Consider the following 72,089-nt stretch of genomic DNA (forward strand, 5'->3'; position numbering starts at 1 on the left):
AAGAACTTTCTCTTTTGGAACTAAAGTGGCATTGTGTCGAAGATATCGAGTTTTGCCAAAAGCAACTCGATGTTGAATATTTCTACCAGTTTATAACTGGATTAAGGCCGCAATTTGAAACCACCAAATCAGACCTCCTTCACTGGGAAAAAATTCCCTCTATTGTTGAAACTATTGAAGAATTAACAATGGAGGAAAATCGTCTCTAAAAAAGTTCTTCTAAAGCTGATGATGGTTCCTCCCTAGCTGTATCTAGGCCTGAGAATTATACTCGTACCTACAAGCCACCTCTTTTTGGGAGGCAAAATGGTGAGTTTGACAAAAGAAAAGTGATTTGTCATCATTGTCATGAACCGGGACACTATAGGCCCCAATGTCCAAAATTAAAGAAAAGAGATTAAAAGAATGTTGCATCAGTTGAAGAATCGAAAGATCAAGATGCACCTATTTCTATGGCTCAACTTATGGAGATTCTTCAGCCTCTTTTTCAAAAGGCCTCTTCTTTCGATGGAGCCTCAACTGGAGCGGCAGTTGCATTTGTATCCGGTCCAGGTAACTTTCCTTGGCTTTTAGATTCTGGTGCATCATTTCATATGACCCCACATTATAAATGTTTATCCGAATGTCTTAAAAATAACTCAAATATTTCAAAAGTCTTTACAGCAGATGAAACATCTCTTGAAATAAAGGGAATTGGGTGCTTTGAAAAAACCAAAACTTTTTGTGTTTCAGAAGTTAGATATATCCCAAAACTTAATTTAAATCTCTTATCTGTTTCCCAATTTTTTTTTTTATGAATGTAATATATCCTTCTCTTCTGATGGTTATTGGATACAGGATCGTCAGTCAGAAAAGCTGTTTGGGGAAGGCTATAGAGAAGGACTATATTACATGAACTTTTTGGAACTACCCAAGAATGTATTTTGTTTAAATGTTCAGAAATTGGAAACAGACTTATGGCACAAAAGACTTGGCCATCCTCATATGTCTAAAATCCAATATTTTTCAAGTTTGAGAAAGTTTTATAAATATGAAAATTTTGCATGTAAAGACTGCATTCTTGGAAAAATAAAAAGATTACCATTCTCTAGTAGAACGTGTGTCTCTACAAAACCTCTTGAGTTAATACATTTGAATATTTGGGGACCCGCACCAGTTGTTTCTAAAGGTGGTTTTGCATATTATGTCATTTTTGTAAATGATTTTACTAGACATACTTGGATTTATTTTTTTAAACATAAATTCAAAGTTTTTACTCACTTTCAAGTGTTTCATAAAATTATCACAAACAAATTTCAAAGTAATGTCTCTATTTTTCACACTGATTCAGGAGGAGAATTTATGTTCGGAGAGTTTAAAAACTATCTTAATTCATATAACATTATTCATCAACGATCTTGCCCAAATACTCCACAATAGAATGGTCTTGCAGAACGTAAACACCGACACATTATGGAGACTACTCGAACTTTGCTACTAGCAAGCCAAGTGCCAAAAGGGTTTTGGGCAGAAGCAACCTTAATTGCTACTTATCTCATAAATAGAATGCCATCTTCTTCTTTAGAAAACATATCTTTGATTGAAAAACTTTATACTTTAGCTCCATACTAAGAGCGTTTGGTTGCAAATGTTTTGTATTTACCGACAAGAACAATAAATTATGTGCTCGTGCAATCCCATGTGCTTTTTTAGGATATGTTGAACACCAAAAGGGTACAGATGTTACGATATTCAAAATAATAAGTTGTATGTGTCAAGGAATATGACCTTCCTTGAAAAAGAAAATTTTTTTAAAAGCAAAAAATCCAAAAATATTACTGAATATTCCTTTTTAATTGATTTAACTTCTCAATCCAATGAAGAGATTTTGAATGTAACTTTGGCAATAATCAAAGTCCTACTAGCTATGAACATGATAATGAAGATCAAACTAGTAGGGATATTAGTTTACAGTATTCAAGACGAAGAATTGGAGAGCAACGCCCCCATGTGCGTTAGAAAGATTTTCTGAAGCTCCTCCTCATAGGACTTCTAGAATCTCTAGACCCCCCGAGAAATTTATTTCTTATGAATCTTTTTCACCCTCATATAGGGCAGCTCTTGCCTTAATACAATCCTATGTTGAACCTTCCTCATATTTTGAAGCCAAAAATCATGAAGAATGGATTAAAGCTATGAAATTAGAGTTGGATGCATTAGAAAAGGCCAACACTTGGTCCATCCAAAACCTACCGCTTGGAAAGAAACCTATAGGTTGTCGATGAATCTATAAAGTGAAAACCAAAAGTGATGGGACCCTAGAAAGGTATAAGGCACATCTTGTAGCCAAAGGCTATGCTCAAGAGTATGGCATTGACTACGGAGAAACCTTTGCCCATGTGGCTCGAATGACCACAGTTCGAACTTTAATTGCTTAAGCTTCTATAAAGAAATAACTTATATTTCAAATGGACGTCAAAAATACCTTCTTAAATGGGAGTCTTGTTGAAGAAGTATACATGGAATCTCCACCTGGTATTAGTCTTCCTAAAGGTAAAAATTCTTCGTCTTGAGAAAGTGTTTTATGGTCTTAAACGGGCACCAAAAGCCTGGTATGACAGGTTTAATCATGTTATGACTGATATTGGTTTTCGTTCTTATTTGACTGACACTGCATTGTTTATTAAGCAATCTGATGCAGGTATCATCATTCTTCTTCTTTATGTGAATGATATGATCATCATTGGAGGTGACAAACATGGAGTTGCTAATATCAAAACTCTTCTTAAAACTCATTTTGAGATATTTGACCTAGGACTACTACGATATTTTCTAGGAATAGAAATTGCTTATTCTCTTAGAGAGTATTTGATATCTCAATCTAAATTTGCTTCTAATATTGTTTGTAGGTCTGGTATTACTGATGAAAAGAAAGTAGATACTCGAGAATTAGTTAATGTCAAGATGAAAATTGATGATAGAGAACGCCTTAAAGATCCTACTTTATTCAGACAACTTGTTGGAGCTCTTTTCTACCTTTCTATCACTCGGCCAAACATCACACATGCGGTTCACACAACTAGTCAATTTCAACATGCTCCCACCTCTGTTCATATGGGAGCAGTGTTACGCATTATTAGATATTTAAAGAGTTTTCTTTCACGTGGACTCTTCTTGTCTGCATCATCATCTTTAGATTTAATTGCTAATATTGATCCTGACTGGGGAGGTGATCCTAATAATAGACACTTAACCACTGGTTTTTGTGTGTTCTTAGGCAAATCTCCTATATCGTGGAGGTATAAGAAACAGCAGAATGTTTCTCTCTCCTCCACTGAAGCCGAATATAGAGCCATGACGAGCACCACAATGGAAGTTGTTTGGCTCAGACGTCTGTTAGCTGACACGGGAGTTGAAACAATACAAGCCTCACGCATATGCTCTGACAACAAGAGTGCAATCTACATCGCAAGCAACCAGACTTTTCATGAACACACCAAACACATAGAGATGGATTGTCACTATGTTCGAGAGGAGTACCTACACGACACCATTGATCTGCCATATGTTACATCAGAGTACCAATTAGCAGATTTCTTCACCAAACCTCTTGCGGCTTCCAGATTCTACTTTCTTTTAGACAAACTTTCGCTCATTGTACCGTAAGTTTGAGGAAGAGTGTTAAAATATAATATATATAATAATAATAATATTATATATATAATTTTTCTATTTTATTTTTAATTTTTTCTTTATTTTGTATATCAAATATTATTTAGTTCAATAGGAACTAGATAATACTAGTTTGGTTAAGTTCCACTTGGAACTTAACCAAAATCTAGTCGTTGGAACTAGTCCAACGACTAGAAGGGAGAGCTCCTTGTGAGCTCTCCCCTTAGCTCTTGTATAAAGGGTAAACCCCTCTCTTGTAACATTATCATTTGTAATGTTTTTTAAGCATTTCATATATATTGCTTCAATAAAAGAATATTTTATTTCTTCTTGTTTCCCATTATACCCTTTTCAAGGGTTTTTGCTATTATGTCTTTATAGACACCATTTTTTGCGGATCTAAGTTCTTAGTTGGAAGATTCTCATTTCATTACAAATTTACAAGAAATCTATTGGATCATGCATTTTGTATGAAAAAATGGTATTTGGAGCCTCAAAATTTATGAAATTGTAGAACGTTCATTTTTTAAAACTTATAAAAACATATCCATCCATTGGAATCAATTGTTCCTATAAAAACAAGCGCATAGATCATATCTGTAAGGTCAGAATTTTTAAAAAACACCAAAAAATATGATAAATATTTTTTATTGGGTAGGTTTGGGAGGTTTTCTATTGGGTAGGTTTTCATTCCCCATATGTGTCTGTGTGTGGTACAATGAATTGTATCAACAATCTAGTTTGAATATCATGTTTCGAGTTGTTTTGACACAATCTAACCTCATAGATGTGTTCAATAAGCCCAATTTAGTAGGAATGGACTCTTGAATGATGTTTTTCCAACGAAAAAATATGTTTTTATGAGTTGAGAAAATTTGATGCCTTCATAGCTGTTGAATTTTGGATTGCCAAAAAAACTTGTAGGCAGGTTGGATTCTGGCTATCCAAAACTGGTTCTCAAGCAAAACATGTAGATCACATCTATGGTGTTAAATGTGAAAAAAATTAACAGGGGATTCCACCCCATTTTCTAGGCCAATCGCACCATCAATCGACTATAGCAAATCTTAACCTTATATATATATATATATATATATATATATATATATATATATATATATAGATAGATAGATAGAGAGAGAGAGAGAGAGAGAGAGAGAGAGTACTCCATTTCATGCGTACCACAAGTCTGGTTGTTTTTCCCAAATCTTACCCTGCAAATGCTTCAATTTGCTAGGAAATAATAATTAGATCGTGTGTTTTTTTATAAAAAATATAATTTCGATGCAAGAGTCAATTCCTATAAAATCAAGTACGTAGAATGCATCTGTCTGGTCAGATTTGAGAAAAAACATGAAAAGGACCTTCAAAAGCCCATTAGACTGAGATAGACATGGATCAGTATAAGCAGCTACCTTCTACTATCTATCTATGTATAAGAAATGGACCTAATATATATATATATATATATATATATATATATATATATATATATATATATATATATATATATATATATGCTAAACCCAAATACTTTAAAAAACATAGTTACATGCATTTTTTGCTTAATTTAAACATGAAGATGTGTTTTTTTTATATTTACACGGAGAAACTGCCCCCAAGATCATAGACCTAGCCGCGCTGCCTGCCACACTTGCGATCAATTTTTCATGTGTTTATCATTGTTTATTTATGAGAAACCCTGCTATGGATCAATTAATCAGAAAATTTGATTTTTCATCATCAAATTTTAGTGCAGCATGTGCCATTAGTATTTTACTGTTCTAAACAATATAAACATGAAAATTAGTTCATCTAAAAGCATGTTTTTAACCAAGTTATATAGATCGCATATGTAAGACTAAATTAAGCAAATACCTTTGCTTAGCTTATTTAGAAATAGAAAATTGTTTTAGGAGATGTAATTATGATGCCTAAATAGATATTATTCAAAATGTTTTTTTTTCTTTTTAACATGTCTATAGGGTAAGCTAGACTAAGTAGATAATGCTTGCACTTATGGTTTTCTAATAGAAAAAATAGTGCAACAATAGCAGAGCCTTGGATAATCAATTGAACCACGTATGGTTTGTTTACTTAGAGACATACAATATATTCTGAGTCTAATTATTTTTAATCAAACGCTTGCCTTCTTTAATAAAATTTGGGTGCACTATGGGCCTATGTTACAGGGACACGTCATTTTGGTGGTGTGTCCCTAGTGACACGGACATGTATGAGCAATAGCATAATAATTTTCTTTAATGTGTTAAGGTTTTATTTCAATAAAAATATTTTTCTTAACAATAAAATACCAAAACATTAGTTTTTTATTGATTAAAATTTTTGTGTCCTCGTGTCCTTGCATTTGTGCAATGTGATTGCACCTGGTCCTGCCTCCATGTGGTCAGCTGGGTCCTGTGTCAAGCTGAAGGCCAGGATTGAATCCTGCTAACTAGGAATGTTAACTGGTTGGATGTAACCCGAAGGCCAGGATTGAATCCCGCTAGCTAGGAATGTTAGTGGGTTGGATGTACGTAACTCCATATCTGATCCTAATCGGATTCAATAGCCAATTCCAGTTCTGATTAAAATTGGATTAGAATTTGGTATTAGTTTTGCATTGAAATCTGAATCCAAAACCGACTAATATCTGAATCCAATTAAGTGTAAATATAAGGTTTTAGACTAGTCAGATCTGGATTAGGCTTTTTCTTTTTTTTTTATCCGACTTCAAATCCAGTCAGGTCAGATCCGGTTTGCATATATATATATATATATATATATATATATATATATATATATATATATATATATATATATATATTGCATATTTGTTAATTTTTTCAGTAAATAGCTTTGCCCATATAAAATGGAGTAAAACTTTTTTATGGTAATTTTCTTTTTTTTTTCGGGGTAGACAAACGGAAATCCTCTTCCCATCACCAGCTGCACATTGGCAGACTGGTGCAATCATATTGCACACTTTAGTGTGTCACAGCATCTGATCTACCCTCCATTTTCTGTTGGGCCCACCAGCTGACATGCTGTACCCTGGAGATGGAGGGCACAGGTGCAGGGGCACACTCAAAGTGTGCAATGCGGTTTCACCTGATCTGCCCTCACATTGGCAGGCCTCTAGTTGGTAAAGCTTACTATTGGACCCTTGAGGTCCCCTTACCCTCCCAGGAGTACACCCAGCTTAACCACAGTTGGTGTCCATATTCTATTCTATATCATGAACTAAATATATACTTCTAATGCAAACAATAGACAGATACACATACCACCAAGGTTGGTTTGGCTAACGATTCAGGTGAATCGGCCCAAACCGATACTCAAGTGAATCGTTCTAAATCAGCTTAAAAAACAATTAAAAATATTATGTGTCAAATCAAAACGTGACACTTGTTAAAGCCAATAAAATAATATAAAAAATAATTTTAAGTTTTTTTTATTTTATTAGGGTAAAACGTATCAATTTTTTACCGATACTATATCAACTCCTACCAAACAAGGGGAGACCCATTGGTATAAAAGGCAGTGTTGCATTTCACATTTGACTGAAATTAGGTATCTCAGGGGCACATACTACCAAAATTTGTAGACCAAGAAAAGTTCCTCTCAAATGCTATAGGCCTATGTCAAACAAAAACCTCTCTCAAAGGATTCCTCTAGGCTAGCCTTAGCATTCATCAAAAGGAACGGATAATTTCATAATAAATTTGATCCCACACTGACACGTACGGCAGAATTTTAATGTTTTTAAAATAATATTTTATTATATTTTGATTTTATTTTAATAAAAAACCATTTTAATGTTAAAATATTCAAAAAATAGTTTTTTATTGATTAAAAAATTAAAAAATCGCATGCCTCAAGTCCCTTTTTTGAAAAAAAAAATCAAACTTTGGAGTCGAATCCAAATTCCGCGTCTTCGAGTCTAAGAATCATTGTGACATAGCTCTCTCCCCAAGCAAAAAATGAAAATCAAAGTGGTGATTTTGTAAGAGAATATAGATGTAGTGGCAAATAGAGAAGCAATCAAGGTTTTTTTATAGTACTTGGGTGTGAAAAAGGTGTAAGATATGGATGGCCAGACAGTGGACACTTTGCACAAGTTGAGTGGCTGGACTTCACATCAAGACTACTAATGACCACTTGATTGAGAGTGTAGCCCACATGACAACAAGCAGACATCTGGCGAAACCACAAGGAGAAGTGAGGAGCCCTCCTTCCCGAGATCTCGGTGGTCTATCATCTTCTCCCTCTTTTCTTGCAGAGTTTAAAGTTAAGAACTCCTCTCTGGTTAGGTGATTATTACAAGTAATTAACCCGAACATCTCTCTCTCTCTCTCTCTCTCTCTCTCTCTCTCTCTCTCTCTCTTTGAGGGGTGTTTGTTTTGCTGTATAAGTGGCGGAGCTCTGAAGAGTTCTGAGTTGGGTTGGGGTTTTTTTCGTTGTTGGGCCTTCCAATTTCAGGATTTGAGTGAGGTTTAGTTCATGTTTTTCTTTTCTTTTGGTTCCGTTTTTATGTTTGCTTCGGTTTCGTGGTTGTCGGGGTGCTGCGATTGTATGGGATCGTGATTTGTGTTTGGTGGTTTGTATCAGAAGATAGTTTTTTGGGGTTATTACAATTAACGTTTGGGCTTCTGTTACTTTCATGGTGAAGATGATGTTATGAGCGAGGTATATGTGGAAGAAGATTGCCTGTGAAGTTGGTTTTTTCGTTTCTTGGTATGTATTGAAGCTAGAGTTGGTTTGTGCTATTTTTTTTTTTTTTTTTTGGGGGGGGGGGGGGGGATTTGATCTTTGCGGAGTAGAGGGTCAGGCGAGGAGGAGGATCTCTTCCAATTATATACAGTTTTGGTGGACGAACGCTCTAGGAGAATTTCGACTGATTTCGATTGAATAAGGATTCATCTCGGTGTTCTTGGTAGCTTAATTTGTTCAATAAGGCAGAAAAGATCAGAATTGCTGTTAGTTAGAGGATGGGATCCAATCGGATCTTCAAGAATGGGCTTTTAGACGTCGGGGGCGACTATGGTTCTCGGTCGGAAGATGCCAGGACGGGTACTTTTCCTTTGTCCCGGCAATCATCCATTTACTCGCTGACTCTCGACGAGTTTCAGAGTGGCCTCGGAAAGGATTTCGTGTCGATGAACATGGACGAGTTCTTGAAGAATGTCTGGTTTGCAGAAGAGACTCAGGGGCTCAGCTCCGCGCCGGACGCGCCGCAAGTGAATACAGGGAATTTGGCCAGACAATTCAGTTTGCAGAGGCAAGGCTCCTTGACGCTGCCCCGGACGATCAGCTTGAAGACGGTGGATGAGGTTTTCAGGGATGTGATTAAGGAAAGCATGGAGCAGAGTGGCAATGTCAGCTCATTGTTGCCGCAGAGGCAGCCGACTCTTGGAGAGATGACTCTAGAGGAGTTTCTGGTCAGGGCAGGAGTTGTGAGGGAAGATTTTCAACCTGCCATGTCCAACAATGGAGTTTTTTCCAGCAGTTATGGAAATAGCACAGTCGGAAATGGCAACATTCAAGTTCGGTCTGATGTCGGTCTGGCTCTCGGGTTTGGGCAACCGAATCAGGCTAATGGGAATTTATCAAGTATACCATATCAAGGAGTTGTTGACCCATCTTCTCAGCCACAGCCACAGGTACAGCAGCAGCAGCAACAACAACAGCAGCAGCAAGTTTCATGGCTCAATAGCCAGTATAACCAAAGCTCTGTAGTTCAACAGCCAAATCCGAAACAGCATCAGCTCTTTCAGAAGCAACCCACAATTGGTTATTCTTCATCAGTTAGAATAACCAACAATGCTGAGTTGAAGACTCCAAGTATAGGAAGCGGTCTGCCATTGCCTCACGTGGGTGGTGGTGCGGGTAATGGGTGTCAAGTTGGATCTGAGGAGCTTCTTGGGATGGTGGATTCTAAAGCTAGCATCAGAATGAGTTCTCCGCCAAACAGTGGCTTTGTAAGGGCGGGTCTCCAAGCTGGAATGAATGTGAATGGTCTAGGAGCTGCAACATTTGCAGTAACGGCTGCAACTGGTGCAAACCAGCTCTCCTCTGATGGATTGAATAAAAGTGATGGCGATAACTCTTCACTGTCCCCTGTTCCTTATGTTTTTAATGGAGGTCCAAGGGGAAGAAGAGGTGGTGGACCAGTGGAGAAAGTTATTGAGAGGAGACAGAAACGCATGATCAAGAACAGAGAATCAGCCGCAAGGTCACGTGCACGCAAGCAGGTAATTCTGTGAAAAGATCAGGTGCAATATAATTGCACAAGTATTTGTGCATTAAGCACCTGATCACCCTCCATCTTGGGGACAGGGCCTGTCAGTTGTGAGGACCAAGGCCCGATGGAGAGCGATCAGGTGCTTAATGCACAAATTTTGTGCCATGTGATTGCACCCTGTCCGGACTCGATAATTCTAGGCGCATCATTTTTTTTTGTCAGTTATGAATTTAATGTACTTTTTGAAGTACTTGGGCCTCCATCTGTTCTATTTCTACTTTATTCCTTCTATGTGTTGTTTGTATGTTCTGTTATTGGGATTTTACCATTTTTTTTAGACAGTGATGAAATCTTGTGTTGGCTATGCCACGGTATGATGGTAAGATATGCCATTGTTTCCAATGAAGTACTTTTAGCTAAACTTTTCCAATGAAAATGTGATATCTACTAGTCGGGCTTTACACAATTTATTATCGTATTGGATTGAGACTTTTAGCTTGTAAATAATCAAAACACCCCAAGGGGTCACTGCTTGCAATGCTATGAGATCCTCATAAATTATTGAAAGAAAAAACACGTCGTATAGTTTGATGTGGGAAGTGGTAAGGAAAAGAGGCATAATGTCTGAGTCTGTCTGAGGCTAAGCATTGTAAGTTTGTTTTGATTAACTTTCTTTTTTTCTGTTGAAATGCTGTGATTTCGTTTCTTCTTGTAAGTACACCTGGAATGTGTTATATACATCTCTTCCATGGTTAACTCAACATATAATCTTATGTGGCATGCTTATTAACTCAATATATAAGCTTATCTGCCAAACCTAGGCTTTATGATGTGGCTGGCTTTAATCTGAACAATTAAAATAACGTTTGCTCATGACTTTATTCAACATGTTGCTGGGTATATCAGCTATCATACCTTTTGTATGCTGAACTTCTTGCAGGCTTATACCATGGAACTGGAAGCTGAAGTAGCAAAACTCAAAGAGGATAACATGAAATTGCAGAAGAAGCAGGTATGCTTTTCTTCCAAATGATGGAACTAAAATCATAATAGATGAAGCAAAATAAATTCTGTTATGCATCAAACTTTACTGTTCATTTATAGCTTTCTAGATGTTCCCATGCTTTTAGTAACTAAAACATACTTGTTGCAGGAAAGAATCATGGAAATGCAAAAGGCTCAGGTACAACTAGAGAATGGATTATGTCCTCTTCCCTTTTTCGGTTTGGTTGGTTGTTTTAAGTTTCCTGACTTCTTACAAATGTTTATTGCTTATTTATTGGATAAAGTAAATGTGTCTGGCTTGTAAGCTGTTTCTTAGTGTTTGTTTGTGATGTTTTTTTGAAAATTAGGAGATAATAACTTTTTACTTTGCTTTTGGCTTCAATGCTTAATCTATCCTCCATATCTTACTGTATCAAGTAGTTTCCAATCCATTTTATTGATTTACATGGTACCTTCTCTTCTCTTTTTTCTTTCTCTTTTGTTTTTTGGGATAGCCAAGCATGGGCCCCTGGTCGGACGGGAATCTATATCCCTCTGTTAGGATAGTGTGACTGTACCTGGCCCAGTTCCCAACAGTTTCCCTTTCAGTTATGTGAAAATTAGATTTTTCTTTTTAGTTCAAGATGCAGTAGGATGTAAGGAACCCAGAATTTTTTTGGAGGTCCAAGAAAAACATGCGTAATGGCATGGACCAGTTGCAATTTTGTTCCTTTTTTTTCAGTTATCAAAATACGAAAATTACAATCTCTCGCTTCACTTTTATTTCATCTGTTGTTTTTTTAAGATCATTTAACAAATCCTAGATAACTTTCATACTGGCAATTGGTATTGGGAACTTTTGGTTCTAGTGTTGAATGATGAGAAGGCTGACTGCATCCTACATGTTTCTGATGATCCATGTAGCTATTGTTTATCATGAAAATAATCTATCATTTGTCACATTCACTGAATGCTATGCTAATGCTACATTGACGTGGACATGGATAGGGATGCAACATGGATACAATGGAGAGTACATGTCATTTTTTAATAAGTAAACCTACATTCATGCACACACGTGCATGCATATACACCTGCCCATATTAGATAATGTGATTGAAGCCCAAGTCATGGATTAGAAACCTTTGGCTATAAACAGTCTTTCTGCCATTGCCATGGCAAGACATCTTTCTTGTATCTCTGAAATTCATTTATTTTTGTTCTAGAATAGACTTCTTGTCTAAGAACAAAGCAAAAGCTTTGCCATTTTTTCCTGTGGTGAAGCATAGTAGATGGAACTTGATGTCTGGAGAAGGGCTTTTACCGCTCAACTTTGTTTGAAGCATTTGAAAATAAAATCAGTTGACATTTAATTGTCTGACTGTTGGGAATTGAATAGTCTTCTTGTCTAAGAACAACACCATAGCTTTGGCACTTCTCATGCAGTCATAGTTTATGGAATTTGATTTCTGGAGGAGGAATTTTATTGCTAGTCTTTGTTAGAAGCATTTGTTCCATACCAATAATAACTGCAACTACATACAGTCCAATATAGAAGCCAGCGGTAGTGTATAATAGAGTAGTCAACCTAACCATAGTGCCAAAAATTGTTTGGTTGCCTTTTAAATCTCTGTACGATAGGGGCTGCTTATACACACACACTTGTGCCTTAACAAAATTTGACATTCCATGGTCGCTCTTTGTATTAAAGATCATTGTCATGGATAATTGAGTAATTTTATTACAAGGAAAAAGCACTTTTATTAGTTGTGCTTTGGAAATCTAATTTTAATTGATTATTATTGTAAAATTATTGAAATGCCTCAGTGGTGACAAATAGTGTAAATAGTCTGCATCAACATTAAAAATTTATTGGGAGAAAATATAAAAAAGTGGTGAACCTGTTAAGGTTTAATGTATATATTGGACTATGATGTTGGTAAAGTTGGGCCCTTCGATAGCAGTCAGATGCATTTGCATTTGCATTTGAATTTGTCTTTGCCTTTGCCTATGCTAAAGCTCAGGTTTAGCTTTGCTCGGTTTAGTTTGGTTCAGTCTGTTGGTTAACTTGGCTTGGTCTTGGTCCAAGTCTAAGTCTTCAACATGGGTTGACGGTTGACCATAACAGTCAGCAATATCACTGGTTGACTTTATTGTGGACTGTTTTGGGTCTCTCTAAAAGCTTAGGTCTATAGCAAGAGCTCATAATTGTCCTTGACCAATGTTTCTATATAACGGTTTGTCCCTGTGGTCAAAGCATTCCATAATCATCAAACTTGTGTCTATTTTGTAAGAGTTTGTTTGATGATTGTCTTACATTTCCATAAATGACATTTAGAGGGGACATTCTCACAGTATGTACCAGAAAATTTGGACTTTCACAAAACAAAGCATTGTTTGCATTGTTTTCTATGGTTGTGGGTTTCCTTCTTCTTCTTCTTTTTTTCACCTACCACAGTCAGAGATAGATCAGATGTTTTTGTACCAAGGTCGGATGTGATTGTAAAGTTAAAGGATTTGTCCCAAATAATTATTGAGGCTGGTTTGTTGTATCATGGAATTAGGTCACCAATATCCCTGTGCAACAGAGTGGATTAAAATCTACTTTTAATATGGCATACTGTGACATGTGTCAAGCACATCCTGTGTCTAAATCTGTCATTTTTTCCAACAACATGAACACATACACACACACAGGTGCTTTCTTTAATCATTTTTTACCTCAGCCATTTAACCTTTTTTTCTGGCTTTATTTGGAAATCATGAGAATATATAAGGAAATTCGGGAAGGATTTTGAATTGAAAATGGAAAAGGTGAAAATTTTACAATGTTGTAGAAGTGTCTACTGTCATGATAGAATGAAAGTTTACAACTGGATGGAGTCTTGTCAGGAAAGCCTGCACCCTTGGGTGTTCTTGTGGGTTGGCAGTTTATGTTGTCATGGTTCTCTAGGTAGTCACTTTTAGATAGCATGAAAGGATCCCAGGCTTGTAGGAGTTAAAGAAAAAGCTCTTAGCCTACATAGTCAGGCACATGTAAACAGAAATTTGTGTCATGCTGGGAAGGTTGGATTTATCTAGATCATGTTCCATGTTCAAATAATTTATTGGTCATATGACCAAATAACACCTTATGGACTGGAGGAAGTGCATAAACTAATAAATATCTATAGTTTAATAGTGTTGATGCATAATCCGGGGAAAACTTCTTTAGATGAAATATATTGAATGAGATATTTCTTTTTTTCCAAATGTGAAGATGAGGAGTACAAAAAGGCTTTGGGCATGTGGAAGGCATGGATGCTGGTTATGTCCCATGCCTATTGGCTGAACGTGCAGGGCAGTAGGATTTTATTGCTGCACAGAAAATGGTCTTTCTAGGTCCAGTATTTCTACTGGCTGCCAAAAAATGTTGTATTTTGTGAAGGGCACCTTGAGAATTTTGTGGCTGCTAGAGAGCAGTTGTATTTGGATGGAGTCTGGCTGGAGTGCCCACTCTTCTTAGCGTCTAAAGGATTCTAGACATTTGCACTTGGATGGGGCATGGAGTGCCCACCCTTCTTGACATTTAAAGGATTCTAGGCATTTGACTCTTTCTACAATATGAAGAATTCTGGAAATAAACTCTGGAGTGAAAGTCAGTTATCTGTCCAATATCTATGCGGATTTTTTCTCCCACTCAATCTCATGGTTGAAAATCATCTTTTCCCATAATCAACAAAAATAATCTGTCCTAGTCTTCCAAAAATATGTTATTACATATTTAATATGCTATGGCCTTTCTCAAGAAAGCAACAATTCTTGGAAAGAACAGAAAAACCAGAATGAAGAAGAGGATAATTGAAATTTACTTGAAATACAGATCTGATAACCGTGGAACATTAAAGTAATCCATTAATTTTCATAGCTTTCTCACGTTAGCCAATAACGTAGAAAGCGAAAAAAGGAAGTGCAGTTTTGGCCTTCTCTTTCAAAGAAACTTTAAGGTATTAAAATTTATCATAATTGCCTAGGACGTGATAGGGCATTTGAGATTTACTCATTCCTATAGGAAGCTTTTCTCCTCAAAGAATACACCGAAGAACATTGGTCATATTTTGCAAGAGGTGTTTGATTGTTCCATTCTAAGTTGGTTATAGGGGACTGATATGCAAGATAAGATGACTGCCCTTCAATTAGTCTGAGTTTAATGTTCATTTGATGGGTTTCTCCAACCAGGCAATTAAACTAAGCAGTGTGCAGGAAAAGGAAGGAAAGACAAAAAGGGCTTGTGATGTTGCTGTTAGGCCTGCAGGGATTGTTATAGAAGGAGCCTTTTAGATCTGATGCCTCTTAACTGTATCTGAGTCTGACATCTCTCTTTGTGGCTTGAACTCTCTCAACCTTACTCCACTAGGAACCTGATTCTCTTCTAATATTATCAAGAGAATCCCAAATTGAACATTGCCGTACAAATTCTATATCTCTTGTAATATTATTAAGAGAATCTCAAATTGGAAGTGCATCATGAATCTAACCAGACACTGCTTCCATGGCAGGCATGTTGATGTTGTTTAAACTTCATACGAAAATGCTAAGTTGAATTTCCAGTCAAGTATCAACTCTACATTTGTCTCAAACGTATAGGGGACTGTGTTTGATCTTGTGCAATCAATCATGCATTTTTTTTTTCAGAATGTGTACTGTCTTCTAATGTTTCATCTCTGATTATGGCTGACATTGTTTAGCAATCCTTCACAGGTTCTAGAGAAGTTGAACCAGCAGGCTGCAGCCAAAAAAAGATGCTTGAGGAGGACATTCACAGGTCCCTGGTAAATGGATCATGGTAGGGAGCAAGCTTTGTTGCAAGTTAAAGAGGGGTGTCTGTACATATACATATTTAGACAGGAATTGGAACGAAGCAGATTTACCTGTAAATTAGGATTAGGTGCAGTGCTCTGTTATGTTAACTTCAATATTCTTTATATGCTGTATGTTTTATTCTTGATGCCCTTTAAATTGTTTTACCATCATATATGGTAATGCCAAATTGGAGCATCAAGAACTTGATGACATTTACAAGTCACCCCTTGTGGGCAGACATGAACAAGTTGAGGACAGTCACTTTGGGGAGGTCCTTATCCAATGTGCCCCAATGCTCCAACTTCCAAACAAAGCTACGCCTGTTGGCAACTCTGTGGAGCCAGATGTGTCGGACTTGACCCTAACAAGATCCGGAGCAGTGGATATGGATCCCAGATTTAAGTAGGCATGACCTGACCCCACGACCCACTGCTCTTTTCTTTTTCAAATTCAAACCATGTTATATTGATATGAACTAAGGTCGGATCTTAGGTTGATGCCAATTATAAGTCCATTGCATTCAAAATGGATCTGGGTCCAAGTGGGCTTTTGACCATACCTGACCCATAACAACAAGCGTGTCGTACCCACTAAGTGACTTAGGGTTGGTTTTTGTTCGTATTCAACCTGCCATACTAGGGTAACTCCTAGGCTGGGACCCCTACGCCAACCCCAAATTGGGGGCAATGACTGTGAACTAATTGTGAATTAAAGACCCCCCTACTCTTGGGGCGCACATTTCTAGGGATCATCTAATATTAAAAGGTATTATTTTGTTTACTTTCAATAATTTGTGACAATCAAGAGCAACAGTGCAGCATAGTTTACGGATAAGAACCATATTCATTCACATTTGGATGAGGGTATTCAGATAATGAGGTTTTTTGGATTATATCTAAAGGCCAGGCATTTTTACCTCTTGTTTATAAGTTTGACTGCCTTGGGATGCAAATGGGTCGGATTCATAACAGCTAAATACATGGGAGAGTAGGATCCGGTTGGATTAAGAACAGCCAAAAAATTGCAAAACCTACATCCTGGATCCGACCCATGTGTATCCCTAGCTTTGCAGTAAAGTAGATATGGATTCAAGTCCAATTGGATATGGTGATATTTTATTGGATCCATCAACCCGACCCATGTTTACGGGGACAAAACCAACATGGGTAGGACCGAAAATTAAAGGTGATGAGGTGTAAGACAAGATGAACATGGGGGTCTAGCATCCTCCAAATGGCTTGTACTAAAAACACCAATTTTTCAGTTTACCAACAGAATGCTGTACTATGGCACCGAAGATCAAAAGTTTGTGAAACCCTTGTTATAATAGGAAAATTCCAAGTTTTCCAGGAATTTATTGGAACTCTCGTAAGTAAAACCCGTTGCAAGTTGGCACACTTGCACGAGACTCGTACCATTTTAGGTACTGATTGGATGACACCCACCAAGTTGGCATGTTTGGATGCCAAAAACTTGGTTAATTTCACTTACCATCTTTTCATTAAAACCTAGCTAGGTGACCCCATCTGGTTGCAAACTGGTTTATCTGGGGAAGGTATTTTTAACCCCCTCCCCCCTCCCACCCATTTTCAGCTGACCACCGTCTGGAAAGTGGCCGGACAGGTATTGTTCGACAAGAGTGTAATGCTCTAAAATTTTACCCAAAATTACAGTTTTTTTTTTTAAATAAACAGTGTAAATATGAAATCTAAGTAGGTTAAAAACCTAGATGAGTTTTAGGTGTTCACATCCGATACAAGCATCCAATCATTTGAATTAAATACTACTCACTCGTCAATCAAGAATAAATTTGAGTTTATCAAATTAAAAATTAAGAATGTTTGAAATAATGTCTAAGTAACATCCCAGACTCCTTGAGAATGTAAAAAACATGGCATCAATCGCAGTACCTTGCAACTGCTCCAGCTTATGACCTGAAAAATTTATAGGACATGTGGATCAAAATTCATAAGTCTTAATACAAAACATTTTTCAAAGCACGTAAATAATGAGCACATATCATCAAAAAATGACTTTGTATTTATTCGAAGCAAGTGTAAACAAACTCATAAACTATCACATAACCATTATTTGAGCAATCACTACATTTGAGAAATTCCACGTAGGATCTAATTCAGAGCATATACAATTTGCATTAACACGAGATCACTCAGACGTTTGTTATGCTTATGTGTTTTAATACCTTACATGATTATCTGAATCAGATTCTAAAAATGACAGTCGAGAGAGAACTCCTAAAAGCCAATAAACTAGATACATCTGATTTCTACAAAAGGCATAAGACATACCACATAGGACAAAATTGGTAGTATGGGTTCCTAACTTTGTAGGCAAGAGACCAATCGAGTCATTACCACTTGTAACATAAAACAACAACTTAATAAAGTTTGTACCATTTACCCTCTCTAAGGTAGCCCGAGACTAGATAGGTTATCAATCTTTTTATATTATTTTACAAATTTTTAAGCATAATCTCACATGTACTTGTCTCATTGGGCATCCAAGGCTTCGAGCCCAAGTAAAAACTGTAGAAATCAACATGTCTACCTCCCTGTACAGGAGCAACGAACTACACTAATATGGTAGTTAAATCATTTAATTTAGTTCATTCATATAACCCATCTAGTGTGCTCTTGGTGCCTATAAATATGCCAAACACTGAAAATAAAGTCATGTTACCTTTAAACTAGTCGATCTATAGTTTAAGTTATTTGTACGTGCAATATTCAATTCTATAATATTGGGTGTACTTGCACCCCACTTATCTTTTTCAACCACAACACATTCATAACATGTTGCACTTATAGAATTTCATAAGTGTCCTTATGACACTACAAAAGTTTTGCGAAACTGCAAGCTCAGTTTTGAAGTTTCACATAATCATGTCCCTGCAATTTTCATTATCGTGAAAAAATAATAAGAATATGTACTTACCATCAAGCAAATATGATCATAACATTCACATGTAAATTACATACAAAATCATATGCAAAACAACTAGCATTATTGATATTTCATTCTTTTACAAAGATCAATAACAACATGATATGCATGACATAAGTTTTACTTTTTGTGAAGCCATGCTCATGTATGTTCATCATACTGACAAGATGGGCAAAATAATTAAAACAAACTGACAGCAGGTTTTCAAATGGAACAACCATCCCGGATGGGTACACAATGATACCTTTGAGGATCTAAACAGGCAAATTTCAATACAACGTAATAAGCATCAATATATATATTGACTGAGTTGTGTTTGATCGCGACCAATCCAACCGGAACTTGCATCGTCCCAACATATGGTAGGGTGTACTATATATATATATATATATATATATATATATATATATATATATATATATATATATATATATATATATATAATTTTTTTTTAAGGCAACCCTGGTTGCGGCATGGCTGACATGCAATCTGCCACAAACTATAGCCTGAAACACACCAGCAGGGTGGCACACCACTCGGTCAAAAAGAGGGAAGGTTGGGGTCGAGCTGACCCCAGCTAGATGTTGCACACCAAAACAACAGTGGGGCGCACTACCCAAAGAGCAGTAGGCTGGGGTCGGGCCTGTGGCATCCGGATGAGTGTAGTGTGTTGTAGTGCACAACCACGGGATAGCATGCTGGGTCGGGCATACCTCTGTCTGTGGCACTCGGATAGGTGCAATGCGTGCAATCACCCTGCACACTAGCCACAAAAATAAAACAAATGAATCTAACAGACCTCCACCCGTTCCCATTTGTGAATACACATCCCCATATGATTTTTTTTGTACAACAAAAATCAATTTAAAACACAACTTGCATGGGAGTCAATATATTGTTTTAGGAAATCTAAACAATAAAACATTACCGAATCATACATGGATATATGCAAGTGATGGTATAACAACACACATAAGAAATACCTAGATTTGCCACCATGTACACTTTTTTTTTTAATCTAAATACAAAAGAACGAATCATATAGTATCTAATGCATGAACATGGGATTCTAATTCATGACAGGAAGTAACATAGATCTAGCATTATAATATATATTTTATATATATTTTAAAATCTAATTTAACTAAACAGGCAATGACTCATTCATGATCCTATTCGTATGAATCAATAAACTTAGATGTATGTATGCACTTTATACAAAAAAATTATATATGTATATATATATATATATATATATATATATATATATATATATATATTCTTCTTTTTAGTCACTTAATATTACACGCATATAAGTGTTACATGACTGCATGTAGTTATGCTATCAACCCTACCATTTAAAATAGATCGATACACATAATAACATGCATCTCAGCATGATCATGTATGTTAGTTCTATTGATCACATGCAAGGGTCCATGATTCTACCTCAAAAAATGGATCATTTAGATAGAAAAAACTGAGCACGGTAAGTTGATCTCCTCTGCTACGATGGTCAGCCTAAGGTTGCGCACACTCCACCAACCAACAACGAACTCCCTCAATGGAGTTCTTTCCCTAGTAGTGTGGAGGAAGAAAGATGGGAGAGAAGAAAAGTGAGAGAGAGGGGGGGTCATGGGAGAGAGGGGTGCACCATGTACCCTCCTCCCACAAAGTAGGTTTTAAAAACTTTCTTTCTTACCTTTTTTTTTATTTTCTTATAAAGGAGGGGGTTGATCCTCCCTTCCTCTTTCAGTTGGATTTTCAAAAAGTCGAGTCCTTTTATATGTGGACTCTCATTTAGGTAAGAGGGGCCTACTTGAAAGGGGCGATCCTTGCCTATTTCGTTGGTTTTGATTTTCTTTAGTAGCTTAAGTATATTTTTAGGAAAATACTTAAGATGATAATTTTTTTGGCAATTTATTAAGTAGATAGATTATTTAAATTTTAGTATGTTTCTTTCTCGTGGGAAGGCACACAAGGGGGGCGAGCCACCCTAGGGATACTTTATAATATAATCATAAATATTAAAATTTTAAATTAAATGCTTTATCTAAGTTTCTTATTTGATCTTGGATTTGGATTGGATTCAATTTTATCTGAATCAGACATATATCCATATCCAATTTTCAAGTAAACTTTGGATCTATCTAAGATCCAAATCTAAATACCAGATCCAGTTAGATCCAAATCCATATTTTCATTAAATTAAATCTAAATTTTTCTCAAAATCCAATTTCTCGTGGAATTCAATTTCAAGTTAAATTCATTAAAACTTTTGAATTTATTCAAATTTATATTTTGGATTCTCATTCGCTTCTAATTATATTTAATAAAAAATAAATTAAAAAATTAAAACAAAATTCACCTTTATTAATTTAAATAAACATAAAAAATTTAGGTATGTCTAACCACTTTTCAGTCGGAAACTTGTTGGATCCAGATATTGGATCCTAATATGGTCATTGGGTCTCACTTCGAAATCCAATTACCACCAAGGTAGTGAACCTTGTGCAGTTATTGGGGTGATTATTGAAGAGTGGGGCATGCTTCTCTAAAAAATGTGGTGAATCTCCTCTCTTATTATAAGAAAAAAGAGAGATCTCTCATCAAGGGATTATGAGATACACCACAGAAGATAAGGGGCTTGGGATAGCTCAATGAGAGAGCATGTGATCAGATTCAACCCCTCCTCATGAGACTAAAGGATCCCACCCATTTATACTCAGGTTGGGCACAAAGTATAAGGCTGAGAGACGACATGATCAATTTGTCACTTGGCTATTCTCGACTTAGAAATCGAGCACACTGAGCCAAGCTATTAGCTAGCTCATTTAGGTAAAATGAGCCGAGCACTAACATGGCAAGTCCGATTGGCTTGACTCATATAGGTTATTTTACATATTATATTTTTATATATACTTTTATATTATATTATATACATAAAATGCATATTATATATGTTTTGCACATAGATTAAACATGTATTTATATGTATTATACATATATTTTATATATTATCAAGCTTTAAACAATGCTTAAAAAATAATTTTTTTGTAGAAGATGAGCAACTCATGATTGATTGCAAAGAGCAAGGGTGTAACCTTAACGAGCCAAGGTCGATTACCATCCCAGTAAACGCACACATAAAAGATCAGAGTGGGCATTGCCACCTAGCTAGTCCTTGCCCACCCTGACCTGAACCCCTAGGTGTTTTTGGGTTGTGGCTCAGCCACTGATCTGGGATTCCCTGGAGCATTTTGGAGGTCAAATCAAGTATCATGATTATGCAGATGCCAACATAAAAGGAAAAAAAAAAACACTGTTTCTGCAAATATAAAAAAAAAACTGGCCCAGACAAACAATTTCCAAGAAACACAAGAGCATCTTATGCCACCAGCAAACCTCAATCAATACCTGATCCATCCTCATTGTACATCACTGACTCACACTAAGTATCTCCATGGGGATAAGCAAGACAACATTGTCACTATTTCCTAAATAGGGATCAACAAAATGGATATAAATGTATACTTGGAACCAACACATTGATGGAATGGTGAAAAAAGACTTTGAAATGATAGTCAAGATTTGCTGAAAAATGGTCCTCAAAGAAGCAAATATGAGCCCACAATCAATGACGAGTACAAAAAAATGTATGGTCTTCCCGTATCAAGTATTATTGACTAAGTCCTAAGCACAAAAAAAAAAAAAAAAAACGAAAGCTAATGTACCTGGTGCTGTAAGAGTAATTAATTATTTTGAGGTCATATGTACGGGTGTCAGCGGGTTGTGTTTGGTTTGGACACAAGTGAAATAAGACTTGGACCAGATTTTTGGGTATAGTTTTGGGTTTGGATCCAGGTCTAATCAGGTCCACTATAGGGAAAACCATACCCGGACCTGATAAAAACTACATGAGCCAAACCCGGACCATACCCAATAAAACCATATTTTTTATCATTTTTACATTGAAATTTATGGCTCTTAATCAGAACTGGGATCGGGTGCGGGTCTGGTATTAAATTTTGCAAACTATACTGGGTTCATTTATTAATCAGACCTTGGGATCCGGACTTGGGTTTTAATCGGGTCTTTTTATTTATCACCATACATGAATCCTATAGGGTTTGGTTCGGTTTGGGTCCTGGTAAATCAGGCCCGTTGAAACGGCAATAAAAGGTGGGTATTTGGAAAACGTAAAGGCAACAAGGGGGCGCGGGGAAGATTACATTGCGCGTGAAAATTAAGAAAATTACATAAAGGCACTTAACTTTCTATCTATTTACAAACACATGATCAATCTTTCAACAATTACATTTGACAGCTTAAGTTAAAAAAATCTCTCTCAAATAACTGCTCCACCGACGATGAGCAATGCATGTGACATATAAAGTTACCTTTTTACCCTCATAATTTAACTTAATCATTTTTCACCGTATACAATTCTACAGTTTCTCTCCACTCTCTCGTTGTCACATTCACTTGATGATCGTCAGATTTCCGTCGCCGACACCATAGGATCAGAGGTCCTCGGTGTGTCTGGTAATCTCTCTCTCTCTCTCTCTCTCTCTCTCTCTCTCTCTATATATATATATATATATATATATATATATATATATTAAGCCTTATTTTTTTGTTTTACTCCATTCTGCCACATAGGTTTTAAGTGTTTTATGATAGATTTAAACCATTACACCATTACATGTGTTTAGCATGCGCAATTTAGTGGGAATTGATACTTGAATCATGCTTTTTGAAAAAAAAAATAATTTTTATGAGACTAGAAAAGCTTATACCTTCATAGCCATTGATTTTGGATCACCAAAAAAATTTGTTTACATGTCAAATTCCAAAAGCCTATTTTCACTAAACAAAACTTATATATCACATCACATATGTGGTGTTAAAAGTAACAAAAAATCTATGAATTTTGAAAGAGCCTAACGAGACCTAACAAAAATAAAGGCCTAAGGAACATATATATATATATATATATATATATATATATATATATATATATATATATATATATATAACCACCTATTTGGATAGTGACAGTAGATGATTTAAGGGGCAAATAGGTCTTTTGCCTTAACTAACCCACGTTTAACGAAGGTTACTTTAATGGTGGTCATTTGGAGCGGGTTTTTTAGAATTACACCCAAACATAAGGCCGTCAATCATAATTTTGGAAAGGTTCAGCTGTATTTGTAAATAGATAAAGTTGAGCGCGTTTTTGTAAATTTTTCTTAAAAAAGAAAATGCCGAAGGAACTCGCACAGTTGGAACTGCTTCAAATAAGTGTAAGTCCAATGCTGTGGGGCCCACTACCTGTGCCGGACTCCCTCGGGAAAGCCTTTCTATACAGAGACAGTCAAAGTTAAAACTTATAACAAGCCCCCTCTGGCTTTCTTCCTTGCTCCATATCTTTTTTATGCCCTTCCATTTCTCGAAAATTACAATCACCTCTCAATGATTCTCAAAATGACTAATCCATCCTTTAAATTGTGGAATTTAATCAATAACGGATACTGACATAGGGATGGCAGTGGATCGGGGGACAGGGTCTCCACCCCCGCCCCATTTCAAAATTTGAACCTTCATCCCTGCCTCCATCCCTGCATGGGGATGGATTTCAACCTCCACCCCCCATTTCATGTCCTCTATCCCCGGTTCAAACAGGGTGAGGCAGGGAGGGAGCTCGTTTCCCCTTAGTCTATAGTCATCCCTTAAAGGATTGGGGGCGGGGCGGGGATTGAGACTGGGACGGCAAAAAGCTTAAGTTCATCCCTGCCTCCATCCCGGCACAGAGATAGAATTTAACCTTCATCCCCGCCTCCATCTCCATTTCATGCCCTTCATCCCCTGCCGGTCCACTGCCATCCCTATACTGACATCATTGATTTTATGATCTCATGAATCATGCATGTCATTTTTGGAAAAAAAAAAAAAGGGATTATCCTCCTTTCTAAGGGATTTTTATGTCATTTTCTAATTCCTTGGGACATAGATGTCGTTTTAGGAAAAGATACAGGGTATAAAGCCTCAGGTGAAACCCCTTGATTCCTTCCTCCTGATGCTCGAGGGGAAACCAGAATGCTAGGGCTCGCCGACGACACGTCGGCGATCGGATCCGATACGAAGGGCCGGGATGATAGCCCCGACTCGGTCATCACGCAGGGAGCCAACTTCAGTGTCTTCTCGTCCGCATCGGCAAGCATGGGCCGCACATCCTTCGAATCTGACGGTCAGGATCACGAGTCCCCGGTTTCCGATACCTCCAAGGTACATTCTTCCGGTTCGCCCTTTTTCTTCTTCTAAAGTGCCGATTTCGCGAGATCCTCTGTTGCTTTCTTCTTCCCTGATTTTCGTGCAAATAATGTGCTTTTAAGGCGGGATCTTTAAGTTTTGCATTTGTAGCGGAAAGAAGAGATACGGATTTTGATCTTTAGTGATTTTCTTCGGTTTCTTCATAAAGAGTAGACATTACAGTGAGGAAATGTTGCGCATGTGACACATCTCGCTTTTATTACGTTGATTCTTCGTTTTTGTATCCTAGAAAGCTAAATAACGTGAACGAGACGATTTTTTTTCACCGTTTTGAATCAGAACCGTTGATTACGGTAATTTTCTATGGTTTAGAATTCTTTTCTCTGGGAAAATGGATCATATGTGATCTTTTGCTTTTGAATAATAAATTTCCTTTGTCTCAACAAAAATATTAAATTTCCTTCATTTTTCTAGGCCAACACAGCAAATGTTCGGAAAAGAGTTGTGATTTCCTTTTCTCCTTGCTAAAACTCTAAAGTCGTTTATCGGAATCGTCTTTTATTTAGCATCCGGTAAAAAAAATGCTCTTTTTCAGAAAAAAAAGCGATTCTATTGTTTTTAATCTTTCGTCTTTTTTGGAGTCTTCGAAGAAAAACGAGTGTTTTTCTTTCACTCACATTAGTGACTTGAGAAGACCAAATATCATTGCATTTTCGAATCACAATGGACTCTTCGTTTTTTCACTTATTTTCCGTTTCTTTTAGAGAAAAAAATTGACCTTTTTTACTTCTTCCCGTAAATATTTAGCCTTTTTTCTCTCAAATGGTTAATTTCTTTTCACGTAGTCCAAAAGAGCAGAAAGATCTTAAGATAGTTCAATTTTTTTGATTATTCGGATTTGAAGCCCATAAAAATCGTTTTGTATTTTCTGGTATTAGCGAAAAATCCTTTCCTTTTCTTTCAGAAAGAAAATCTGTCCAAAAGAAATATGTTGATGATGATGATGATGCATATTTCTTTTTAGTGTCAATTTCACGATTATTCTTTCACTATTAATTTGCTCCCTTTACCATAAATGCCTTTAAGTTTCTCCATGTTTCTGATGTGTATCCGTAAAAGCATCTATGCCTTCAGAAACACACAGGTCTTTACAAAGCATCTATGCTTTCAGAAACGTGTTTACTTGGTTGGAGTCATCCTTTTTATCTCTCATTTCCCATTTATCAACGAGTACAATACAATCGATTCCTTGAACGGAGTCAATAAGACCATTAGTGCACCGAACTCAAAGAGAAACAGTAGATTCATTAACTAACAAATTAAATGAGGACAAGGGTGAAACTGAAAGGCACGAGGGAAAAGAAGAAACGAAGACAAAATTTAGGTGGCAGGAGAGAAAGGAGTAAAATAGAAAGAAATCAAAGACACAGAGTGCGCGTAAATGAGGGAAAGAGGATCTTTATCACTGTAGCTCCTTGTACAGTGTTTCGTATTTATGAGCTCCTTCTTTTCGTTGCTTGGTTATGGCGTCACATATATAGAGACGAAAAATCAGAGAGGCCTTTGTTTTGATACAGCATTTGGCAGGACGTGATTATAGAGACCCTTCACGTGCTCCAGATCTGGAGTTGAACAGAGATTCGGTACAAAAAAGCAGCCCCGATGATGCCCGTAATAAGGCGGACCCGAGAAGAGGTATGTATCGCCACGCCCATGTGGTGTTTGGGGCGTTCCTTCTCCCTCCTTTTTTCTCACTAATTGTTTGTAAACTATTTAAAGCCATCCTTTTTTCAATCGTAATCAACAAGCTCCTTCTTCCTTTCCTTTCCCTTCTTGTTTTCTTTTTCATTTTAACTTTTCTCCTGAAATTTTTGTCAGTAGAGGAGGTAGATCCCACCAAGTATTCGTTCTCCACCGCTCTCAAAGGTAATCCCCTCGAGATCCCTTGTTTCTTCTTTTTAAGGCAAACGAAGGAGTCGGAAAGTACGAGTCCGATTGGATTCGAGTCGCATGGAGGCCCGGATAACCGGTTTGCTGGTTACTACCTTCTTCGCTTGGTCTTTTTTGTTTTTCCTTTTTGTTTTTTTAAAGGCAAGCTGTGGTTAGGCAGACCCCGACCAGTTATTTAGTGGTGGGCATCCGACGGCCCGGCCTGCTAATGGACGGCCCGATTCTTGACGAGCTTGAGTTTGAAGAGAAGCACATGACTCGGCCCATTGGCCTAACGGGCCAACGCGAAGAGGGCCGGGTCCAGCCCTGCCCTGCCCAACCTGACCTAATCTTAAAATGCATAAATGCTGACTGAAATTATGGGTTAATGCTAGAATAGCAAGTTCTCATGCAACTAATTAGATAAATAATAATAGTTATCCAAGTTACTATATAATAGTTAATTTTTATGTTTTTATATTATTAAAAAAAGTAATAACTAACTCAAGCTCATGGGACTAGCCTGGTAGCTTGCAGGCCGAGTTTGCCACGTATATAATGGGTCGGGTTTTGGTCTGTACCTAATGAGCCCGGGCTTAAAATCATGGCCCAAACCCAGCCCATGGCAGGCCAGGTCAGCTTGGCCCATCGGGCTGCCGTGCCAGTTGCCCACCCCTAGTTATGATTCAAAGTATGGGGTTTGAACCTGCAACGTCTCACCACAACAAAAGGTACACTGACAGCTCCTACCAACCACGTGGAGCCCCGTTGGTCCTTTTCTTTTTTTTCTCTAGCACGAAGGTAAACCCTCACCGAAAACCAGGTCACTTAATCGCCCTGCCTCCCGTAAAACTCCAAGTTGAAAACACGACCACCCAGCCTTATGTTTTCCAACCGTGATAAAGCAACGGCAGCCCTTGTCTGCCGGCAGGATTCTAACCTTGGTCTTTAGCTTGATACAGGACCCTGCTGACCACATGAGTAACCACCATCGATGGTTATAGCCTAGGAGTACGAGTACTCGTGCCACACTTTTTCCTTTCAGGCTTTCTGGTTCAACCTATCTAGTTTGATGAGACTGGGTTCGCTTGGGCTTGATTTTGACGCATCAGCTGAGTCGGAATGGCACTCACTTTCGTAGTCATATGGAGCCAATCAACGTATAAAAAAAAGGCCATACCCAGGGTGGTCCCATGTTTTGGGATGTTGGAGAGCGGTGGACTAGGGACGGTCCTAACCTTCTGCCTTTTGCAAGAAGTGGTTGCCTTAGGAGTCAGGACTCAAACTCGTGGTCTCTCACTGGCAGCCAAGCACTTTGACTTTACCACTGCACCAAGCAATGGTCCTCCATCCAGTCAAACGAGTCCGGATACCAAACTGGATGCACCCAAGTTCCTAGATTTTACATCTCTGAGAAGCAGATGGGCGCTGGTTTTTTCGTTTAGCTTTTCATTTACACTTTTTTTTTTTTACTCAGAGAAACTGCCTCAGACGCAGAGACCTAGCCGCACTGGCTCAGCCTGCCGTACTAACGGTCTCTGTCCATATCAACGTAAAACTCCAAGGACTTACCCTCAACCCCAGAGAGTCGCCAAGCTTCGGCTTACGCAGGAGGGTGAAGCCCATGGGATTTGAACCTAGACTGCAAAACCCCATGTCTAGCTTTTCATTAACGCTTATGAGTTATGAGAACTTAAATATTTGGTTGTCAACTTAACTGTCCTAACTAGTTGGAAATCATATGTGCAAGTTTCATCTACTTAACCTGACCTGGATGATCTGTTCAGCATGGTTTATTTGGCAGGGATCATACTTTGGATTATGTTTTTGCATAGAAACATGATCTTTTGAATAGCAAACTTTTGGTCCGTTTGGAATTTTTTGGGCTAGGCTAAGGGAAAACTCCTATCACTTAAGCTGCATTGGCAGGCCTCCCGTTGGTAAAACCCTTGAGGTTCCCAACCTTGCGGCAATCACACGAATGACCGCTACCAGATAAAGGGAGTCCATCATGTACTGCTGAATTTTCAGCTATTGAAAAATCTGCTACACATCACGCTTACATGATCCAAAACGTTTTTCTCAATAAATAAACCATGTAGATCATCTCTGTAGGGTTTGAACAACAAAAACATACAAAATTGGGAAAAAAAATGGTTTTGACTTTATTACCTCGATCCAATTGCGCCACCAGCAAAGCAACCTAGCGTTGCAATACGTCCCTAAGTCCCGAGTCCATCCAAAGAGCCGGTTTTCTTTTTGCCTTTCGCCAACTCGGTCATGTTGGTCTACACTCTACAGCCCAGGCCACTCATGGTTCGTTCTCTTTCTCTGAAAATCCCTTTCTTTTTACTCTTCCTTTTTTCTCTTCACACCTCTCTTCGCTATTTGTCTTGTCTGCTTGGTTCCAAAACTTGAAAAAGAGTGCCAGAAGAGACGCCTGCTGCCCGAGAGGAAGCGGACAGCCTCTCTAGATCTGAACAACGCGGGCGATGTCTACGGTTCTCCCGGGCTCGGCACGATGACACCACAGCACAGGAGCTCCGCATCGCGCAAGCTGGGGACGTTCGCCAGCCCGGGCACGCCTTACCTCAGACCCGGCTTCGTCCAGCCCAAGGGCTGGAGCTCCGAGCGCGTCCCCTTGCCCTCTACCTGCACCAGGCGCTACGGCAACGTCCTCTCCGGCCAGATCTACAACGGCAAGAGCCTCCCCTCCAAATGGGAGGATGCCGAAGTGTGGATCTTCAGCCCGCTCAGCGGCGAAGTCCCGAACCGGCCCTCCCTCCCTCCTCGCAGGCCCAAGTCCAAGAGCGGGCCCCTTGTGGTGATTGGTTCCGGGCCTTCACCGACGGTCCCCGTCCCTTGCACAGGAAGGGTCGTCTTGTCGACGCCGTTTCAGTTCTCCGGCGACGATGGGATCGTGGAGGAGAGTCCGAGTCGAGCGGAGTCTTCGCATACCAATCCCTGCGTGGTTCGCTCGGCTAGTGTTCATGGCTGGTCGGATCTTGTGATACAAGCGCCCGAGTCACCGGAGTCTCTTCAGGGTATGGTTCATTTTCATTTCTTGATTTCTTTTTATTTTAGTTCATGCGATGAGTGAGTGACTAGGCGAGACATGTTTATTTAATACGTGGGCCTCATGGTTTATTGCTATTTTTGTCTATCATTTAGTTAAGTTCAAGCAGTGAATCGGGGGGTTGGCCTAGTGGGGGTGGGGCCTTGGTGGCTGCTAGACGGGCGGCCGAGGTTCGATTCTCATGGCCGTCACTTCTCTGTGTAAGCCGATGCCCAGCATAGGTCTTGGGGGCAGCGGTTCCTAGGCTCCTAGCCTCAGAGTTTTAAGCCAGCGGCATATGACGACCTTGCATTAGTCATCTTAACTGTTAACTCGATAATGACGGACGAAATCTGTTGTGGGGCTCGCATTTCATGCATACCCTGGGGTCGTAGGATTTGCGCTTGTAATCCATATTAAATTTTAGATTGTTAACGGAGGAAAATGTATGATTTTCCTTGCTCTCTTCACCATTTTTAAAAGCGGATAAATGAGATGGTTCCTTGCATATTATCTCAGTGTGCTCGAAGGCAAAGCCGGATAGCACGAAGGATGCGGCCACCATGATTTCTCCGGCCGTATCCAGAAGAGATATGGCGACCCAGATGAGTCCAGAAGGTAACAGTACCCTCTCATCTCCTAGAGGGAGGGACTCATCATCATCTTCCCTACATCCTCCCGTTATGTCCATCACGGAGCTGCAACAGATCCGCCATCTCTCCAAGCTGGAGATAAGAGATGTGGAGGTAGACGGCCGCATCACCATGACCAGGCGGTCGAAGAAGTTTGTGGACAAGATCTCACTCGACGTCGGCAATTGGCAGAAGAAAACCGTGGATGCTCGGGCGTCGGCATGGGAGGTTGCAGAGACCGCCAAATGCGTTTCGCAGTAAGCATCACTTACCGGGCCTGCTCATGCTACACGCACGCACGCACGTAACACACCCTCTGTTTCGCCGATTCCTTCCCAATTATTTTTGCTCACTGTTTTCTCTTACCCTTTGCTGCTCAGAAGAGGCTTGGAGACATCGTATAATGCTGTTCTGCAATTTCAAAATTCAAATGCATAATGACTTCCTGTCTTTTTTTGCTTTTAACAGGTTTAAAAGAGAGGAAGCAAAGATCACGGCGTGGGAGAACCTACAGAAAGCAAAAGCTGAGGCTGAGATACGAAAACTCGAGGTGGGGTCTCGCTCCTCTTCAAGTTGCCCTTCAGAAAAAGGAATCGATGTTTTACAGTCTCGTGATTACCTTCCGAGATACCTGTGGTGGCGTGGGGAGCTTCCTGAAAAGAAGTCGATGGTGGTTGCCGCCTTCACAATTAATATCATTTTCTTGGTGGAACCTGCTACTGGTCCTGCCATCAGTGTGGCGGGTCCCACAAAGGGCCCAACCATCGTCGGCTTCGGAAAAAACTAAAGTATCATATAATAAGTGTCTTGTAAGGTGGTTGCTCCAAGGCTGCCTGGTTGCCATGCATATCAGGGCATTCAGGGCTCAATGGTCTAAATGCACCAGGATGGTCCACACACCCACGGTCAATTTCCTATCTTTTGTGTTTTTGAGGGAAGACCAATTTCCATGATTCAATCTTTGGGGCATCCAAGTCTTGATTGCATATTGATAGCCAAGCCAAAATATAGCTCCTAATGGGATTCGAAACCCGAAACCCCTCAGCTAGGTTCGTGCGACTCTAACCAGTCCAGATGTCTTATTCCACTCGATTCCTGATTGAATTTTGTATATTGAAAAATTGGTTTAGTCAAATCGGAATACGTTTCCCCAAGCCACTGCTAACATTTTTCAGCAAAACTTTGCAGATGAAACTGGAGAAGATGAGATCCTCGTCGATGGAGAAGATCATGAATAAGTTGAGATCAGCACAGAGGAAAGCTCAGGAGATGAGGATCTCTGTGTCGGCAATGCAGGCACAACAGGTTGCCAAGACAGCTGCAAAGGCCGCGATCTTCCGTCGCAATGGACATATGGGTTCTTTGAGTGGGTGCTTCACTTGCCATGCTTCCTGACTCTTACGAGCAGCCTCATAAAAGATGGTGATCTCCTAGATTTGGTCTGCAATTTGGATGTTGTTCCCCTCTGTTGGATCCTTGAGTAATTCTTGCCCCCTCATCCCGTCATCTATAGATGGTATCACCAGAGTCTGGTTAGAATCGAAAGCACTTACTGTGAAATGATGATCACCTACATGGGATTAAGAGATGCATGATGGGTTAAGTTTGATGGACAAGAGGGGCCTTATGAGTGAATTTACGTTCAAATTCCATGCTTGTCTTCAAGAATACATAGTCAACTTGATCCACATCATTGTCGCTTTGTTGACTAGAACAGATGCAAATGATGTATGGATGCATGTAGTTAGATTTATGAAACTCCTCTTTCACAGTTACTCTTTGCCCTGATAATTGAAGATTACACATAGCTACGATGAACCCTGCTGAAAAGAGGGAAAAAACAAAAAAGAAAAAAGGTCTAGCATTTTAAATAGGTACCACCAACATAGATATACAGATTACAATAACAAGGAATATGAGCAAGCATTGGTAATATCATTAATGTCCATTCTAAGGAGGCAGTGCCCATAAATATATTGGGCCGGACCGTAAATTCATGGGCGCATATTAGCAAATACAGTGGAATTTGCTTTAACCATCTTCAAGGCACCATCTTGATAATTATAAAATTGGCTCATGGCCATATCAAAGACACTTTACTCGGTCGGCCAATCATCTTTGTTAGCCGATCCAGCTACAATTCCAACCTGCAGGCCCAATACAGCATCCATAAATCAAGCATATCTTCTTATAACAAGGCGCGAGAAGAGAAATGATCAGGGCCATAGCTAACCTAATATGTAATAGAAAGAAGGATTGTCATATGTCGGAGGTCCAAGAATAGGCTTCACTGTCTCATAAATCAGAAACATGGCAATTGCTGCATCCACTGCCTGTCACCGATACTTCCTCCAGTTTTTAGTTGGCATGCTCACAACGCTTCGTACTTAAACACCCTTCCCTTCTCTCACAGAACTTGGCATTGTGAATATTCGAAAACAATGCCTTCGGCTACACTTTTCGCTCTTGGATGTCCAAATAGCTTACCCACAATTGCCAGCGAAAAATCTATAGCATTTCCAGGACCACTACTTGTAATTACATTCCCATCGATAACAACTCCAGCACCTTCAGCAACTTGGCCAGTGAACTTGCCCATCATACTGGGATGCATGGTGACCTTCTTATCCTGTTAGCTTGAAAAACTATAATAAAACCATACCAGAGAGATAAACAACAACATATGCCATAAACCATCAATACCTTGAGTAGGCCTTGCTTCTGTAGTACGGTGACTGCAGAAGAACAGATTTCCCCATACACCCTTCCAGCTGATTGCTGCTCTTTGAGCAATTTTTTCAAAATTCTTGACTTGTGCAACCGCTCTGCTCTACTACAACCTCCCTGATGAGTTCAAAAGCCACTGTTTAGACATACAAACAGGATGCTCCACAGGCAGCAAAATATTGCAGTTCATGCAAATCCCATGCAAGCTTTGAAGTAATCACATGCACACCAGGAACATGATTTCTGCACATCAAAGAACATCTCTGAAAGAAGCTTCAGAAAAACCTGAGTTGGAATGGGAGAAAGTTTGAAATAGATGTTGATTCAACCGTGTCTCAGATTCTTGCTTTATCACTTCAGATTAAGAAATTTGAATGTAAATAACAGTACAAAAATAAGGGCAATATTTAGAAAATATTATGATGCTGCACCATATAATGGAAAAATCATTAAAAAGGAAAAATATATCAATATCATTGCGATAGTATTACTATATTTCAAAACCTTTTCCCTTTTTCTACATTTTAAACATGACTGCTGCTTGTTCTTCATACTTCTAGTTTTTAAAAGCTTTTCTACCTTTTCTTTACATTTTTATGAAAAATATTGCTAAAACCGATTCTTTAATTGTTTTTATATTTCCTTTATAAATTTTTTTACTTTTAAAATGCTGAGGTTTTTCCAAGATTTTTAACATAAAACTTGTAACATCCTCAGATTTCCCTTGCCAAGATATATCCTAACACAGGTGTGTGTGTGGTCATGTCCCCATATTCTAGATCCACAAAACTCCCCTACCATACTAAGTGTGTCCACGCTGTGCACATACCCTGTGCCTATTGCTATGTGATAAAGAACACTAGTGGCCTGAGTAAGAAAACTAAAAAAGACAAACATGATAAATAGCAAAACATCAAAAATATAATCTTCTCTCACAGGAAGAATGATCACGTCATATGTTGATTCTGCAGCATCTCCAATAACCTTATCAGCAACAATTTTGGTGTTTCTAGATGCTACAATTTGCCTGGACTTCTCCACTGAAGCTACCACAACATCGACATTAGCTCTCCTCAAAATATCCACCACCACAACTGTTTCCATCTCCTCTGAACCATTAGCAATTGGAACAAGAGCCTGCACACCAATTCAATCTCCAAAATGAACATGGTGATATGATTTATACAGTATTTTTTAATTTGCAAATTGATATGGTTCAGACTTCAGGCACTTTACATACTAAAAGCCAAAGTTAAAATAAATACATCGGTCAGCAAATGGATTATCAAACCATGTTAAATCCAGAAAAGACATTGGACTCGGACATTGAACTAGCAACAAATTCTAAATGTTTCATAAACAATATTTAACTTTCAGTTGAACCGAACAATCATAGAGAGGAAGACCTTATTCACTGTATTTTGTTTGGTTTGTCATTTCCAGTTCTGAGCATCTATTCCTGGTGAGCCGTAGCAATTGGACCCACTAAGGAAACTAAAAGGATTATAGAAATAAGTTCAAATTAAAGATAAGAATCAGTTGATAACTGAAGTCCAATATGTTGAACATTACTTGTCAGGTCCTGTTCTAAGACCTGGCTCGATCTTGTAGTCCAAATGATCCTGTGCCATGATGTGCTTGGGATTCATGATATTTTAAGGAGAACACTGGATATTATTAAAACTCAGCATTAACAAGCATAAAATCTGACTTAATGAAAAATGCAACTCACGTAGGTGCTCATGGACAAAACATCAACCATAAAGCAGGAGAAGTTTAGTTGCAGGAATACTAATGATGGTTGTGGTAATCCCGACTCTAAAATATTTATCTCAGACATATCACAAATCACATCCATCTTTTAACAACATGGATTTTTTAGACATTGAAATAAACCACTATTTAGAGGAAAACCCAAGATAAGTAACTTTTATTGAGCTGGAACCTGGAATCTTGGAAATATGAGATTGGCCTAGAGTTAGCATCTTCTCCTAGAAGTACTTGTTTAACTAAATTAAGTTATGGTAAAAACCTATGTCACATGGGTGCAGGTGCGGGTGCGGGTGCGGGTGCGGGTGCGGGTGCGGGTGCGGCGCAATTTTAAAAATTTTGGACACGGGGACTCGGCTATATATATATCCTCTGTGCATATATATGGATATTGTCCTCTAAAGTTTGGCACCAGCATGAGTGTTTTTATAAACTTTGCAAATTGTACTTTTGCCCTTGCAGAAAGGGGGGTCCGGGGGCTCCCCCCGGCACGGGTCCCACTGCGCGGTCAGCAGGCGGGGGTCCAGAGGGGGCTGCCCCTGGCGGGGGGCCATAGGGGGCAGCGCCCCCCGGAATTTTTTTTTTCTGGGGCTTATGTTTAAGACTTGTGCTATATATATATTTTTAAAATATATATATAAAAAGATCATTTTTTTTGTTTTTTACCCTAAAAAATAGACATTTTTGGACTCGGTCAACGTTGACTGAGTCCAAAACAATGACGAACTCGGCCTCGATTCGTTGACCGAGTCTGACTCGGCGTTGACCGAGTCCGGGCCGTGTCCGAAGCCGCACCCGTGTCGGGGCGTGTCGACTCGGGTGCGGCGCCTCCCTAGCCGAGTCCGTGTGACATAGGTAAAAACTCAAGCTTGTCAATCATTTAGAGCTCAATAATAATTTCTCTCGCTGAGAAGTAAGAATGCTGGATGGGCTGAGCAACTTAATGAATTGAATAGATTTCTCCAAGAAAGATGTTTTCCAGATATCCTTGACCTAGAAAGTTTTCTCGTTTATTGGCTTAAAACTATCCTGATACCTTAAAAACATTAGCTTAAGGAAACACGTTTAAGAAAACCTGGAAGTTCTGCCAAATTAACATCGGCTGTATGCCTCCATAGTTCACGATGGACCTATAGAGTGGCCGAAAGCATCCCATACTGGCAATTTAAAATGAAATCCCTATTGAAAAAAAGGGAGTTTGTTTATCCAATGAGCAGCATCATGCAACCAACAGATATATTATTCTGATATCTCCATTTAGCAGCCCAACCACAGCTGGCTAATAAGCAATGGTCTCTCATCAGATAAAAGAAGCTACCCATCAACCAGTGTTTGCCAAGAAGTGACTTGGATTTAGAAAACAAATACAAATAGTTTACAGCAAATGAACAAAAATATGTTTGAAACCTCGACATTGACAATTACTCTTAATTTATGGACAGAAAATAAGTTTATGCCAAAAAAAACCCATCTCTTTAATTTTGTCCCAAATTTGTTGTACATTATTGACAATTAGATTTAAAAGCTAAAACAAAGCTAGGACATGTAGATAGATAAAACCAAACTGATATATTGCTAGGTATCAGAATATTAACAGCAAAAAATGCTTGCCATGACAATAGAACCAAAAGACAAACATGGTGAACATTATTCATGGAATATGAAAAAGAAATGCAGTGAGTCAATCTATAACATTAGAGCAACCACTCCAGCCAACAAATACAAATGACTACAAAATTCACATAATTACTTGACCTATAAATAGATGCCAGAGCCGATATGGCAGTCACATAAGAGTGTACATCACAATCATCAAGCAGTCACAATATCATGTTCTAATTTCTATAGCTGCCAAGAGGAGAGGGAAAAAAGGAATGGTTCTTACACGAGGAATATGGTTAAAAGGCCAATCCATGGAATTGTATTCTTCATTTCTTTGCTGAAAACCATCCCCATGAATTACCTAAATTACACAAAAGAAAAAAGAAGATTGAGAAAAGATACTTCAGAGAATGAGAAGCATTTACCAAGAGACAAATGATAAGTGAATGTTCATAGTCAGTTGTATACATAAGGAGAAAGGCATTTAGTGTGAAGGGAAGCAAAAAATAAATTAAATGACATACTAGTAACATCAGCTTCCCAGAAATGTTTTAAATTAATTGAAAAGAACATCCCCTGAAAAACATGTAGCTGGATATAGTGTTCTGGAGCTTAGATTGTAGGGAATGCTGGGGGAAAAAACTGCTGGTGGCCAATAAACATAAATCTAGCATTTTCTCAAAGGAATGACATTCAATAGGCTGGTGTTTAACTTTATGAAAATCCCCGGACTTATCCATCACCTGGTCACCATAATTACCTATCATTTCTTCTTGGTCATGTTAATGACAAGAAAATCTACAGGGGCACCAAAAACACAGCCACAAGTTGAATAGCTTCCAAAATGACCTTGGGCAGAAACTTAGCAGTGAAACAAACTGCATAACAAACAAATGTTATGCTACTTCTATTAATAGATATGGAGAGGCAAAAGGACCAAAAGTTGACATCACAGCTATAAATGATAAAATTACTAGTTTGCATGGTTCCCCTTGTTCAAGTTTACTCTTCAGACAGTTTGACAGCTAAAACATGATCACTTTTCAAAGTACTTTGCGTGATATTGTGGACATCAAACACAATTAATATTGTTCTAATTGATTATGCACAACATATACCTGTGGGAAACCACAACTAACGGGAGCTTGAATCATGAATAGGAGTCATAACAAAAAAACTGGAAAAAACACAGATTGCCTACAAAAATAGATGAGAGAGAGAAACTTACAAGTGGCCCGCCAACCTCCTCAGCAATGTCCTTCCCAAAAAGCTGTTCAACAAAAGATAGAGAAAACTCGATGGCAGTCCCTGGGCCACGGCTTGTGCTAACCTCACCAGACACTTGGACATTTGATTTAACTGCCCAAAATGTAGGAAGTTTGTCCATAAATGCAGGATGGCCAGTCATCTAGCAATAGTTTGAGTATATCTGAGTGAATACTAAATAGCCGCATGAATAGAATATATCATTACAGGCCTTGAACTACTAAAGCAGATATATCATCAAATGAGATAAAATCACCACAATACCACCATAGATTGAAGACTTTTAGATTCTACCAATATAACAGCAGAAAATCACAAGCACTTATTAAGCACCTTCTTTTTCTTCAAAAGACCCCACGGCTCAAGAGCAATAGCAGGAGCAGCACATATAGCACCATATAGCCTCTTCTCTTCAGCATGTTTTCTTGTAATCTTCTCTAGAATTTGGCAATCCCTCAGTCTTGCAGAACCTGGCATTCCTCCCTGGATTCCGTAAGAAAACCACAATTTACAATCTGTATTTCAATTTGCACAATTGCACAATTTTGAAAACCTTAAAGTTAAAACAACCATCACAAACATATTCTTAAGTACAAGATTATGACTCATTTTTTCTGTCTTGAGTTTCAGCTTTACCAAGTCAGTGGGAACCTATGTCACCTGGGTGCGGGTACAGGTACAGAGGGTAAGACACAGCAATTCAAAAAATGTGGGTACAGGGACACAGCTATATATATATCATATAAATTCAAAATAAACTGAATATAATCTAAATATATATGCTCTATCTAAAATGTATATTATATACCGAAAATATAAAGTTATAAACTGAATATAATTATAAGTTATAATTTGAATACAAACTTATATGTATGGAGGGTAAAATGGTGTCTCGGTGTCGACATGGGTACGGAGGATAAAATGGCATGTCCAGGTACCATAAGTGGGAACGATTAATATGGATCTGCTTACCATCAAAGAGATGATGAGTCATGGGACAAGTTTGGCTGAGCAGAAAAGAGACAGACTTAGATTCACTTATTTCTAGTGCAGCTGGTTGTTTGATGAATCAACAATTGGATGAAATATATGTTAAAAATGTAAATGTATATACAATGTATGTGTAAATATACTTATTTGCATATATATACATACATATATATATATATATATATTTATATTTATAGAGAGAGAAATGGGTAGGTGTGAAATTGATGCGTGCTAAATGATATGTGCTAAATGGTTTTTTCTGCCCTTCCAGTGTTTTTTTCGCAGTTCTGACCCCATAAATGTGTAGGGCATGGTCGATTTACGAGGAATCCACAGCTGGATCATGTGTTTTCGATGAAAAAAATGATATTTGGAGCCTAAAAAATTTACAAAGATTTTGGACCATTGATTTTTCGAACCTTATAAAAAAACCCACCCATGTGTTGGAATCGAACACTTCAAGAGCTGATCCCTATAAAATAAGTACAGATATCACATTTGTACGGTCAAAATTTAAAAATAAAACGAAAACCACCTGAAAAACTCATTTAGCACCTCTCTCTCTCTCTCTCTCTCTCTCTCTCTCTCTCTATATATATATATATATATATATATATATATATATATATATGTTAGGTTAATACCTAACTAGTAGTAACTAGGTTAGTTTCCTTTTTGTCTTCTTTTCACTTTTTTTACCTTTACTTTTTAGATTCTTTTCAGCTAAGAGAGACATTGGAGAGAGAGCCCAATTGCTCTATTGGAGCCGTTGGGACCTCTTCCAACATCTCTCTTGGAGACCTTCTTTGTGTATATAAATAAGGTGAAACCCCCTCTCAAATGCAAGCTTCCTTCAAGGGTTGAAATCAATAAAAGTATTATTTTTTATTTCTTGTTCTTGTGCCCTTTAGTGGCAGTTTGTGAGTGAACCTATGTCACATGGGTGCGGGTACGGGTGCAACACGGGTGCGGAGCAATTTGAAAATTTTTGGACACGGGGACACGGCTATATATATGTATATATATTTTTTTAAAATATATATGTAACAATAATAAGACTCGGTCAAAGTTGCGCCCATTAGGGGACACGGCTATATATATATAACAATAATAAGACTCGGCTATATATATATATATATATATTAAAAAATATATACAAAGATCAATTTTTTTTTAGTTTTTATACGCCTTTTGCCCTAAAAAATTAACAAAAATAGACTCGGTCAAAGTTGATCGAGTCCAAAATGTGGACGAACTCAACCCTGGTGCGTTGACCGAGTCTGACACTTGGTTGACCGTGTCCGCCCCGTATCCGAAGCCGCACCCATGTAGGGGCGTGTCGACCTTATAACCGAGTCCGTGTGACTTAGGAGCTATGTTACATGGGTGCGGGTGCGGGGATTCGGCACTTCCGAAAAACCCGGGTGCGGGGGTGCGGCAGGGGCAAAAATGTAAAATATATATATAAGGGGGTCCGGGGGTTCCCCCGACGCGGGTTGGGGGTCCAATTTTTTTTTCTGGTCCATAGGATTCTTCAAATTTCATTTTATATACAGCTGCACGACAGCTAAAAGAAATTTATTGGATTGGACATGTGGAAAAGAGAGGTCTACACAAGGCTACAGCTAGAGCACCCATCTCGTCAGGAGAACAGTGAATACTAATAGCCAGCAAGGCTACCACCATCATTATCATTTATTATGGAGAGAGAAAATCCTTTACGAAAAAGAATGATCAGCAAGGCTATCACCATCATTATCATTTATTATGGAGAGAGAAAATCCTTTACGAAAAAGAAGGATCATCAAGGCTACCACCATCATTATCATTTATTATGGAGAGAGAAAATCCTTTACGAAAAAGAAGGATCTGGATTGAAAAGGCAGGTGCAGCAGCAACTGTCAGCAGCTGTCAGCAGATTTTTTTTAAAAAAAAAATCCGCAGCCCGACAAATTTTTTTTTTTTAAATCCATAAAAAAAATGGACCTAAATGATCCTGGGTGCGGTCAACGCACCCAGGATCGGGTTGACCGCACCCGATGTCGCACCCGCACCCGCGTTGAGTCGAGTCGACGCGGGTGCGGCACCCTGCTAGCCGAATCCCTATGACATAGCTTAGGAGTGAACCCATTTATGGTTTTTTGTGTGTTCTTTTTGGTATTTTGGTGAAACTCTTTTGAGTGTCCACTTTTGGTGATTTAGTGAATATCTTCAGAGGAACTCATCTCCTTTAATTGTATCAAAGTTTGGTGATCAAGCTGAATTTTTTTTATACATTGGGAAGTGTGCCACTTCAAATTTGAAAGTCATTAAGCTCTCTTGCAATCTTTATTCAAAGTGCTTGTGATTGCTGGTGTTTGCTTGATGGTGGAGTGATAATGACTTCCACCTTTACTCTCGTTTGTTTCTCTCTTCCTTTACTATTTCTCTCTATTTTTTTCTTTTGTTTATACCCGTGTAAAAATGGATGACAATGAAAATGTCACCACAAAACTCATTAAGTGCAATGATTCAAACTATATTCCATGGGCTTCAATTATGAAGCACCTTATATGGAGAAAATGGTTGTGGAGACTAGTAGATGGGACCGATCTAGAACCCAAGCTAACTCTCACCAAAGTAGATAGAGAGAAAGAGGTACCTCTTACGGAAGGTGAGAAAATTAAGGCAATGACCAATTATGAGAAGTAGAAAGAATGGAGAATGGGGCATGCCAAGATTATGTCTTGCCTAATTAGTAGTGTACAGATTAAGAAGTGTTCTAGTCTTGCTAAATTCGAACATGCAAACGATGTATGGGATTACCTTAAAAGAATGCATTATCTTAAAGATATTGCACATGTGTGCAACTTGCAAGACAATATATAAAATATAACTCAAGAAAACAAGAGTGTTAGAAAATACTATAATGGATTATCCGAATTATGGGAAGAGTTGGCTCTTCTTGAACCAAAGTAGCATTGTCCAGAAGATATTGAACTCCACCAAAATCAAATAAACGCATAGCATTTTTACCAATTTATCAATGGTTTGAAATCGGATTTTGAATCTAGTAAATCCGCTCTTTTTCATCAAAGGAAAGTTCCCTCAATAGAAGAATTGAGTATGGAAGAAAATAGGCTTAAAAAGTGTATCTCTAAAAATGATGATGACTCGGTTCTAGCCGTATCTAGACCGAAAAATTATGTTCGGACCTACAAGTCACCACACTATGGGACCAAATGGTGAACATTATGGAAATCAATACAATGAGTATGAGAGAAAGAAAGTTATTTGCTACTATTGTCGTGAACCGGGACGTACGAAAACAAACTGTACCAAATTGAAGAAACCTTATGAAAAGAAAGTTGCCTTTATTGGACTTCCACAAGAGTCAAGTGATACAAAAATCTTACAAGATCCATCCATTGAAAATATGTCCTTGACACAATTAGTGAAAGCTCTTCAACCAGTACTCAAAGGAGCATCATCAACTGGAGACGATGGGTATAATGTTTTTTTCTCCTCTCATATGCAGGATCGCCAGTCAGGAAAGTTGATTGGAGAAGACCATAGAGAAGGAGGCTTGTACTACATGGATTTTTTGAAAATACCCAAGAATACATTTTGTTGCAATGTTCAGAAATTAGATTTGGATTTGTGGCATAAGAGGCTTGGCCACCCTAGTATATCCAAGATTCAGTTTTTCCAAAAAATGAAAAAAATTTGTAATCTTAAAATTTTACATGTGAAAATTATAATCTTGGCAAAACGAAGGGATTACCATTTCAAGAAAAAATATTTGTTTTTTTCTCGACAACTTGAGTTAATACATTCAGATGTTTGGAGCCCAGCATCCATTACATCTAAAAGTGGTTTTGTGTAGTATATAATTTTTTTAGATGATTTCATGAGACACACTTGGATTTATTTCCTTAACACAAGTACAAGGTTTTTTCACATTTTCAAATATTTCACCATTTGGTCAAAAACCAATTTAAGAATGATATTTTCATCTTTTGCACTGATTCAGGGAGAGTTTTTATCAAAAGAATTTAAAGACTACCTAAACTTAAATGGTATCACACATCAAAAATCTTGTCCTTACTGTTAAAATGTGTTATGTAATGTTTTGAACATACGTATATGTATATAAATTATATACATATACGTATAGTGTCTATTTTGTATCTTTTTTATTTTCCTTGTTTTTTTATTATTTTCAGCTAGCCGTTAACTAGCTATTGGGGAGTCCAACGGCTAGTTCAACAGCTAGCTGAACTAGCCGTTGGAACTCCCAACGGCTAGTCTTTTGTGGCTTTCTTGAGTTCCTTAAGAACTCTATAAATATTGCTTTCATGTATGGTTTTGTGGGTCTTTTTGTATTCGGTTCTTTCTCAAATAAAAAGACTATTTTTCTCAGCTGAGTGTGCTCTTGTCTAGTCCTTTTGTGACTAGAAATTGTTTAATAAAGTCCTTTGAGACTTGATTTAGTCTTGTGAGCATTTGTGCAAAATCGGTCTGATTCATTTCATGGTATCAGAGTTTGGTTCCCCTGCGAGCAGCCTTCTTGAAGTACCTCAGCTTGTTGCCATCTGTACACCAACTGTTTGGTGTTTTGCCTCTGTTCAAGGGCAGGTTATTTACTGATTTGCTCCTGCATTTACGCTGTTGCTTGGGCATACTGAACTGAGTTCAGTACTTCCTGCCATCAACTGCTGACCGTGAGAAAAGACTGTTGTTGCTGTCTGCTGGTAGCTGGTGACTGCCTACCAACTGTTCAAGGTATTGTTCAAGTGCCTACCAACTGTTTGAGGTATTGTTCAAGTGCTGTTAACCACTTGCAGTAGTCTTTAGTTTGCAGCTGACTACATTTTTAGTAAAGTTGTGGTTGCTGATTTGAAGAAATGACTGAAAAAGAACCAATTGCCGTAATATCCTTCAAGCTTAACGACTCCAATTATGTCACTTGGTCGGGTGCTATGGAGAAACACCTTCGTAGCAAACGACTTTGGGGTTACATTAGTGGCACGACACTTGAACCAAGAATGAAGCTCACTAAGGAGGTGGATGGTAAGATAGTAGCACTAAATAAAGAAGAAAAGGAGAAAGCACTTCAAGAGTATGAAGGAAAAATGGAAGATTGGGATGCTACAAACTGTCAAATAATCTCATGGTTTATGAATACCATGGATTTAAAGATAGCATCTCATCTCGTGAAATTCAAGACGGCAGCTGAAGCATGGATCTTTCTTAAGAGTCAATATGTTCAAAAGATAATGTCTACAAAGCAAGGGGATAAGAATGTAAGAGATTACTATGGTACCCTTTCTTCACCTTGGGATGAATTGACTTTGTTGGAACCCAAGTGGGAAGAAGGATCCATAGAAATGAGGAACAAATAGAGAGGCAAAACTTGCTCACCTTCCTCCTTGGTCTTAGACCGAAGTATGAGCAAGTTAGGGCTTCCATAATTCACAGAGCCTCACTACCATCTATAGACGAGGCCCTTGCTCAAGTATATCAAGAAGAAACTTGCCTCAGTTTGACCAAGTCAAATGAGGAGGTTCTAGCCGTTTCAAGGCCCGGGAGCAACACTAAAACATATAGACCTCCTCACTTCAAAAATCAAAGTGAAGGTTGGAAGAAAAATGTGATTTGTCATTTTTGCAAGGAATCGGGTCATATCAAACCAGATTGCTAAAGGTTGAAGATGAAAGTAGCCTACTTGGAAAATGAAGATAAGACCAAGAGAAGAGATGATATGTCCTTCATCACAGAAGCTCTTCAACAATTATTAAAGAACAATTCGTCATCTTCATCAAAGGCTGTTTCTGGAGCTGCCATTGCTTCACCTTCTCCTCCAAGTACATATTCTTGGATCTTTGATTCTGGTGCATCCTTTCATATGACTCCTAACGAGAACATACTATTCGAATGTAAAAGCATGTCATCTAGTTCGAATGTTTGCACTGCTGATGGGACTATTTTAAAAACTAAGGGGATAGGAGATTTGAAAAATGATTTTTTTGAAATTCCCAATATTAGGGTTATTCCAAAACTAAACCTTAATTTACTATCTGTTTTACAAATTTCTGATAGCGGTTATAAAGTCTTCTTCTCATCTATGGCATGTTGGGTGCAGGATCGCCAGTCAGGCAAGCTGATTGGGGAAGGTCATAGACATGGAGATCTTTACTATATGGATTACTTGAAAATACCTAGTCAAACTTTTTGTAACTATGCCAAAAATATTGATCTACAAGTTTAGCATGAAAGATTAGGTCACCCTAGTATACAGAAACTTGCTTTGTAACCCTTGTTAAAAGAATATTGTAAAGGAAAAGATTTTGCACGTAAGGATTGTATTCTTGGAAAAAATAGAGGTTCTGCCTTTTGGAAATAGAACTTTTGTTTCTCAAGCAGCTTTTGACTTGATACATTCGGATGTATGGGGACCGGCACTGGTCATATCAAAAGGAAGCTATACATACTATGTAACCTTTATTGATGATTTCACTAAGTTCACATGGATATATTTTCTCAAACTTAAGTCTGAAGTTTTTACTTACTTCAAGGAATTTCATGAACTAATTAAAAATCAATTTGAAACTAATATTAAAGTCTTTCGCCCAGATTTAGGGGGAGAATACATGTCTCTTGAGTTTCAAAAATATTTAAAGAATAATGGAATCATTCATCAAACTTCATGTGCAAAAACTCTACAACAAAATGGAGTTGTTGAACGCAAACATCGTCATATTATTGAGACAACTAGAACTTTACTCATTTCAATGAGCATTCCTAAAAAAATTTGGGCTAAAGCTGCCTTAACTGCGGTACATTTGATAAATAGGATGCCTTCTTCTTCCCTTAAGGGGATATCTCCTATTGAAAAACTATATAAAGTTACTCCAAATTTAAATAGATTAAGAGTCTTCGGATGCAAGTGTTTTGTGTTAATTGGCAAACAAGATAAATTATCACCAAAAGTTGTCGAATGTGTTTTTCTAGGGTATGTTGAAAATAAAAAAGGATATAGATGCTATGATGTTAAAAATGATAAACTTTATGTTTCTAGAAATGTAAAGTTTCTAGAAAATGAAAATGGTTTTGAAACTGATGAAAAAATTGATGAAACTCAATAAGTCTTTTTGTATGACTTAATTGAAAAGGATAATGATAACCTTAACATCACTAGTAATGATAATAATGAGGTAAATTGTGAGGATAACATTAATGAAAGATAAATTGTTCAACAATATACTCATAGGAGTGATTCTTCACCTCGCAGTGCTTTAGAAAGGTATATGGAAATAGGTGAAACAACTTCTCAGAATCCAATAGAGGAACCTACTCTTAGAAGATCTAGCAGGATGTCTAGACCACCTAGCCGATTTGTGTCCTATGAAACCTTTACACCTAAATTTAGAGCCTGTTTAAGTTCCATTCATTCCTTTTATGAACCATCAACCTATCAAGAAGCTAAGGGAATTCCAGAATGGGAGGATGTTATGAAAAAAGAAATAGATGCTCTTTTAAAAGCCAACACCTGGAAAGTTCAACATCTTCCCAAAAAAAAAAAGACTATTGGTTGCAGATGGATTTTCAAAGTTAAGACTAAAAGTGACGGATCTTTAGAGAGATATAAGGCTAAACTTGTAGCTAAAGGGTACTCACAAGAGTATGGAGTAGATTATGAGAAAACCTTTGCTCCTGTTGTTAGGATGACCAGTGTAAGAAGTTTAATAGCCATTGCCTTTATTAGATGTTGGCCTATTTATCAGTTAGACGTAAAGAATGCTTTTCTTAACAGAGATCTTAAGGAAGAAGTCTATATGGAACCTCCACCTAGGTATATTGTTGAATAAGGAAATGTATTGAAACATAATAAAGCATTCTATAATTTAAAACAAGCTCCAAAAGCGTGGTATGATAGATTTAGTAAAGCTATTAATAATCAAGGGTTTATATCATGCTTTACTGACACTGCTTTGTTTGTTAAAAAGACAGGTCCAGATATTGTAATTCTACTGTTGTACGTAGATGATATGATCATTAGAGGTAGTGACAAGAAAAATATAAACCACATCAAGCAGGTGTTGAAATAGACTTTCGAAATGTCTGATTTGGGTTTTTTGAGATATTTTCTTAGAAATGAAGTCGCTTATTCTCCCAAAAGGTATTTATTGTCTCAAATAAAGTTTGTTGCAGATATTATTGACAGATCTAAAATTAGTGATAATAAGCATGTGGAAACACCAAAGATGATTAATGCCAAAATGAGAGTAGAAGATGGTAAAGTCCTTGATAATCCAACGCCTCACCGTCAACTTATTGGAGCACTAACATACTTGTCAATCACCAAACCCGATATTGCTCATGTTGTCCATCAAGCGAGTCAATTTCAACAACGACCAACCTCGGTCCATATGAGTGTTGTTCTCCGGATCATTAGATATATCAAAAATACTATGAACAAGGGATTATTTTTATCATCTTCCTCTGCTTTCGATCTTATTGGTTATACAGATGCAAACTGTGGAGGAAATCCAGATAACAAACACTCAACTACTGGTTTTTGTGTTTTCCTAGGTGACTTGTTGATTTCGTGGAGATGAAAGAAGTAACAAAAAGTATCATTGTCATCCACTGAAGCTGAATATAGAATGACTACAACCATTACAAAACTTGTATGGATTAAAGCTCTACTGGAGAACATGGGTATATATCTAACTTCACCATCGAAACTGTGCTCTGACAACAAAAGTGTAATTTATATCGCAAATAACCATACGTTTCACGAAAGAACGAAGCACATTGAAATGGATTGTCACTACGTTCATGAAGAGTATCTCCATGAAAATATTGAATTACCATATGTACCTACCGAGTATCAGATTGCGGATTTCTTCACCAAGGCGCTACCATCACCTAGATTCTTGTTTCTTTTAGCCAAACTTTCCATTGTTACCCTATAAAGTTTGAGGGGGAGTGTTAAAATGTGTTATGTAATGTTCTATCCATACGTATATGTATATAAATTATATACATATATGTATAGTGTCTATTTTGTATCTTTTTTATTTTCCTTGTTTTTTTATTATTTTAAGCTAGTCGTTAACTAGCTGTTGGGGAGTCCAACGGCTAGTTCAACAACTAGCTGAACTAGCCGTTGGAACTCCCAACGGCTAGTCTTTTGTGGCTTTCTTGAGTTCCTTAAGAACTCTATAAATATTGCTTTCATGTATGGTTTTGTGGGTCTTTTTGTACTCAATTCTTTCTCAATAAAAAGACTATTTTTCTCAGCTGAGTGTGCTCGTGTCTAGTCCTTGTGACTAGAAATTGTTTTATCAAGTCCTTTGAGACTTGATTTAGTCTTGTGAGCATTTGTGCAAAATCGGTCTGATTCATTTTACTTACACCCCTTAATAAAATGGTTTGGCCGAAAGAAAACATAAATATATTATAGAAACAACAAGAACTGTGCTTATTACAAACCAAGTACCCAAAGAATTTCGGGCTAAAGTCATGTTAACTGCGGTTTATCTTATTAACAGAATACCATCATCTTTTTTGAAAAATGTATTTCCTATTGAAAAACTTTTCAAACAAGTCTTAGAATACTCTAGATTGAGAGTGTTTGGGTGTAAATGTTTTATTTTTACCGATAAAAATGACAAACTCTCTCCTCGTGCTATTCTTTGTCTCTTTTAAGGATATGCAAATAATAAAAAATGTTATAGATGTTTTGATGTCAAAAATAAAAGGCTATATGTTTCAAGAAATGTGTCCTTTTTAGAAAAAAAAATCTTTGAAATTGATAAAACTAAGGAAATAACTGAGTATTTTTTTTGTTGGATATAATTTTGAAGATTGGTGATTGTGATATTGATGTAGATCAGGAGGTTAGTGAAGAAGAACCTCATGATATGAGTGAAGAATCATTAAATAAGGATCAAGGTTGTATCCAATATTCCAAGCGTAGTCATTCTGAACATATATCAATGATGAAAAACATGTAGAAACACAAACTAAAAGATCGCCCAGAGTATCAAAACCCCTTGAAAATTTTGTATCTTATAAGTCTTTTTCACCTAAGTATCATGCCTATACATTCCTATATAGAACCCTCCAACTATGTTGAAGCGAAGGAACATACTGAATAGGTAGAAGTAATGAAAGTATAATTAGATGCCTTAGAAAAAATAAATACTCGGATTGTCCAAGATATTACTCCAAGAAAGAAACATATAGGATGTCAATGGGTATATAAGATTAAAACCAAGAGTTGTGGAACTTTAAAAAGGTACAAAGACAAATTAGTTGCCAAGGGATACTCTCAGGAGCATGGAATAGATTATGAAAAAACTTTTGCACTAGTTGCCAGAATTACTATTGTTAGGACCTTAGTAACTCTTGCTTTTGTTAAGAAATGATTTATATATCAAATGAATGTTAAGAATGTATTTCTTAATGGAAACTTGGTTGAAGAAGCGTATATGGAAATACCGCCTGATATAATTATTCTTAAAGAAAAGGCGCTTTGCTTAGATAAGGCTCTATATGGTATTAAACAAGACCCAAAGGCTTGGTAATGACAGGTTTAATCAACTTATGTTTGATGTTGGATTTCAATATTTTCTGACTGACACAATTTTGTTTGTTACGATTTTGGATGCAAGTATTATTAGCCTTCTCCTCTACGTGAAGGAAGTGATAAACAGAGAGTTGAACACATTAAAGAGTTTCTCAAAACACATTTTGAAATGAGTGATTTGGGGTTGTTAAAATATTTTCTTGGTATAGAAGTTTCTTATTCTTCTAGAAGTTATCTACGAACTCAATCTAAATTTGTTCTAGATATTGTTGTTAGGTCCAGTATCTCAGATAATAAGAAAGTTGACACTCCTAAAGTTGTCAATATCAAAATGAACATTGTTGATGAGAAACCACTTGAAAACTCAATACCTTACAGACAACTTATTGGGGCACCGTTATATCTCTCAATTATGAGGCTTGACCTTCCACATGCAGTTCACACAGCGAGCCAGTTTCAACAAGATCCCACCATTGTTCATATGGGAGCAGCTTTGTATATTAAATATATTAAAACTTCTGTTTTTTTAAGGACTTTTCTTGTTTGCTTCTTCTTCCTTAGATTTACTTGTTTATACTGATGCTGATGTGGAAGGTGATCCAAATAACCAACACTCAACCACCGGTTTTTTTTTGTATTTTTAGGTGACTCGTTGATTTCATGAATATACAAGAAGCAGTAGAAAGTTTCTCTCTCTTCAACTGAAGCAGAATATCGAGTCATGGCTACAACCACTATGTATGTGGTCTGGCTGAAGAGATTGCTAGCTGACATGCGCGTTCAAAATATAAGAGCATCACGACTATGTTGTTACAGCAAAAGTTTCATCTACATTGCCAACAATCGGACAATCCACGAACGAACCAAATACATTGAGATAGATTGTCACTATGTACGAGAAGAAAACCTACATGACGTTGATCTTCCCTACGTTACTTCAGAATAACAATTGGTGGACTTGTTTACCAAACCTCTCATTGCTCCTAGATTTCACTTCTGTTGGACAAACTTTTGGTTATTAAACCGTACCTTTGAGGGGGAGTGTTAAAAATGTAAATGTATATACAATGTATGCGTTCATATATATATATATATATATATATATATATATATATATATATATATATATATATATATATATATATATATATATATATATATATATATATATATGTTAGGTTAGTCTAACTAAGTCAGTTTCTTTTTTGTCTTCTTTTTACTTTTTTTACCTTTATGTTTTAGATTCTTTTCAGCTAAGAGAGACATTGGAGAGAGAGCCCAACGGCTCTATTGGAGCCGTTGGGACCTCTCCCAACGTCTCTTTTGGAGACCTTCTTTGTGTATATAAATAGGGGTGAAACCCCCTCTCAAATGCAAGCTTCCTTCAAGGGTTGAAATCAATAAAAGTATTATTTTTCATTTCTTGCTGTTGTGCCCTTTAGTGGGGGTTTGTGAGTGAACCCATTTGTGTGTTCATTTTGGTATTTTGGTGGAACTCTTTTGAGTGTTCACTTTTGATGGTTTAGTGAATATCTTCGAATGAACTCATTTCCTTTCAATCAAAACTACTTCAAACAAAGCCTAACCATATATGAGATGTAAGAGAGGCAGAATTTGAGGACTGGACTAACTGCAAGCATAAATAGGCCATTTCTCAAGACAACACAAGAGACAATGAGATCCCATCATTGTTGTATTCTACTTTTCCACATAGGGGTCCTGATTTTTCCACCAGAAATGGTACCTTTTCGTTCCTGGGTAGGCCTTCTTCGTCTTGCTTACCAATCTACAAGAAGCTTCAGACATCTGGGATGGCCATGGCAAGCCAGTAACTGATGTGCTTAAGATAAAAAGAGTTCATCTATCATATTTCCAATCCTATTCCAGCAAGAACCTTTCCTTGTGAGTTGTTATTTAGGATGTCATTACCTAACCCCTACAGCCAGTGGAGGCTTCATACATGAAGTAGGAAAGGGGTCAAATGATTGGGCTGATCACCCCATCACCTATTCAACCAATCCTGTTGGAGAGTGTCCTTGTGTGCCCCAAGATTTGTTATGAAGTAGCACAGAACCCGAGACAACCGCAAGACAAACAAAAAGGAAACTAAAGCACAAACATAATTTATTTAACCAAAAAAATAAATAACATATTTATACATTTACAAGAACACCAAGAAATAAAATAAATATTTTTTATTAATAATACAAATGAATCTCACTACAAAACACTCAAACACACACCATATGTACATCCATCCTCTCTCACCTATACAACAAAAAGATGAGTAATATATCTTAGTTGTCAAAGGCGGTGCCTAGGTGCCGCCTCAGTGACCTAGACGCAAACCCACCGCCTGGGAGACCAGGTTTGGGCAGTGGGGCCGTATATTACCGCCTAGGCTGGCACTTTTTTTTTTGTGTTGACTGTATTCAGCTTATAAAAGGGAGAAAAGGTCCCTTTTCCCCCTTTTTCCTCCTTTTTTTTGCGTTGACATATTATTATTTGTCTATTGCTTATTGATGATTGATTTATGTTGTATACAAGTTTCTTATTAATTTTAGTAGTTTGTTTACATATTTTGCATTTTTTTTATGTTTTTTTTTTATTTGGGGTACCGCCTAAGCCTTTTTAGGGGCTCATCACCTAAGCTCCGCCTAGCGCCTATGACAACTAAGTAATATATAGAGAAAGACATAACAATTAGTTTGACTAGTCAAATTAGATGTGTTTTGCTTTAAATGCTAGTTTGAATAGTCAAACTAGCTTTTGAGAGTCAAACTAGCTTTTGAGAGTCAAACTAGCTGTTACAAACCCCAGCCGCTAATTGGTCATTCAAAAAATGATCAAAAAAGAAAAAAATACAAAATACAAAAATAAAATAGTTAGTCATTTTAATAATGACCAAAAAAACTAATCTAACCTAAAGTATATCATAAGTATACCTGCTATTCTAACAGGTACACCTAGAGTATACCTATCTTAAAATACATAAAAGGTATACCTAAAGTAGACCTTGAATACAACTCAAATTAAATGTGCAAGAATACACATCAAAAGAAAAAAAAAGAAAGAAAATACACTTGGGTGTACTTTGGTATATACAAGACATACAACAACATAGGGAAATGCTACATATATCTTAACAAGATTGTCTGTTGTGAGGCCCAACACTCTTCAGCGGTTTGGTTCTTTAGGTGACCAAGGTGATTGCTTCGATCACATGATCTTGTCTCGTAATGTAGGGCAATGGGCCAGCTGTTTTCTAAAGCTGATGGTTGTTGAATCATTCATAGATGTTAGTTATAAGCAAACTTGGAGAAGGTGCAAGCTCAATGTCCTGCTAATTGATTCAAGCAAGCCGGGAGCAACTCATGTAGATTAACACCTAGCTTTTGAAAGCAGCCATTTCCCTTCATAGAAACTAAAACATAGCTTATTTGGCTTAATGAGTGTCTTCTGCTACTTTCTGGTGATACCCCGAATTAGGCAAATCCGCCCTCCTGCTTTCCATATGACTTCTAATCCTCAGTTAAAAAATCGGCACACAAATGCTCCCGGTGGTGCTAGCGCAGAAGACCACATTAGTAATTAACTAACCATTTCTCCTGGTTATCATGTAGGCAAACAATTTTTCATTTTTTGACTGTGTAGACTCATAAATTCACATCATGTTCTTTCCTCAACATTCCTCCTGTTTGTTTATTCAACCCCAAATTGCCAACTGAATTCCCAATACGTTCAATACATGTTCGACATTGTTAATTCTGTAAATGAAGGTGATAAAAGCAATGTAATTTTACTAGAAATTTGACAAAGAGGCGGTATACCCAATCATAGAATCATCAACTTAGAAAAACAACCGCTAAGGCTAGAGGGGGGGGGGGGGGGTGGAGAAGAAGAGATTTACCGGAAGAACCACCAGATCGAAAACCTCCCGTTCGCACGCCGATATGAATGCATCGGCGACGAGCCTCACCCCTGACGACGCCTTGATCTCCAGATGCGGCTCCACCGATGCAAGGGTAACCTCCGCCCCCGCTCTCCGCAGAACATCGACCAAGATCACCGCTTCCATCTCTTCGGTGCCTAACCCGATTGGAAGCAAAACCTGGAACAAAACCACTAAAATTTTACATGATGAGAGGCGAAACAGGAGACCAATCCTGTACCCTTACACGAAAGTCGGCCAGGAATTCTTACAGAGAGAGAGAGAAAGAGACCTTAGGGACGGTGGTGAGAGGGGACGAGGATGCCGATGGTTTCACTGCCACCGACGATGTTGCCGTCGGTCGGACCGAGGAGGGTGGCCGCCGCAGAGAGGAAGCTGGGACGGAGAAGGGGCGGAGCGCCACAATCGCCATCCTGTAAAGGCGGTCAAGAGAGAGAGAGATGGCTTTGATATTATGCGATTGGGGATAACAGAAGGGAAGATTTTTTTCCCGCCACTTGTCACAGGAATACTTCAATTTGCTATCGTGTCGTGTCCTTTTATTATTATTTTTAATGAAAATAAAAAAAATAAAAAAGTGTCTCATGTCCTTTCTGCCATGCCTTAGTGAGGCCAGGGTGCCAACCCTGGCCGAATGTCACTTATTTCTTTCTCTCTTTATATATAGAGAGAGAACTGAACATATTAGGCCCATTTTTTTGTTCTCCTCCGTTGGGTTTTATAGTTTGAAGCTTTTTACGATACATCTAAATTATTAGATTTAGTAAGAATCAACTCTTGAATTATGTTTTTTGACTAAAAAATATGTTTTTATGAGCAAAGAAAACTAATGCCTTTATAGCTATTTATTTTGGATTATCCAAAAAACTTGTATACAAAAATGATTCCAGTGAACTAAAAGCCCGTTTCCACTAAACAAAACCTATAGATCACATCTACGGTGTTATATGTAAGAAAAAACGCTAAAAACTATGATTTTAGAATGGGCCTAATGAGGCAGAACCCATGCCTCACACACACACACACACACACACATATATATATATATATATATATATATATATATATATATATATATATATATATATATATATATATATATATATATATATATATATATATATATATATATATATATATAATCCTTAGGCGTCCTTTTTAATTGGACCTTTTCAAAAATTGTAGTTTTAAGTATTTTTATCATATCTAATACCGATTGTTATCTATAAGTTTTGTTTAGTGAGAACCATCTTTCGAATAGCCAAAATCCAACCCCTATACAAGTTTTTCTGGTGATCCAAAATCAATGGCTATGAAGATACCAAATTTTTTTGTCACTAAAACATGATCCAAGAGTCAATTATCATTAAATCAAACATGTTAAACACATCTAACAGTTCAGCTCTATCATAAAACACTTAAAACCCATAAGGTAATAATGGAGCATAACAAAAATGGGGCTTAATATGTTCAGTTCTCATATAGAGTAATGCATTATTTAGGCTCCTTCAAAATCATAGTTTTAAATATTTTTTTATCACATTTAACACCGTAGATGTTATCTATAGGTTCCGTTTAGTGGGAACTGGCTTTTGGATCACCTATATCTGACATGTATACAAGTTTGCTCGTGATCCAAAATCAATGGCTATGAAGGTGCAAGTTTTTTTCAGCTAAAAAAACATGGTTTTTCATAAAAAAAAACTTGATCAAAAAGTCTATTTTCACTAAATCTAGCGTGCTAAACACATCTTACCATTAAGATCTATCATAAAACACTTAAAACCTATGAGGCAGAATGAGAAATAGGGCACAATAACTTCAATTTTCATGTAGAATAATGTGTTCCTTAGGCCTCCTTTTTAGTTAAGCCCTTCAAAAATCATAGTTTTAAGTATTTTTTTATAGCATCTAACAACTTAGATGTGATCTATAGGTTTTGTTGAGTGGGAACCGGCTTTTGAATTTCTGGCTCTGCGTCAACTTGTGACGTATAAACCATGACCATCTAGGCTAAACCACCCAAAACATGTTCTTGACTAAATAAACCATGTACATCATATCCATAGGGCTTAAATTATAAAAATATTATGGCAAATTTTAAAGAACAAATATTTCTTCTAAATAGTATGGTACGGTTGATGGTAACAAATATTTGTTTGCACGTATATGCACATGGAATTCATGTGGAGAGCATATTTGCTACTATTATTTGTAGGTACAAATGCTTTTTTATATTTATTTTTAATTGCTTTTTATAAAACTAACTTTATAGATGTAATTTGCATGTTTTTTTTTAATGGGAATTCGCTCTTAAATCATCCCACTGTGAGACAGGCTGATTTCTGTAAAGCTTAAAAACTCAACAGCATACAATGTGTGAAACATTTTCAGGTGAAAAACAAAAGCAAGAAGCCGATAACGTTAAAAATGGCAAAATCTCATTTTCAAAAACTCGCGAGAATTTGAAATTTTTTCATAATTCTTGTTTTTTAGGCAAAATCTCGGCGATAAAAAATAATTTTAAAAATCTAAAATTTATTTTTACAAGAAAATATTAATAAAAATTATTTAAAAATAAAAATACATGGTTTTTCATGATAAATAGCTGATTAAAGTGTAAATATCATGTTTAAATTGCAGTATTTATTTTTTATAAATCTCGCAATAAATTGCCATTTTAAACTTTCAGGCAATTTCTCATGATATTATCGTGAGATTTTCATAAATCTCGCGATATTTGTCACTATGTTTTGAACATGTTGGATCCATCTATGGTGTCCGATTGAATCAAAACAGCTTGTGTCATTTGTACATTTGAATGTTTATATCAAACATTTTTTCATGTGTGTTTTATCGATAAAAACTTATATATTTATTCTTTATAATTTATTTAGTAAGAAACATGCTTTACACTAAGACTTTATGACATCTAGACATGTTTTTGGAAACATGAGAAATCGATGGCCTACAATGCATTTAAAACTTTACAATATAAAGTATTGTGGGATGTTGATTTTTCATGCTTTTAAAAACATGTCTAAATATAAAAAATTCATAATCTAAAACATGTCTCTTACTAAATGAATGATAAAAATTCAATGTGTAAAGTCTGAACTCTATCCATAGAGAAAGATGCATGAAAAACATGCATATAAACCATTAATTATTAAGCTTATTAAGTGTAATATATATAGAATATATCTATATTTCATATTGTATAAAAAACATGAAATGTTTATTCAGTGTAATATATATAGAATATAGTTATTAAGTGTAATATATATAGAATATATCTATATTTCATGTAAAAAAAATATGAAATGTTTTCTACATGAGAAAGCTCGTGCTCGACCCATCTCATTCAAGGACAAGCTGAGCTTGAACTTGGCTCAGCTAAACATGAACATGAGCCGAGTCACAACCTTGGTCCACTAGTAAATGACTCTAGCCTGAACATGCCCTATTCAGCTTGTTTACCAGATCTAGATGCAGGCATAGTTTGGCATTATTTTAATTTACTTTAATTGATGATGTAAATATACTAGATTCTTAATTGGATTTCGTACTAGATTCGACAATTTGGGCAACCCGGAAGCTCACAGAATCTTAGTAATCAAATAATCAATGGGTTGGATGTCTGAACCCTACGGCTGACAAACGAGACGAGCAGCTCGCCATTCGGCTTAACTGAGAAATTGAGCTCTGCGAGCCATGAGCTAGCTCGTTTAGGTAGATGAGCTGAGCACGAACATGGCATGCTCAGCTCGTATAGGCTCATTTTACATATTGTATATTTATATACTATATATTGTATACATATATTATACATATTAGATACATAAAATGCATATTACATATGTTTTATACATATATTATATGTATATTATACATATTTTTATATATTATCAAGCTTTGAAAGCACTTTAATTAAGCTAACTTTTTTTTTACAAAATAAACCAGCCGTGATTGGCTTGTAACGAGCTTGGGCTCGGCTCGTGATGAACTAATGAGCCAAGCCCAGCAGGGATGTACCCTTAACGAGCCGAACCCGAACAGCCCAAACTTGGCTCGTTCGGATCATTTACCAGCCCTATCGGGCACAAATCTGGTGCTTTGACATCTTGGACTGAACAAGACCAAAGCTGGATCCACTTATGTTTGTGTCTAATATCATTTTGGTCCAATTTGACACTTTAGACAAGGACGTGTCATATAGGGAGGAAGAGACTTAAATGGTTGTGAGAAATTTGGAACCAACTTGAAGAGTTTAGATTGTACTTGCATAATATAGCAGTCCGTACATATGGCAGGGCTTTTTATAAGTTAATTTTATGTCAAAATTTTCATTATGATGAAAATAAAATTAATGAATTAAATATATATATATATATTAAATAAATTTTTTATTAAGAACATGTATATGAGAAAATGTTCAACAACTACCTTTTTATATCAATTGCAGTTGAAAAAGGAAGCTCTAGAAAGATTGGCCATTCATCTTAAGAAAAACAAGAAGGCTAATTTTAAAACAAAGTGGAAAGAAAAAATACAGCATAAAATAATTGAGCAACATTGTGCAAATGTGCAAAAGGGAGGAGCCCATTATAGATATAGGTAGGGGTGGCAAAACCTGACCCAACCCGCCTCTTAGCCGGGTTCGGGTTTGGCTTAAACGGGTTCGTGTCAAGGGTATGCCAACCCGCCAACCCGGCTGACCCGTTTATTAAACGGGTCGGGTTCGTGTTAAGGGTATGCCAACCCGCCAACCTGGCTGACCCGTTTAATAAATGGGTTAGGCGGACGGGTCAACCCGTTTACCCAAACCCGACCACTCGCAACCCGTATGTATTTAATTATCTAACCCTAATTTCCTAAAGTGTAAAGACTTCAGTCCTTCCTACCCAGCCACAGCCGAGAGCCAAAGAGTCAGAGACCTCTCCTCTAAGTCCTCTCCACCTCGTTGCCATCATGAACAGGCGCACACCACCACCCTTTTCTCTCCTCCCTCTTGTTCCTCTTCTTGGTTTGGCACCACCCTCATCAGCTCCCTCTTGTCCTTGCCCCCTTTCTTCTCTCGCCTCACCTTCTAATCTTTTTCCCTAAATCCTTTCAATTTGGGTTGAAACTTTCAATGGAAACGATGATAGCTTCTACTCCGAGCGATAAAGCTTCAAGGTAGACCAAATGCTTTCTCCTTTGGTGACCAAACCCATTTTTTTCTCAAGTCCCTTGTGCTATTTTTGTGTGTTCCCTCTAGGTACTTGAGTTGGATGGGAGGAGAAATGGAAGATGGTATGAATACAATAGGTTGATTCTACGACAGCATCCCATCAATGGGAATTGATGGAATCCAAGCACCAACAACTAAGATTGAGCCCCAACGACAACAACCATAATCTGGATTACCATGACCGTCTCGGCTTGCTTCCAGAGGTCGGCCTTCGAAGCAAAGCCTTCCAAGCAGACAACTGAATCCCTTTCTTTCAAGAAGTATCATACTTTCTATATACAATTCATAGGTGCAAGCTTTATTTCGTCAATTTGACCCCATGGATGTGGTCAGCGTATTCTATTTAGTAGGGTTTGTACCTTAAGTAAATGGGTGCCCGTGTCGTGTAAACGGGTCGTGTTGACCCGATCCGTTTATTAAACGGGTTAACCGGGTCGTGTCGGGTTACCCGTTTAATAAATGGGTCGGGTTCGTGTTTGCCATAGCCGACCTGTTTAATAAACGGGTCGGGTTAGTGTTGAGGTATGCTGACCCGCCAACCCACCAACACTACCCATCAACCCGACCCGATTGCCACCCCCTAGATATAGGAGAGAAGGGTGTGACATTTGGGTAGAGCATAGTGACAAATATCGCAAGATGTATAAAATTCTCGCGATAATATCGCAAGAAATTGCCTGAAAGTTTAAAACGGCAATTTCTCGCAAGATTTTCAAAATATCATGAGATTTATGAAAAAAAATAAATACCATGATTTAAACATGATATTTACGTTTTAAACATCTATTTATCATGAAAAAACTGTGTATTTTTATTTTTAAATAAATTTTATTAATATTTTCTTATAAAAAATATTTTTTGTATTTTTAATTTAATTTTTTATTGCCAAGATTTTGCCAAAAAATGCGAGATTTATGAAAAAAATTCAAATTCTCATGAGTTTTTGAAAAACAAGGTTTTGCCATTTTTAACGTTTGTCACTATGGGGTAGAGTCATTCAAATTTATTAATCAATTTTTTGTGAGAAAATAGGAAAGTAGTTGTCAATTGAGAAAATTAAGAAAGGATGAGATTGGGGAGAGAGAAACGTTATAGGCATATGAAAGTTGCGTAATTGAATAAGTATGTAACACATTAATTTTTAACAAATAGTATATAAGTGCCATGTAAGTAACACATTATATTTAAAAAAAATTACAAATGCCCAAAGAAATTTACAATTCCATTACTAGAACACAGGATAAGGATGTCATTTGAAAAAAAACTATAAAGAAAATGTTTTTTGGCTTCTACTACCCATGCTTCTCTTTTATAATAATAATAATATTATTATTAGAAGTTTAAATAGAGATTAGAGAAGAATCAGTATGGGGTTCCCCCCTCCCAGGATCCGGTCAGATATCCGATGGAATCTGAGTTTCTTTAGTCAGATTTGATAAGCAACATGGTATCAGATTCATAATCAGACTCGGTTTTGGTCTTAGCATTTTCCTCTTCCAAGTTGGACAAGATCCGACATAATATAGATTACATGAGGGTATATACCCTAATCAGGTCTGGATCCAGTGCAGGCCAGTCCCACCCATTTACACACCCCTCTTTATCCACCTAACAACCAGACCCTTTACATCTATTTTGCAAAGATTCTCTCTTTCTCTTTTGTTAGTAAAGAAATTGCACCCAAGATTTGAGTAGTTTCAAAATCAATTTGGGCATATAAACAACAGAACCATAACCAAGAGCCACAATGGTCTATATTATGAAAAGAAATAGTCTATATTTATGTTTCCTTTGAAAGGGAAGCCTTTGCAAGCTGAAACTTACAAATGAAATCCACTCCTTCCATGGAAGCCCCAACAAGTTCTTCTACCCACAAAGATAAGCAGCAGCAAAGAGCCACAGAGATATCAGACCTACCCCAACCTATTCTTATCTTGATTCTCTCCTTGTCCACCAAAGAAGATGTGACAAGTCATCCATTCTCTCAAGGACATGGAGGAGCTTATGAACTTGGATCCCCACCATTGATTTTGGTAGCGACCTTATGAAGCTCAAAGGTGAAAGATTTGGAGAATTATTGTACACCATTGATAAATGGGTTACATACTGTAAAACAAGGCTCAGTTTTGAGATCTGTTAGGCTTGGATTCTATCGGTAGTTGGTATTGATGGATGTAAGAAGAGATGAGAAAATAATTTAAAAAAAGAAAACAATTTGGGGACCACTCCTTTTATGGAGTACCTTTGTTTGGACTTTGATGATGTAGAATAGTCCCATATGGTTGAATCACAAAATGGTGGTGGTGTTTATATCCTACATGGTGATTCAATCTCTTGTTCAAAAAACAAGAGGATGGAATGGTTATCACACACGCGTTCGCCCGCCGCACAGTGCCGAGCCGAGTCAGGTTTGGATAATTGGCCCTTTAGGGCCATATTTATTAATCTAAGTCGAATGTTCTTTTTGTCCTGCATTAATTGTTTTATTTGGATTAAATAAAGAGAAAAGAGAAAAATGGATAATGGATCCTTTCGTTGACAAGTCATGTCACTTCGTAACAGATAACTCATCTCTTTCACGTCTTTAGTATCTGTTCAGGAATTATAAAACGTGGTTAAAGGGTTACGGTTATGGGGACTCTTGAGAATTATCCTACAAAATTCGTTTTTTCTCTCTTGCTTATCTGAAGGGTGTTTCTTGGAAAGAGGAGTTTTGCAGCAGTTGTTCTCAGAGGTTATTTTCGAAGGGTGATCTACCATCGGAATGCACCGATCCAAATCGCTGAGGCTATTGTATCATGGGAGAAGGATGCTAGACCTTTTTTTGCACCGTATGTGGGGGTGAATCTTCTCTAAGGAGAGTATTTTTATGTGCCTTAGCCTATTACAGAATATTAACATATTGTTATTGTTGTTCTTATTCTGTTTTATGCATCTGTTTGATCTATTGTCCTCGTCTGAATTTTGGTATAAAATAAAACTTGACATGATTGAACCCTGTTACAGTTTGAATCTATTGATAAACATGTATATCATGTTGATTTATAATTTGATTTGCATCATGATATTGTATATAAAACTAACAGTCTTAAAGAAGATTCTAAGCATGTCAGTTTCATCTAGTTTTATACCGAAAGTAGACATGTCTGGTATGCCTGAAAAGTTTGTCAGTCAGAATTTCAAGCGTTGACAACAACGTATGAAAATCTGGTTCACGATTATAGGCTTGATATCTGTTTTAGAGTCCGAATGCTCTACGATTTTTTATACTGATGCAGATCCTGTCACTGTTGTTGCGATTGTAGAGTAGAAAGAGAAGGATGGTATATGTCATAGTTGCATTCTATTGGCTCTATCCAATATTTTGTTCAACGTATACAGTTCCTCCTCTATCACTGCTAAAGCCCTATGAGATCAACTTGACAAAAAATATAATACCGAAGACTAAAGTCTTGAAAAGTACTCTGTTGCCAGGTTTCTGAAGTATCAGATGGTTGAGGGCAAGTCGGTTATTGAACAGGTACATGAGTTCTTGCTATTCCTTCATAGTTTGGTTGAGGCTGATATGAAACTTTCTGAGAAGTTTCAAGTCATGACCATCGTGAAAAAATTTTTTAAGTCTTGGGTAGATTTTGGCATGTCTCTCAAGTACCGTAGATGAAAGATTTCTCTGGATGATTTAATTGTAGCCATAGTCATTGGGGAAGAGCATAGGAGTCAGAAACAAGTTGTGATGCCAACTGAACAACCTAAAGTTAATATGATGACCAGATCATTTAAAGGCAATGACAAAAAAGCTAAACCTGCAATGAAAAACCAATTCAAACCCAAGGCCATAATTCAGAAAAAGACAAAGAGCAAACCTTGTTGGAACTATGGACATGTTGGGCATTGGGCCAAGGAATGTCTTTCCAAGAAGGCCAAAGTTCATGGGACCACAGATGAAACTCCTCAAGTCTACATGGTGATAGAGGAAGTTGAGACCAACACTGAGTATGTTTCTGTTAACCCTCAAATCTATCTTGTTTATGAGCCAACTGAGTGATTGGTTGACACTGGGGCTAATGTGCACGTTTGTGCTGATAAGTCTGTCTTTGTCTCTTACGAGACCGCTGAAGGTAGATCTGTGACTATGGGCAACTCTATGACTGCAAAAGTGTTGGAGATTGAATGCGTAGACCTGAAGTTTCTTTCAAGACGAGTTCTATCACTACACAAAGTGCACCATGTGCCTGTAGTTAGAAGGAATATTTTAAGTGGTTCATGTCTAGTCAGAAAGGGTTATGAATTTAACTTTTAAATGTAATCAAGTTGTTATTTTTCATTTTAGAATATTTATTAGCAAGAGGTATTCAAATGATGGTTTGTTTAAACTTTGTGTTGAACATGTTTGCAGTAATAAATTAGAAAATGATATTTATTTTGATTCATTGTCTAATGTTGCTTACAACATAGAATCATCTAATTTGTGGCATAAAAGATTGAGTCATATGAATTTTAATTCTGTAAAATGCATGATGAACTTGAAGATGATTCTTGAACATTTCATAGATAAAACTAAAAAATGTGAAATTTGTGTGTAAGAAAAAAAATGTAGAAAACCATTTCATACGATTGTTAGAGATTCTGAAATATTAAATTTGGTGCACACAGATATCTGTGAGTTTAATGGAGTGTTAACTAGAAATCATAAAAAATACTTTATCACTTTTATAGATAATTACACTAAATACTGTTATGTGTATTTGCTAAAATCAAAAGATGAAGCTTTTGATAAGTTTCTAATTTTTAAGAATAAAGCAGAAACATAAACTGGTAGAAAACTTAAAAGATTGAGGTCTGGTAGAGGAGGAGAATATACGTCTAACAAACTTGATAAATATTGTCAATCCGTTGGCATAGTTAATGAGTTTATCATTTCATATTCTCCTCAATCTAATGGGATTGCAGAAAGAAAGAATAGAACCCTAACTGACGTGATAAATGATCTACTTGAAAGTTCTGGATTACCTACATATATGTGGGAGGATGCTCTGAATACAACTTGCCATATTCTAAATAGAGTTTCCTAAAAGCATAAGGATAGTAGCTCATTTGAACTCTAAATAAATAAGAAATCTAACTTAAAATACCTCAAAGTGTGGGGGTGTCTTGTAAAGGTACTTGTTCCAGAGCACAACAGGAAAAAGTTGGGTTCTAAAACCATAGATGATGTCTTTCTGAGTTATGTAGAGAACAACTATGCCTATAAGTTCTTAGTAATTAAGTTTGAAATATCTGACATAAATGTAAACTCTACTGTTGAGCTTCAAGAAGCTACATTCTTTGAGGATGTATTTCCCATGAAAGTTTGTGTACCTCAGAATTTTTCTTCTTTAGATGTATCTTCAACTTCTGGTTCCATTCTCGAATATGTGAAAAGGATGACAGATGTGGGGGTTGAGTCATCTTGTTCTCACTCTGGACCAAATGAGTCTGAGGAAATGGTTGAACCAAGAAAGAGCAAAATACCAAGGATTACCAAGGATTTGGGAAGTGATTATATCACTTGCCATATCAAGGATGATCCTTCCACTTCCTAAGATGTAATGGCTTCACCTGAAGCAAGGCATTGGAAAAAAGCCATAAATAGTGAAATAGACTCCATTGTCTTTAATGGCACTTGAGAACTGATTGATCTCCCTCGTGGTAGCTCTACTATTGGGTGCAAATGAATCTTTAAGAAGAAGTTAAAACTAGATGGATCAATTGATAAGTACAAGGCTAGATTGGTTGCCAAGGGGTTTAAACAAAAGGAAGAAATAAATTATTTTGACACTTATTCTCAAATTACACGAATGACCACAATTAGGGTGCTTATTGCACTGTCTTTTATTTATGATCTCTCGATCCATCAAATGGACGTAAATGCCACATTTTTGCATGACGATCTTGAAGAAGAGATCTATATGGATCAACCTGAGAGTTTTGTGGCTCATGATAATGAAAATAAAGTTTGTAGACTTGTTAAGTCATTATATGGACTAAAACAAGTCTCTAAACAATGACATACAAAATTTGATAAAGTTATTTAATCATTTGGCTTTGTTGTCAATGAATCTGATAAATGTGTTTATTGCAAAGTTAGAAGTGATATATGTATCATTTTATGCCTTTATGTAGATGACATTCTATTGTTTGGTTTCAATATGAGAATTGTGAGTGAGACAAAGTCGTTTCTTAGTAGTAAATTTGAGATGAAGGATATGAGTATTGTAACTGTGATCTTAGGCTTAAAGCTGACTTGGTCAACTGATGGTATAACTATTTCTCAATCTCATTATGTTGAGAAAGTACTTGAGAAATTTGGCTATAGCAAAAAAAGATCTGTAACAACTCGATATGACCCTTCTACTGCTCTTTATCAGAATACGACTGGTGTTTCTGTGTCTCAATTAAGGTATTCTCAGATTATTGGAAGTTTGATGTATCTTGCAAATTGCATGAGATCAGATATTGCGTTATATATGATAATATTAAGTAGATACACAAGTTATCCAAATCGCACTCATTGGAAGACATTGGATAGGGTACTTAAGTACCTGAAAGGAACTATTTCTTTGAGTTTGCATTACAAGAGATTCTCTGTTGTACTTGAGGGATATAGTGATACGAGCTGGATAGCCATGAACTCTAGGAGTTATGGCGTAACAGGGTACGTATTTACCTTGGGTGGCAGCGCAGTCGCCTGGAGGTCAGTAAAGCAGATCATCTTATCACAGTCTACTTTTGAGGCTGAGCTTTGTGCTTTAGATATCATAAGAATGAAAGCTGAATGGTTAAAAGGACTTTTAGAGGAACTTCCTTTAACGAACAAACCAATTCCTGCGATATCTGTGCATTGTGACAATATGACCACAATTGTAAAGATCAAAAGCACAAAATACAATAAAAAATAAAGAAAACACATCCAAGTCAAAATAAAATCTGTAAGAAAATTGGTGTCTTAGTTAGTGGTTGTTGTGGACTATGTTGGATCCAAAGATAATACAACTGATCCATTAACGAAAGGACTAGATAATTCATTAGTCCTGAATTCCAGAGAAGGAATGAGACTGAAACCCATCAGTAGTTCATCTACAATGGCAACCTAACCTATTTGGGTAGAGATCCAACAAAGTAGGTTCAATGTGGTAATAACAAGTTGTAGGGTGAACTGGATAACACCTTCTTAATGAGATACTATGTATTTTTGTCTTTTTCCTTTATTACTCTGAAAAGGTGTTGTAGTTGCAAGTAAAAGAAGCGTAAAAACTCTGAATGAGTTCAAAGCCTTCTAGGCGAGATGTTAGCAGTGTATCTCTGGAGAAGCCCACCTATGTGAGTGTGACTGTGTAGCCGCAGTTTAAGGAATTGGGTTATTCCTAAAGTCACTCATGAAACAGGATTCATGCCCATGGCCATTAATGTGCCGCCCCTAAAGATTACAACCAGAACCTTTATCATGTTGTTGCTAATGGATACTCATACACCAAAGGTTCAAGTTCAAGTTCAAGACTTTAGTTCACTTCGTTCCTTTGGGGGTAAAGTTAGCCAACTAAGGTAGTGGTTCAAACCGAAAGATATCATTACTGAAAGCATGATATGTCATGCTTCAAATTGCTCCATCTTGCATCTTTGTTTTCTCCTGTTTTCATTCTTTAAATTTGTGGGATAATGTTGAATGTAAGAAAAGATGAGAAAATAATTCAAAGAAGAAAACAATTTGGAGATCACTCCTTTTATGAAGTACCTTTGTTTGGACTTGGATGATGTGAAATAGTCTCATATTGATGAATCACAAAATGGTGGTGGGGTTTATATCCTATATGGTGATTCAATCTCTTGTTCAAAGAACAAGGGGATGGAATGGTTACCACACACGCACGTGCGCGACCGCCGTGCTTCATTGTGTCGAGTCGAACCGGGTTCGTGTTCTGGTTTAGGTAATTGGCCCTTTAAGACCATATCCATTAATCTAAGTCCAATATTCTCATATTGGTGAATCACAAAATAGTGGTGGGGTTTATATCCTATATGGTGATTCAATCTCTTGTTCAAAGAACAAGGGGATGGAATGGTTACCACACACGCACGTGCGCGACCGCCGTGCTTCATCGTGTCGAGTCGGACCGGGTTCGTGTTCTGGTTTAGGTAATTGGCCCTTTAAGACCATATCCATTAATCTAAGTCCAATATTCTTTTTATCCCGCATTAATTATTTTATTTGGATTAAATAAAAAGAAAATCGAAAAATAGATAATGGATCATTCCGTTGATGGGTCACATCACTGCGTAATAGGTAACAAATCTTTGTCACGTCTTTAGTATCCGTTCAGGGATTATAAAACGTGGTTAGAGGGTTGGGGTTACGGGGACTCTTGAGAATTATTCTACATAATTTGTTTTCTCTCTCTCAGCTCTCTCTTGCTTATCTGAAGGGCATTTTCTGGAAAAAGGAGTTCTGCAACAGTTGTTCCCAGAGGTTATTTTTGAAGGGTGATCTATCATCAGAGTGCACTGATCCAGATCGCCGAGGCTATTGTATCTTGGGGGAAAGACGTTGAACCCTTTTTTTGCACTGTATGTGAGAGTGAACCTTCTCTAAGGAAAGTATTTTTATACGTCGTAGCCTATTACAAAATATTAACATGTTGTCATTGTTGTTCTTATTCTGTTCTATGCATCTGTTTGATCTGTTGTCATCATCTGGATTTTGGTATAAAACGAAACTTAACATGATTAAACCCTGTTACAGTTTGAATCTATTGATAAACATGTATATCATGTTGATTTATAATCTATTTTGCATCATGATATTATATGTAGAACTAACAGGTATCACATGCCTCTTTGCTTCTGCAGATTCCATACTTGAAAGTGTTTTAGAACGCACTAATTGTGCGATGTGGGAGTGGGTTAGGCAGAACCCTACCAGTTATACAACGATACCATTGGGATTTGAACTTGCAACGTCCCAACACAAGGTGACGTGCACTAGCTGCTCCTACCAGACAAGTGGAGCCCCCGTTCGTACGATTGGCCTGCTAAGTTTGCAATGTTTCCAAATCTTCAAAAGCTAGAACTGAGTTCAGTGAACCTCTATGAGTACATGCTTCAACGCTTAGTTTGTAACAACTTGGTCATAAAGGAGTCGAGGATGAGTCAATGCTATGATTTAAGGGACATAAGATGAAGTCTCCAACCGTTCAAACTATTTTCAAATCCATGCCTGATGCGGTCATCCATGCAAAAGCAGAAGACAATCCTCAGCTTAGCATACGTTTTGTTACAATGGAATAACCAAGCCACTCAGTTTTGTTATGGATGCAATAGTTTTGATGGTAAACATGTTCATGAATGAGGATCAAGTAATGAAAGCTATATTAGTCTCATTCGAGCATACAAAATCAACCACCAGGTACATGCAATACCTATCACTCTTTTTTTTGCTAGGCCAAAGGAAAAATCCTCCATCGCCGCCCGCACATTGGCAGGCCTCCAGTTGATAAAACCCTTGAAGTCCTCCCTGCCCACCGGGAAGTAAACCCAACTTCGACCTTGCAGCAAGAGACCATTTTCAAGACCTGTATGACAGACCGTTTTCCATGGCCTATGAGAGTGGAATCTCATTTCTTCTATCTACCCCGATGTAAGAGGGAGGAAAAGATACAGATGCTTTTGCTTCCCTTCCCCCTAGATATTTGAGAACCTGTCTCAACCTAACCAGCAGAAGATGTTTGGCTACTGACTCTTTCAAGACTGTACCTATATGCAGTTGGCTTATCAAGGTGTACTTTAATACTTACAGTTTGAGCATGTGCTTCATGAACTAAATCATTGAAAAGAAAATGCCATCATGACAACGAGCTAAAACTTGCAATAACTAACTTCATTTGCCACTGGAAATGGCTACAAGCCGCACACCTTGAAAAATGCAAGGGAAGTTGAGTCCATGATCAAGAATGCCATTTTCTTATAATAAACCTAAGGGAAAGAAATAAAAATGTCAACTATGTCAGTCCCCAACAACTTTTAAAACAAGCAAACCATCATTGTCCAAAAACCATCGATTAGTTTCATTTTTTAAATAATCCTGTAGAGTTTCACTAAAAAGAACAAGAATAAAAAATCAGCCATGTCCAATGTCAAAGATGGATGGCATTCAACACCAAGGCAATTTGCCATACGTGCTCAGACCTGCATATTGAGGACCACAACGGTCATCAAAACCACAAGTTTGAGAAGGGAGTTCAATGAGTTCATTGATGTAAAAACTAGTAAACCTTATATAACAAAACTTAAAATCTATCCAAGAATCATCATGAAGGAAATGGAGAATACTAACTCTACATTTAGATAAATTCTAGGAACTCAGGACTTGAATTTCAAGTCCATTTTGGAGGGGAACACTTTGCCACGATGGTTAAAGATCATGAAGTCCAGAATTTCCGGTAGAGAAGCTAACCTGCATATTGATATAACAAAAACATCATCATTAGAAACTGACAATAGCAAAAACATCACTGTTGACAATGGAGATATTACAACAGCCATAATCATCGCTAGCTGAAAAAACAGAATCACAATTTCAGGCCCAACATACAGCTCGTTATCATGTTTGAAACTACTAAAAACTGCAACCAACATATACTCAACGGATGGATAGAACAGTGTCGTGACAGATATAGAAAGAAGCTAGCCACAGCAGCTGGTGATAACAAAACCAAGAAAAGAAACGCAGAGATGAAGCTGAGAAACATAATGAGGAATTGGGGATCCTTGCTGAGAAATAGCGGAAGCCAAGGGGATGCCAGTTTTTGCCTACTTCATCCACCAAATTGATCTCTTTCAAGCCACTTCCCATCCATTGTGAAAGCAAAATTGACCTCTCTGCTTCATGGAAATTAAAACATTGGTAATAGATTCTCGGTTCTGTGTAACAAGCCAACAACTTGCCATAATATCTTAGACAGGCAGACCTGAAGGTCTCCAATAAACTGGTTCTCCTACAAGAACACATAACTTATTCCCAGGACCACAAATGTATATAATACTCTCTAGAGTTCCACCAGCAGTTAGCAAGTATTTTGATGGCAATGCAGTAGAACCAGAAATAACGAGCTTAAAAGGAATTTTTATCAATAATCGTAAATGGCTGAGACAAGCTAAAAGTCATTTGCCGAATATATGTGAAAAATAGCCAAGCTTTTGAAGAATATGCAAGCTTTGGTTGTTGCATTGAGAAAGATTAGCTTCTCCAATGGGAAGTTTCATAAACATGTCTCTCTCAAAAAAGTAAACAGAGAACTCCAAAAGAAAACCAGTTCCACGCTACAAAATACAACCCTCAACCGTATCTAATCATGTTGAAGTCTCCTCCAATGCACTATGCCCCTGAGATTTGTGATTATCTTACAGTACTTTCAGATGTGATAACTGCTTTTAGCCAATACTGGAAATGTAACATAGAAAGGCCTCAACTTTTTTATTCAATTCATTTCAAAACTACTTCAAAAAAAAACTTTTTCCTCAACTAAACAAGGAGTAAATATGTACTGAACATAAATCAAGTCAGTTGCATCTTTAAGTTACAAATAGCAACTTCTATTAAGTCAATAGCTTAGTTAGCTGCCCCAGCCATAATCCTTCATATCCTATGTCACATGGGTGCGGGTGCAGGGGCAGGGGTGCGGCACTTTCAAAAAACTTGGGTGCGGGGGTGCGGCAAAATTATAAAAAATTATATATATATATATATATATATATATATATATATATATATATATAGTGTCCAAAAGTTGGACATAAATGACCCTGGGTGCATTGACTACACCCAGGGTTAGGTTGACCGCATCGGGTGCGGGTGCGACTTGGGTGCAGCACCTAGTTGGAGAGTCCCTGTGACAGAGTTCATATCCTAAAGTGTTGTTAGTGGAAACTTGACTTGAATAAGCCTTCTTGGATTACAAAAGGATGGATTTATTGACCAGATCAGATAATTGAGATAACTGCTATGAAAAAAGCAGCTACTGGAATCATTTTTACAAGCAAATATCTCAATACTAATGGTAAAAGAATATCACGTGCTTATGAGCATCTTCAATTCCTTCAATGATGCTCCACTGGTATCAATGTTGTGAAAAGCATTGAGGTGTAGCGTAGCACTCCACCAAAAACTGAAGCTAGGCATAAGCCTCCAGGCCTAAAGCGTAAGCCTCAATTTAAAAAACAAAAACTTAAAAATTTTCTTTAAAAATATGTAAAAATAAAATTAATAAATAAAAGAAATGCAATATACCAGCATTTCACAATTGAAAAAATCATGTTTTTACATCATTACAACTTGATCCAAATTGTGATTTCCTAAAAGTACCATGTTGAACACATCCATAGGGTCAAATTGATTAGATAAAGCTCACAGGGTGAAATAGAAAGAGAGAGAGAGGGAGACAAAGAGAGAGAGGGAGACAACGAGGGAGGGTGAGACAAAGAGAGAGAGAGGGAGAGATAGAGAGAGAGCAAGAGGGTGAAACAGAGGGAGGGAAGTAGGGAGACGCAGAGAAACAGCGAGGGAGAGACAGAGGGAGGCAGTAAGAGAAGGAGAGAGATATATATAGAGAGAGGGAGAGCGAGAGGGAGAAACAGAGGGAGGGTGATGCCACCTTCTAATTCTTATTTTTGGCAGAAAGAGAGGGAGACTATGAGACTGAGAGACGAGAGGGGGAGGCCCTAATCAATCGGGGCCTCCCCCTTTTTTTGTCAAATGGGTCTTTGACCCCCATTTGACTTGTAAAAAATAAGGTGCACGCCTCAGGCAGAGGCACACTTCTCCATAAGGCATGTATCTTATAGCTTACGAGGCGTGCACCTCACTAACTTTACGCTTTATATGTGTGCCTCAAGGCGAGGCACGCCTTTTGCGCCTTGAGAAACATTTTTAACAATATTGACTGATATACTCGTCTTTATAAATTGTACAAACTGGGTTTTCATTGCCATTCTGGTTTAGGAGATAATCTCAAAGAAGCACACTTCTATTACATTTGTGACAACATAATGCTTTGACAAACATCTAGCTTCATTCACATGGATTGTTTCCGCCTCTAGGGACTTGAATTGGCCATCAAACTATCATACTCAACCTTCCATTGCATTATAGAGACTTGAATTCATGAAAATGACTACTGAATATATCCATCTTAAGGAAAAGAGGGGTACAAGAATCAGCAGTTCTCTCCATTACTCTCAAAAACGTTTATGGAGGGGAAAGGTTAAAAAACAATAGGTTACACATTGCTACAAGAACAAATCAGATAAAGAGGTTCTTGTGAACTAGACCAGTCAAGAGGAGGCATTATGCTAATATAATCCCTAT

The 72,089-nt window shown here is 37.4% G+C and overlaps 3 protein-coding genes across 5 annotated transcripts; 2 read left to right on the forward strand and 1 right to left on the reverse strand.

Moving 5' to 3' along the window:
• The first annotated feature begins 7,875 nt into the window (after positions 1-7,875).
• LOC149846523 (ABSCISIC ACID-INSENSITIVE 5-like protein 5) lies at positions 7,876-15,908 on the forward strand. Of its 2 annotated transcripts, XM_089996377.1 has the most exons (4): positions 7,876-9,905; positions 10,836-10,907; positions 11,049-11,078; positions 15,620-15,908. In XM_089996377.1, exons 1-4 carry the CDS (start codon positions 8,643-8,645, stop codon positions 15,692-15,694), a joined length of 1,440 nt encoding a protein of 479 aa, XP_089852503.1. In that variant the 5' UTR covers positions 7,876-8,642; the 3' UTR covers positions 15,695-15,908. The 2 variants fall into 2 exon arrangements, with proteins under 2 accessions (XP_089852503.1, XP_089852505.1); XM_089996379.1 differs by lacking the exon at positions 11,049-11,078.
• Positions 15,909-24,784: 8,876 nt separating this feature from the next.
• Positions 24,785-32,259, forward strand: LOC149846524 (uncharacterized). The gene is made up of 7 exons (XM_089991525.1): positions 24,785-24,973; positions 26,500-26,653; positions 26,840-26,884; positions 29,311-29,931; positions 30,462-30,831; positions 31,043-31,124; positions 31,763-32,259. The coding sequence occupies exons 1-7, from the start codon at positions 24,785-24,787 to the stop codon at positions 31,967-31,969; spliced, it is 1,668 nt and encodes a 555-aa protein (XP_089847651.1). The 3' UTR covers positions 31,970-32,259.
• Positions 32,260-32,411: 152 nt separating this feature from the next.
• On the reverse strand, positions 32,412-53,892 carry LOC149846525 (protein DJ-1 homolog C-like). 2 transcript variants are annotated; one of them, XM_089996380.1, is made up of 9 exons: positions 53,732-53,892; positions 53,419-53,619; positions 38,273-38,422; positions 37,902-38,081; positions 36,957-37,034; positions 34,238-34,438; positions 33,278-33,418; positions 32,808-33,203; positions 32,412-32,721 (listed from the first exon to the last, which is right to left on the reverse strand). In XM_089996380.1, exons 1-8 carry the CDS (start codon positions 53,870-53,872, stop codon positions 32,982-32,984), a joined length of 1,314 nt encoding a protein of 437 aa, XP_089852506.1. In that variant the 5' UTR covers positions 53,873-53,892; the 3' UTR covers positions 32,412-32,721; positions 32,808-32,981. The 2 variants fall into 2 exon arrangements, with proteins under 2 accessions (XP_089852506.1, XP_089852507.1); XM_089996381.1 differs by having other exon boundaries at positions 53,419-53,633; positions 53,732-53,862.
• Between the last annotated feature and the right edge of the window lie 18,197 nt (positions 53,893-72,089).

This window comes from Nuphar pumila, chromosome 2, assembly GCF_984573655.1.
Source record: "Nuphar pumila chromosome 2, dmNupPumi1.hap1.1, whole genome shotgun sequence".
In the NCBI taxonomy this organism is placed as follows: domain Eukaryota; kingdom Viridiplantae; phylum Streptophyta; class Magnoliopsida; order Nymphaeales; family Nymphaeaceae; genus Nuphar; species Nuphar pumila.

Coding starts and splice junctions, on each gene's coding strand:
- LOC149846523 (XM_089996377.1), top strand. CDS start 8,643: ATGGGATCCAATCGGATCTTCAAGAATGGGCTTTTAGACGTCGGGGGC. Junction 9,906..10,835: donor GGTCACGTGCACGCAAGCAG/GTAATTCTGTGA, acceptor AACTTCTTGCAG/GCTTATACCATGGAACTGGA. Junction 11,079..15,619: donor TGGAAATGCAAAAGGCTCAG/GTACAACTAGAG, acceptor AATCCTTCACAG/GTTCTAGAGAAGTTGAACCA.
- LOC149846524 (XM_089991525.1), top strand. CDS start 24,785: ATGCTAGGGCTCGCCGACGACACGTCGGCGATCGGATCCGATACGAAG. Junction 26,885..29,310: donor GTTCTCCACCGCTCTCAAAG/GTAATCCCCTCG, acceptor AACTTGAAAAAG/AGTGCCAGAAGAGACGCCTG. Junction 30,832..31,042: donor ACCGCCAAATGCGTTTCGCA/GTAAGCATCACT, acceptor TGCTTTTAACAG/GTTTAAAAGAGAGGAAGCAA.
- LOC149846525 (XM_089996380.1), bottom strand. CDS start 53,872: ATGGCGATTGTGGCGCTCCGCCCCTTCTCCGTCCCAGCTTCCTCTCTG. Junction 38,082..38,272: donor GTCTTTTGAAGAAAAAGAAG/GTGCTTAATAAG, acceptor AACTATTGCTAG/ATGACTGGCCATCCTGCATT. Junction 34,439..36,956: donor CTTTTAACCATATTCCTCGT/GTAAGAACCATT, acceptor ATTGGTGTGCAG/GCTCTTGTTCCAATTGCTAA.